The 72,089-nt window shown below is 44.0% G+C and overlaps 3 protein-coding genes, 2 long non-coding RNA genes and 1 pseudogene across 8 annotated transcripts; all 6 read right to left on the bottom strand.

Moving 5' to 3' along the window:
- Positions 1-16,803: 16,803 nt before the first annotated feature.
- On the bottom strand, positions 16,804-17,353 carry LOC124701590. Its single transcript, XR_007002121.1, has 2 exons — positions 17,239-17,353; positions 16,804-16,940 (listed from the first exon to the last, which is right to left on the bottom strand). It is a non-coding gene; the product is annotated as an uncharacterized LOC124701590 (long non-coding RNA).
- Positions 17,354-18,116: 763 nt separating this feature from the next.
- On the bottom strand, positions 18,117-19,372 carry LOC124701589. Of its 4 annotated transcripts, none has more exons than XR_007002118.1 (3): positions 19,256-19,372; positions 18,965-19,028; positions 18,117-18,862 (listed from the first exon to the last, which is right to left on the bottom strand). It is a non-coding gene; the product is annotated as an uncharacterized LOC124701589 (long non-coding RNA). The 4 variants fall into 4 exon arrangements; XR_007002119.1 differs by having other exon boundaries at positions 19,168-19,360; XR_007002120.1 differs by having other exon boundaries at positions 18,117-19,028.
- An 11,346-nt stretch (positions 19,373-30,718) lies between these two features.
- Positions 30,719-32,784, bottom strand: LOC124694815 (annotated as a pseudogene).
- On the bottom strand, positions 32,575-48,216 carry LOC124701588 (tau-cadinol synthase-like). The gene is made up of 7 exons (XM_047233679.1): positions 48,059-48,216; positions 45,629-45,887; positions 44,951-45,323; positions 34,108-34,326; positions 33,872-34,007; positions 33,165-33,410; positions 32,575-33,078 (listed from the first exon to the last, which is right to left on the bottom strand). The coding sequence occupies exons 1-7, from the start codon at positions 48,164-48,166 to the stop codon at positions 32,788-32,790; spliced, it is 1,632 nt and encodes a 543-aa protein (XP_047089635.1). The 5' UTR covers positions 48,167-48,216; the 3' UTR covers positions 32,575-32,787.
- Positions 48,217-60,058: 11,842 nt separating this feature from the next.
- LOC124694814 lies at positions 60,059-60,691 on the bottom strand. Its single transcript, XM_047227755.1, has one exon. It carries the CDS (start codon positions 60,689-60,691, stop codon positions 60,059-60,061), a length of 633 nt encoding a protein of 210 aa, XP_047083711.1.
- A 262-nt stretch (positions 60,692-60,953) lies between these two features.
- Positions 60,954-64,716, bottom strand: LOC124701587 (E3 ubiquitin-protein ligase SPL2-like). The gene is made up of 7 exons (XM_047233678.1): positions 64,393-64,716; positions 63,001-63,102; positions 62,750-62,917; positions 62,535-62,656; positions 62,267-62,386; positions 61,744-62,045; positions 60,954-61,335 (listed from the first exon to the last, which is right to left on the bottom strand). The coding sequence occupies exons 1-6, from the start codon at positions 64,714-64,716 to the stop codon at positions 61,745-61,747; spliced, it is 1,137 nt and encodes a 378-aa protein (XP_047089634.1). The 3' UTR covers positions 60,954-61,335; position 61,744.
- Positions 64,717-72,089: the final 7,373 nt, after the last annotated feature.

The following is a 72,089-nucleotide window of genomic DNA, read 5'->3' as shown; positions in this document are numbered from 1 at the left end:
CATCAAACACACAAAACATATTGTGAGAGATGTTCTTTCAGTAAGTGAAGCCAAGTAGGATGCACAACAATTGATATTTGTGCCATCACACCAGGTTCATTCACCCCAACCCAGAGTGTAGTGATCGACCGAACATTCTAATCATCGGCAAGTACAAATAAAATTAAAGACCAAATCATTTATAAAGAGAACCATGTACAACATATACACACATATAGCAACCGGTGAAGTTATGCACATAGATGAACCATGTACAACATATACACATATATAGTAACCAGTGAAGTTATGTACAACATATACACATATATAGCAACCAGTGAAGTTATAGCAACCAAATCATTTATAAGCACATAGATGAAGACAAGAAAAGTGCTTATGCATATTTGAAGTCTGTGAAAATATTTTCAAGACAATATGTGTTTGTCCCTATTGCTTGTTGGTAGGTTAATCTTATTTATACCTTAGGCATGAACTTCTTTAGTTGCCAAAGAGAGACAAAATTAACTTCTACAGGGGACACTGGAGCCTCCTGACCACAAAGAGATAAAATTCATGTCAAGCTACAACCATAGACTTTAAAGCTGCATTTTTCTGTTCCATTTAGCATCAGTATTTTTAAGAACATGAATAATATATATAAAGCCTTTTCCATGGTACTTTCTAATTCAAAACAGCAATAGACAAGAACAATGGAGGATATGCAGTCCAATCTATCATTTATAATAACACAACAAATATAGAAGTGTGATTTTATTTGGATCAGATAGTTTGTTGTCTGTATGAGATCTTAAGTGAAAATTGTTGCCAATTTCTTAAAAAATCACCACCCATAGTTTGCTAGTGTATATGGATCGGATATGATTTTTGTATATGCATAATCTTCTTCTATGCATAATGACAGTTGAATATTCACTTGATTTTGATGAGTCAAAAGAACAAACAACAAACTAGCTGATGCATATCCAAGGTATTTGCAGTGTTCTTGTTATAAGTTTATGAAATATGTTTTATTGTCCACACAATTTTGTGCTTGTGATAACCACATATCCAAAAATAAAGTAAAGTAGCAGAAGATTTCAGCTTTTTGTTTTTGTTTTTAATTTTATAGCTGAGTATAGATGGAAAGGAGGCGCTACCAGACCAAGCTATATCTGATGCTATTTATTTTATGCACATGCTTCTTCAGGTAAGTGACTAATTATTTGTGATATTTTATAATCTTGACAAAGCTTCACATTTTATGAACCATGAATCACGTAGGTACAAAATGAAATTATGTGAATGACATTGTTAACTTGGTATCCATACTAAGTGTACTATCAACCTTTAATTCTTTGTTGATTTTACTAATTTGATCGAATATTTTATTATCTTTTTAATTTGTTTGGCATGCTACTAGTGTATATTAAATTTTGGAGACAATTGTTGACCACTTGTCATCCATCCAAGAACCAAGTTTTTAGCCCATGTGTCATGATAGACACAAATGACACACAAAAATAGCAAGTGTCATGTGATTCTATCATCTGATCATTACATTTGAGCAAGTGGTCATTTGGTGTTTCATCTGGAGCACTAACAACTACACCTTCTATCCCATTTTTTCTTCAAGCTCGAGGCCACCTGCAAGCAAGTATACCTGCAAAGGATCCATTCTACCTATCAAATGCTATGATCACCTACGGTAGGGGTATGTTCTTTCATTTCAAGTGTTTGTTTTCCAGGTCATTTCAAGGAGGGGAGAGGAGTTGTGCATGCTCATCGAGGGCAGGGGTCGAGGAAGAACCAGAGGACGACGGCAGGGGTCGAGGAAGAAGCAGGGTCTCCATGTGCAGGGACGCGCGGCTCCTCTTCCTCCTCGATGCGGCGGCTCCTCCTCCTCCTCGATGCGGTGGCTCCACCTCCATGCCGAAGCAGGTTCTGCTGCTGGTGGCAGGGATGCGTGGAGCGTGGAGGCATGCGGCCGTCGCGGAGGAAGGCGGCGGCAGCACGCTCCTTTGACGTCGCGGAGGAAGAAGGCGGCGGCGGGGATTTGTCGTGGGGGAGGGAGGTGTACGGGGAATCATATAAGGGGTTTTATTTCTGTGGCGCACCAGGCACGATGCGCCACAAAATGTCTTATTTTTTTGGCGCACTGGTCCTGGTGCGCCACAGAAATAGCGAAATCAATTATTGGGGCTGGCAGGGTGTGAGCCCCACCGAATTTCTGTGGCGCATGAGCTTGCGGTGCGCCACAAAAATAAGCTATTTTTGTAGCGCACCTAGTCTGGTGTGCCACATAAATTGTTTCTATGCATGAGTAGCTGGTGCGCCACAGAAATAGAATACTATCTATAAGGCTTTTCGTACTAGTGAACGGGAAGAGCTAGTTAGACATCGATGAGAGAACCAACTCATGGCTGAATAGTTAGGAAAGTAGTGGCATCCTAAAATTTTCATTCAGCTAGAGGAGATGTTCCATCAATAGTGAGATGTTTATAGTGACTTCGTGAATCTCAATATCCGCCAAATCAGTTCCTTGAACCACGTCCCTCTAACATGCTCATTGTACTATGTCTTGCAAAAAAAACTTAGACATCAATAGCGGATATAACAAAATTTCTTTAATAAAATGTAAAATAAAGGATATCACCCCTAATGACATACTGAATTGGCATTGGTGCCATGGCACCCCCTACAAGAAAACATAATTTTTTATCTATTAATACCATGTGCAAAAGTGCAAATTGATAAGTATATGTGGTTAAAACTCCAAACTAGCCAAGCACCCCCATCTATTACTAGTCCAACAAAACCAAGGGCATGTTTGGTTCCCAGCCACACTTTGCCCAACCTAACTTTGACAAGTGTGGCAACTACAAAAGTGTCGCTAGGATTTTGGAAGCCACAAAGTGTGGCAAAATTTGGTAAAAATACACTCTATGACAAGTGGGCCATATATATAGTAATGTGTGGCCACTCCAAAGTGGGGGAATAACAAAACACATGCTAGATTGCCATACTTTGGCTTGACAAAATGTGACTGGAACCAAATAGGCTCCAAGAGAGATTCTTTAAACTTGGTGCCCGAGTTTCAAATTTTGGATACAAACGTGTGAATTGGTTAATAGTCTGCAACAACAAACAACAACATCAACCACCGTCGTTGGCAGAACTTGTTGTGCAAAAAGGGTCCCCAAATATGCTATATTTTGGGGGCAAACAACGTGTGAGAAAGCCGGCAATGAAGATGCCTTCTTGGAGGCGTTGTACATGTCATGTGTCCCGAAACATCGATCGCTTCTCTGTTTCAACAAAGTATCTTCTTTGTGTCGAGCATGGCGGGAAGAGAAGAGTATCACCACCATCATCGCGAATAGTTACCATAATAGGCCTATTAAGGCCCCAGGTAGAAAATCTGATGGGATTCGTAGCATAGAAAACAAAAAATTTCCTACCGCAAGAACGAAACACAAGCCAAGATCTAATCTAGAAGACGGTAGCAACGAGGGGACCACGAGACTAACGCTTGAAGATTTCCAAAGCCTACGAGATTATATCTCGTTGCTGCAGAAGATGATCACTTGCCTCTTTCAAAAGCGCGTAGAAGATCTTGACGGTGCCACAAACGGGCAGCACCTCCGTACTCAGTTACACGTACGGTGTTGATGAAGACGACGTCCTCCTCCCCGTTCCAGCGGGCAGCGGAAGTAGTAGATCCTCCTCGGAATCCCGGCAGCACGACGGCGTGGTGGCGGTGGTGGTGGAGAACTCCGGCAGGGCTTCGCCTATGCGCTGCGGGAGTTGTATGTGGAGGAGGGGAGGCTAGGGTTTGGGGAGAGGGGGCTATGGGCGCCGGCCTCAAGGGGGCAGGGGTGGTGCGGCCAACTCATGGCTTGGTGTGTCCGGACCCTCCCCTATTCTCCTCATTATATAGGTGGAAACCCCATGAGTTGTAGTCCAAGTCTTCGAATAAGACCCCAACAACAAAACTTGTCATAGGTGGGAAACCTACTCAAGGGGGAAGTCCTACTCAAGGTGGGACTCCCACCTTTCCTTGAGGGGGGGTGGCCGGCCACCTTTAGGTGGAGTCCACCTGGGGCTCCTCCCCTTAGGGTTGGCCGGCCATGCTAGTGGAGTCCCTCCAGGACTCCGCCTTCCATAGTGATTTCTTCCGGACTTTTCTTGAACCTTCTAGAACCTTCCATAAATGCACCGGATCATTTTCAAACTTGTAAAATGACTTCCTATATATGAATCTTATTCTCCGGACCATTCCGGAACTCCTCGTGATATCCTGGATCCTATCCGAGACTCCGAACAAAACTTCGAACTCCATTCCATATTCCATATCTACTTAAACGACATCAAACCTTAAGTGTGTCACCCTACGGTTCACGAACTATACAGACATGGTTGAGACTTATCTCCGACCAATAACCAATAGCGGGATCTGGAGATCCATAATGGCTCCCACATATTCAACGATGACTTAGTGATCGATTGAACCATTTACATACGATACCGATTCCCTTTGTCACACAATATTTTACTTGTCCGAGGTTTGATCATCGGTATATCTATACCTCGTTCAACCACGTCTCCAACAAGTACTCTTTACTCGTACCGTGGTATGTGGTCTCTTATGAACCATTCATATGCTTGCAAGCTAATTTTAGACGACATTCCACCGAGAGGGCCCAGAGTATATCTATCCGTCATCGGAATGGACAAATCCCACTGTTGATCCATATGCCTCAACTCATACTTTCCGGATACCTAATCCCACCTTTATAACCACCCATTTACACAGTGGTGTTTGATGTAATGAAAGTACCCTTCCGGCATAAGTGATTTACATGATCTCATGGTCGAAAGCACTAGGTAACTATGTATCGAAAGCTTATATCAAATGAACTTAATGACGTGATCTTATGGTACGCTTAATTTGGTACTCATCTGCCTTCATTTGTAGAATCCGTCACAATATTTAGAACTCATCTAAGTCTAGCATATATTTCATCTAGCTCATTGTGCTATCTTTTAATCAACACTTGTCCTAATTGAGATTTGAAATTCATTTTTATATGTGACCAAACTAATATCGGTGCAACACCTTACAGTGATTTGTTTGTCATTACCCCATATAAAATATATATATATATATATCCTTGGTTCTTCTAAAGTACTCAAGGATATTCTTACTGTTGTCCAATAATCATCACATGAATCATTCTGGTATATGCTCCTAACTTTTTAGAGCACAGGACATATGATTGTGTACATTTTATTCGTGATCTAAAATCACTCATGTGACTTTACTCATTGAGTGTCAAATATACTCAAGTCTTGTTAAACCTTCACATGACAAGAACATTTTCTTAATATTTCTATATTGAACTACTTCAATATCCATTCTATGTACTTTGACTTAAACTTATTATGTGTTTCAATCTATCTTCATAGATCTTGACACTAAATATGTTTCAGTCCATATCCTTTCATTGAAGTTAATTCTCAATGAAACCTTTTTAATCAAGTATATAATCACATCATTTATAACTAACTATATGTCATCTACATAAAGTATTATAAATATGTCTCAGCGCTCCCACTTAATTTCTTGCAAATGCAAGCATCTTCATCGTTTCTGATGAAATCAAAAACTCTTTGACTATTTCATCTGGTGAAGATTCCAACTCCGCGATACTCACTTCATCCAATTGAAGTTCGTATACCTATCTAGTATTCCACGGACTAGCAAAACTCTTGGTTGTATATTGTATACACCTTTAATACACACTTCTGTTAAGTAATGTATTTTGCTATCTTACTAGCATATCTCATAAAAGAAATATCTAGTGATTACTAGAATAATCCACATAGACTATAAGCATCACTACGGAAGATCTAATCTTATCGTAGTCAACTTTTTGAATTTTGTCGTAAACAACTTTTCGACAAGTAGAGCTTCTTCAAGGATATTCCATCCAAGTCCATCAATTTTATAGATCCATTTAATTTCAAAAATTATTCATCTATCTTGGATTTCATGGCGTATAGCCATTTTAACGGAGTCAGGTCCCATCATAACTTCTTTGTTTGTAGTTGGTTTATCATTGTTCAAAAAACAATCCTTTGTCCACAAATTATTTATTTGATCACAAAGTAAACCATACCTACAAGGTTCAATAGGTACTTTGATCTCCGGCCATGACTATAACATTTTGTAGACATGGGAGCCATGATCGTCGTGGCCGCTTCCGGAACCAATTCCGATGCTGCGCTACTCTGATTATTATGCTCAGGTTCATAAACCTTATCAAATTCTATTGTCCTCCCACTCAAATACTTCGCTAGAAACAATTTCTTGGACATAAATAAGAAACATCGACAAACACTTTTGTCTTTGTATCCATAGTGGAAAGAATTACCAATCAATACTTTGGGATAACCAACAAAGACATTCATCCGATTTTGGTTGTAAACTCTTAGACCAAAATTTAAAGAAAGGACTATTAGGGTTTATACCCATGCCATAACTCGTATGGTGTCATTTCAACGGATCATGATGATGCTCTATTCAGTGTAAAAGCGGTAGTCACTAAAGCATAATCCACCAAAATATAATGGCATCAATATTTTATCTCATCATTGATCCAACAAGGTTTGGATACATCTCTCGGATACTCCATCATTACTATGATACTCCAAGAAACGTGAGTTGCAGAACAATTTCATAACTCTCTTAGATGTTCGCTAAAAACTCGTAATTCAATATTTCCACCATGATCCAATCATAGATATTTGACTTTTCTATTACGATGATTTCCACTTCATGCTGAATTTTATTTGAATCCATTCAAATATTTCAAACTTCTTCCTTATCGAATATATCCACATTTATATATTCAATTCATTGTTGGAAGTTTTCATGAAGTAGAAGAATCTCCCGCACACAACTATGCCCAGTGAACCACATACATCATCATGTATGTTTCCACTAAGTTAGTTGCCCGTTCAACTCTTGGCCTATGAACGGTATTTTAGTCATTCTCTTTTAGAAAAGATTTGCAAGCGCCAAACGATTCAAAAATCAAATGACTCCAAAAATCCATTTGCATGGAGTTCCTTCATGTGTTCCTCTCTAACATGACCTAAATGGCGGTTCCACAAATAAGTGGAATTCAAATCATTTGCATTATGGCATTTTAGCGTCAGTGTTATGTATGTGTGTTTTCACCATTAAGATTTATAATAACTTATCCATCGTACATGGAGTAATGTCATAACTTGAACAAATCATTGTTTTCATTTGACCAGAGCAAAATAACAATTATTAAGTTCTTTATTATAAATTCTAAGGGCTAGGTAGAATGCCAACGACAAACATAATAGCACCTTATTATGTTCCAGACGTGCATTATTACCATATTCCTTATCAGTCACTTAGGCCATCGTATCCTTGTATTGTGTTGTATTGTATGACATCTCATACCAACCAATCTGGTACAAATACCCAAGAATTTTATTATGTGACCAAACTAGGAATACATTCATAACATGTATATCATTTATATACACCCGAGCTAGACTTTCTAGTCTTTTTCTTTCTTTCTGCCAAAATATCTTTTGTAGTTTCTCTTTTAGCTTTCCTCATTCTCAGAAAACACTTCACCTTCAATAACTTCTAGGTTTGTTGGTCAAATACCAATAACCTTGAGGTTCTTACTTTGAAGTTGATCATCATATGACAAGTGTTTCAGATTTCACTATTAGTAACTTTGTAATATGATGAACAATTTCACTCATAATTTTATCCATCATATCATGACGACTTTCCGAGACCATGTCTGTACATGCTAGGCTCGTAAAGTTTAACCTCTGTATTCGCATGTGCAAATCTGGCTTGCACCCATTGTATGCACACGTAGAATCTATAACACCCGATCGTGATGCTTCGAAACGACGAATCTTAGCAACGGTGCATACTAAGGACGATCACTTCATGGATATGCGAATATCGTTAGTGCCCCAATAGTTGGAGGATTGGGACGCCTTGCGTCTTCAACCTTCGTACATTCCCATAAAACTTATGAGTTTATGTAGTCTCACCAAATTATATTCTATCACCTTGCAATAAGGTCTTAGATATCACATATATCTCATACCTTTCTTATTTCTGAAAACAAAATTTCCAGCTCCTTACTTTTCAACCAGATTTGAACTTCAAGTTTCACGGAGACAAGATGACTTTAGGTACTAATTGAAACCATAGCTCTTTGAATCAACAATGTGAGGTTTACTAAAAGTTTGCAATAGGACTTAATCATTTCTTGATTCTTTAACAATACGGTACCAATCCGTAAAGTTTCTTGTCAGACTTAACAGTATTTCTATCTCAATTACAAGACTAGCGCATGGTAGAAAACGGATGCCAATACTACAAAATTAATTCAAAATACTACTTAGACTATGTTCATGATAATTAGTTCATATTTTAATCTAATTACTAATGAACTCCCACTTAATACAACATCCCTCATAGTTGTTAAGTGGTACACGATCCAAATCCACTACACCAAACCGATCATCACGTGAGATGATGTAGCTTCAATTAATGGTGAACATCAACATGTTTATCATATCATCCATATGACTCGTGTTCAACCTTTCGGTTTCCGTTGTCCCGAGGCCATGTCTGTACATGCTAGGCTCGTTAAGCAAACCCAAGTATTCCGCGTGTGCAAACATGGATTACACCCGTTGTATGTGAACGTAGAGTCTATCACATCCGATCATCACGAGATGCTTCGAAACGACGAACTGTAGCAATGGTGCATACGAGGGGAGAACACTTTATTATCTTGATATTAATGTGAGGGATCATCTTATAATGCTACCGTCACGATCTAAGCAAAATAAGATGCTTAAAGGATTAACATCACATGCAATTCATATGTGATATGATATGGCCCTTTAGTCTTTGCGCCTTTGATCTTCATCTCCAAAGCACGGACATGATCTCCATCATCAACGTGCATGATCTCCATCATCGTCGGCGTAGCGTCAAGGTCCATGGCGCCATCTTCATGGTTGTTCACCGTGTGTAGCAACTATTACAACTACTTTGAAACAATACTACAACATGAAATATAAAGACAACCATAAGGCTCCTGCTGGTTGCCACAATACAATAATGATCATCTCATACATATTCATCATCTCATCATGGCCATATCACATCACCAAACCCTGCAAAAACAAGTTAGACGCCTCTAATTGATTTGCATATTTTACGTGGTTTAGGGTTTTCGAGTAAGATCCAATCTACCTACGAACATGAACCACAACTGTGATACTAGTGTTGTCAATAGAAAGAGTAAATTAAATCTTCACTATGGTGGGAGAGACAGACACCCGCAAAGCCACTTATGCAATACAAGTTGCATGTCGAGCGTGGAGCAAATCTCATGAACGCGGTCATGTAAAGTTAGCCCGGGCCGCTTCATCCCACCATGCCGCAAGATGCAAAGTACACGAACTAAAGACAAAAAAGCATCAACGCCCACAAAACAATTGTGTTCTACTCATGCAACCAATCTATGCATAGACACGGCTCTGATACCACTGATGGGATTCGTAGCATAGAAAACCAAAAATTTCCTACCGCAAGAACGAAACACAAGCCAAGATCTAATCTAGAAGACAGTAGCAACGAGGGGACCACGAGACTAACCCTTGAATATTTCCAAAGCCTACGAGATTAGATCTCGTTGTTGCAGAAGATGATCACTTGCCGCTTTCAAAAGCGCGTAGAAGATCTTGACGGTGCCACAAACGGGCAGCACCTCCGTACTCGGTCACACGTACGGTGTTGATGAAGACGACATCCTCCTCCCCGTTCCAGCGGGCAGCGGAAGTAGTAGATCCTCCTCGGAATCCCGGCAGCACGACGGCGTGGTGGCGGTGGTGGTGGAGAACTCTGGCAGGGCTTCGCCTCTGCGTTGCGGGAGTTGTATGTGGAGGAGGGGAGGCTAGGGTTTGGGGAGAGGGGGCTATGGGCGCCGGCCTCAAGGGGGCAGGGGTGGTGCGGCCAACTCATGGCTTGGTGTGTCCGGCCCCTCCCCTATGCTCCTCATTATATAGGTGGAAGCCCCCAAGAGTTGTAGTCCAAGTCTTCGAATAAGACCCCAACAACAAAACTTGCCATAGGTGGGAAACCTACTCAAGGGGGAAGTCCTACTCAAGGTGGTACTCCCACCTTTCCTTGAGGGGGGGTGGCCGACCACCTTTAGGTGGAGTCCACCTGGGACTCCTCCCCTTAGGGTTGGCCGGGCATGCTAGTGTAGTCCCTCCGGGACTCCGCCTTCCATAGTGATTTCTTCCGGACTTTTCTAGAACCTTCCATAAATGCATCGGATCATTTTCAAACTTGTAAAATGACTTCCTATATATGAATCTTATTCTCCGGACCATTCCGGAACTCCTCGCACTACTAGAAAACAGCTTATCAGTGGCGCACCACTTTTAGCTATCAGTGGCGCACTAGTGGTGCGCCACTGATATCACGCCACTGCTAACTGTTAGTAGTGGCGCACCACTAGTGCGCCATTAGTATGGCACATAGCAGTGGCGCACCGCGTAATGCGCCATAAGTAGCATCAGCGTGCGCCACAAGCACAATCCAGGGGTGCGCCACTAAATCCTACAATGTGCGCCATAGATACCAGGTCAGGGTGCGCCAGTAGAATCATGCACGGTGCGCCACTACTAGTATGAGAAAAAAAACAAAAAAAGAGAACAGTAGCTCATACGTAGCTCGCTGCTCGACATCGTCTTGTATTCTACCGTGGGAAGAAAACAAAATACTCAACATTTATTATACAGAACAAAACACAACCGGTCTGTAACTTTGCAATTAAAACCTAAAAGAAGAACAAAAAAAAGCAATCAGGTCCCTGCTGTACAGGGACGGAGCAATCCCTGCTGTACAGGGACGGAGCACCCCGGATTCTAGCACATCCATGTCGCCGGCGGAAGGAGGCGTCGTCGGCCGTCGGTGGAGCCAGAGCACGCGCATGTCGCCGACGGAGGGAGGCGTGGACGGCCGCCGGTGGAGCTGGAGCACGCGCATGTCGTCGGCGGAGGGAGGCGTGGACGGCCGCCGGTGGAGCCGGAGCACGCGCATGTCGCCGGCGGAGCAAGGGCGCGATGGCGCAGAGGTTCGCGACGGTGCTCACCTCGCTCTCCATCGACCTCCCTGTCGTGGACGAGGACGACGCCGTCTCCTACTGCGAAGGTCGGCGGATCAATCTCCTCCGTGCACACCTGCCACGGGATCCAGGACCAGCAGAAGGCCGCCGCCTGGAGGACCAAGCCGACCGCCGCCGCGTGCGCACCTGCACGGGATCCAAAACCAGCAGAAGACGAGGAGGCCGGCGTGGTGAAGAGCAAGCGCCCAAGCGCCCGCGCCGTCTTCCGTCTACACGTCTACGCCCACGCACGCCCAGGGCGGCATCGGGGACCCGCGGGCAGGGTGAGGTCGAGGCGGGCGGCGGACGGGTAGCCTGCGAGCGCGGAGGAGGTCCGCGCGGTAGGGGCGGAGCACGAGGTGGTGGCGCGACTTGGCGTCGCGGCGGCGGCGGTGGCGCGACCGCGACCATGCTCTCTGTGGCCATGGCAGGGGTGAGACGCGGCGGCGCTTGGAGAGGGTTGGAGAGAGGGCGCTTGGAGAGAGAAAGTAGATCGAGGGTTGGAGAGGGGGCGTCGGTTCTGAGTTTCTGACTTCGATCTGAGTGGGTGAGGGCGTGGGTGGGTGCGTGGCAGCGTGGGTGGGTGCGTGGGTGCGTGGCAGCGTGGGTGGGTGCGTGCGCGTGTGGTGGTGGGGGCGCACAGTGGCGCACCATGCGCAGATGCGCCATGGGGTGTGTGATTTTGGCCAGCACAGTGGCGCACCACATATAGGTGCGCCATTGCTATGTAACGTAGCAATGGCGCACGTATATGTGGTGCGCCACTGTTAACCTGAGATCCATCAGTAGTCCAGCTCAAGAATTAGTAGTGGCCTATCTCTGTACTAGTGCGCCATTGCTAATAAGTTACTAGTGGAGCACCACTTTTTGGTGCGCCACTGCTATATAGCAGTGGAGCACCAGTAAAGTGGTGCGCCACTGATACCATTCTTACGGCTAGGCCTTTTCCTAGTAGTGTCGTGATGTCCTGGATCCTATCCGAGACTCCGAACAAAACTTCGAACTCCATTCCATATTCCATATCTATTTAAACGACATCAAATCTTAAGTGTGTCACACTACGGTTCGCGAACTATGCAGACATGGTTGAGACTTCTCTCCGACCAATAACCAATAGCGGGATCTGGAGATCCATAATGGCTCCCACATATTCAACGATGACTTAGTGATCGATTGAACCATTTACATACAATACCGATTCCCTTTGTCACGCGATATTTTACTTGTCCGAGGTTTGATCATCGGTATCTCTATACCTCGTTCAAACTCGTCTCCAACAAGTACTCGAACCATTCATATGCTTGCAAGCTAATTTTAGACGATATTCCACCGAGAGGGCCCAGAGTATATCTATCCGTCATCGGAATGGACAAATCCCACTGTTGATCCATATGCCTCAACTCATACTTTCCGGATACCTAATCCCACCTTTATAACCACCCACTTACGTAGTGGCGTTTGATGTAATCAAAGTACCCTTCCGGCATAAGTGATTTATGTGATCTCATGGTCGAAAGGACTAGGTAACTATGTATCGAAAGCTTATAGCAAATGAACTTAATGACGTGATCTTATGCTACCCTTAATTGGGTGTGTGTCCATTATATCATTCACTCAATGACATAACCTTGTTATTAATAACATCCAATGTTCATGATCACGAAACCATGATCATCTATTAATCAACAAGCTAGTTATACAAAAGGCTTACTAGGGACTCCTTGTTGTTTACATAACACACATGTATCAATGTTTTGGTTAATACAATTTTAGCATGGTATGCAAACATTATCATAAATACAAAGATATATTATAATAACCATTTTATTATTGCCTCTTGGGCATATCTCCAACAAAATCACCTCCCGGCCGTGACCCTAGTATCCTGTCGCTGTTTAGGGCAACCCAATAAACGGCATGCCACTCCCACGTCGGCCTTAACCTTATGGCTCAGCGTGGGAGTTTGGGACAATACCAAGCAATGACACCATGTAGGATATTGACAGGTGGGCCAAGCCTGTCTTAGGCACAAATGGCAGTCAAGTGGTCAACTTTACTTCATGTGAACATATTTCTTCAATTTCCAGGCAATCATTGCCATTTCCCCCACACGACGATGGTGTGTTTCCCTACGTCGGCTACCGTCCCCCACATACCCATCCCGGCCATTATATATGCCCCTCATGGCTCATTGTGTCACGCCACACTGTTGCCTCTCCCTCCACACCGACCACATCAATACCACCCGAAGTTCATGGCAAACAAGGATTGATAAGGTAGCGGTGGTTGGTTCAATCGGAGCCCCACCATGTTCGCGGAGCACAATCTCCTCGTTCCACCGCCTACGTGGCTCCCGTCCAGCGATAACATCGTTGTGTGCAGCCTAGAAGTGTTGACTATTATGAAAGTTGCATGATTGGAGGCACCAATCCACCAGCAACCTCTCTAAGGTAGAGAGGGTGGCTGACCCCTCCTTCTTCGTAGATAATGACCTACGCATGAACGACGCTAACCTAGAAGCATGGGGCGCATGTCGTGACTACGTCGATCCCTATCCGCCTGACCGACACAACTGCAACGAGCGGAAGGCATGGTGGAGGGTCGGCACAATCAAAGATGTCCTCACGAGAACGCGATTTTTCTATCAGCGTCCTAACTTATCGGTCACACTCGTGATTCGCACGTCATGAAAATGTGCATTATTTTATAGGCGCGTGAAAATTTTATCTCTACAATCTAAAACTTAAAAATACGTATTTGCACGTAGAGAACGGATGGAGCTATGGGTGCATAAAATTTAAAACTTAAATATGAGTATGTGAGTCATGTAAACAAGACAAAAAAAATAGGTAGACTATGTGACTAAGTTACAAAAAATGGTGCATAAGGGATTGCACCCATTACGAATCTTATATATATACTAGTACAAATGCCCGTGCGTTGCCACGGGACGCAGATTTCATTTCTAAATACACATATATAAGGGATACATATTTCCTTACAGAATACACATTCCTTCTAGTACTATATGTTGTGGCACAAACTCCAAATGATCCTCCAAAATAATCTTGAATCCCATAGGCTTTCACTCTTGCTGCATCAAATCAAGCATCAATAACCGACATTGAATCAATATGAGGCAGTATTCATACTGGGAGAGCCATACATCTTCTAATAGGTAATCAATTCAAGCAACCATGATTTCGTCTTGCTCTTTCTCAACGGTACGTAATAATAGCCCACTTCTATGCATAGGCACAATGTGGACAAAAATTAAAAGAGAAAAAGGAAACGAAAGAAATGCACATATCTCCTTCCTCACTCGCTCCCCTCACTCACATCACTCCCATGCTCCTCAACTCCACCATTCCGCGGTCCCCTTCACTCTCCCATAGTCCATTCATGCATCTATCTGTTCCCATCATCAATCGTCATCTCCTGCCGCCTCGAACCGACAGCTCCGACGAGCAGCGCTAGCGTGAATCCATCCTCCACAAGCATTTCTCCTGGGACGCTGAGGCCCAGGCGTGCGCTGCCTCAAGAACTCCCTCCCCTCTCACGTCCGCTACCACCGACAAGCCAGTACCCTCCCCCCGGGGCTGACGACACCGATCCCGACAGTGCCAACGTCGCTATGGCCACAGGAAAGCTCCATGGTCTCGACCAGCGCTACTGGTTTTCCTGGTCGCATCCTCCGACAACCCACGGCCGATGACAACCACCTGCGGCCGGAATCCCTGCTCCACAACCTCCTCTCCAGCCCGGTTCAACATCTCCAGAGAAGGTAAATCCTCCTTTTTTTCTCTGTTTTTTTTTTGCTGTCAGAAGGATGGACAGGATGCACGTTTGTGCTGACAAGAGGATAAATAGAGTTTGCTTGTATGCAATTTGAAGCTTTGGATGCTTGTATGAGACTGATGTAACTACCTCCACATGGAATCTAGATCAGGTGATTATTGGAAACAGTCAATCACCACATGGAATACTTAATTTGTGTAGTTGCAGTACTGAACTAAAACATGTCGCTCATTTTGAAAGAGACCACAACATGCCCTGGTCTATTGAGCAGTTATTTAGAAGGAACATCAAGACCAAACTTTCTCAGAACGTTGCCAATGGAATTCATGACAAAAAGGAAGAGAACTATGTGCAATCCTTTAGGATTCTTGCAAGCGAACAGTCCCACAGAAGTTTGGAGATTATCATGTCATATTACCGTATGCAAACTTTATCAGTTGTCCAGAATTTTGTATGCTTTGTCCAAATAACTGGGAGATATTTTACACCTCAACTGGTAGGAAGTTAGATGTATTCTGATTTTTCCTTGAAGATGAACTTGAACTAACTGCTACCTTCACCATGTAGTTTTATGCGCATGCGAGGATTCAGCATATAAAAGGCAAAAGTGATTTTCCTGAATATGCTGAAATGTCGTCAAGATTGTGCTGTTGTGGCCATTGTGAAGGTATGACATGGCTATTGTCTGTAAATAATTGATGTGGATAAATATATCCAAAGTGTTTCAGTATGTTCTCATACCCTTCCATTTCTAGCTGTAAAATAGGATTGTGGTGTCACACTATAATGTTGTCTGCTTACAAGGGTCTTGATGATCTATCCACTTCTATCAAATCTTAAGGATATATGGCCAGTTGGAGGAAATAATAATATGGCTACAAAGGTCTATTCTTTAAGGTGATGAATTCTTGCTGCAAAATAGGACCTATAATGGTGTCTGCTTACAAGGGTCTTGATGATCTCCTATCCACTTCTATCAAATCTTAAGGGTATATGGTCAGTTGGAGGAAATATAAATATGGCTTCAAAGGTTTGTTTTTTCAGGTGATGAACTATAATCCTATATCATTTATTACTTGGAATTCTAAATCATTGGTAAACAATCCATAATTTATTTGTGGAGAATCCTTTGTTATTTGCAGTCATGTTCATGTTTAGGATCGGCTATCTGACCCACTTTCTCAAGGGTAATCTGTTATTTACTTCCTACACTGTAATTTGATGCAAAATAACTTCATTGCATATACGAATATCAGTGCGTAATAACTCCATTTCATATCTAATATGATACCTAGGATTAAGCATATAAAATGGACACAATGAAGTAGAATTCATAAATAAGCATCTTTTCCGATTTTAAAGTATTACCGAGGTCGCAAGTAACATAGGATACTGGAAAATTTATGATCCAGTCTCAACTAACATCTGCGAGGCTTCATGCTGCCCCTTTGACAACTTCTTCAAAAGAAGCTCAGCTTGCTGATTGTAGAACTCATAATCCTTCTGATCCCACCCGTTAGCCAGCCCTTCTACCAGTGGAAGGACATCAGTGACGCACGCTATCATTGTAAGCTTCACCATTTTGCGAAGAACGCCAGAAACTACTAAAGACTATATACTTGATAGTCAATAGATACACATGCATGTTAAACAGGGAATAAGTGCTTCAGAAGTAGTCTAGCTTCAGCTTATTGTTTGATGCATTAAGCACAACATATATATAAAATTCTAGTTAATTAAAAAAATATTACTAAAAAAGGCTCGTAAATTGATGCTAACTAAGGAATGAGGTAGCCCATTGAATTGGAAGAAATAGTAAGTTTGTAACTGAAGGGCAGAAGCTAAATAACAATTCCTTTCTGCCTGCTACTCATCCACATGATTAACCTCCACGGGCTCATCATCCTATGTCCACGGGACCAAGAACTTATTACATGTAAATGGATATGGTCAATCACAATTGACACGGCAGGAAGGAACCAAAATCAGTTTCAACTTTCAACAATAAGTTCCTTAGTCTATAAATCTATCTAACTACTGTAGAAACAAGACTACAAATCAAGTTCTGATAGTTTAGTACACGCTAAATTCATCAAAACAATGTGGGCGGTGGGGATAGAAAAATTCTAACAAACTGAACTTCCTTAGAACACATGCAAGCATTTAACTTTTAACACACCAATACATGACCAACTCCACTGACCTGTTCAACATGTCTAGGAAGGGAAGATCGTAAATTAAGAATGACGAGCTCCAAAAAATCTGAGGTCCATTAAGTGAATATCCAGCGAAAGATTATGTGTCACTCCATTCAGAATATTGATACAGTATCACTGCCCTGTAATAGTATATAGATAACAATATTACTTATGAAGCCAAGAACATGAAAACATATGAGTCCATTTTGAAAACTGGAGTTGCAAATAGGGAAATATGGCACATCTACGCTTACACTATTTACACGAGACACCAAGGTCGTGATATAAAATATAAAAATTTGTGTTAGTTGGTGGTAAAGTATTTGAATTACCTTAATGAAGTAGCACGTATCATCAGGTTGTCATCAGATAGAACACATGCAAAGGATCAAACAAGAAAGTTGAAGCTTTACAATACCTGCTTGCTCATCCTTGCTGTCGAGTTGAGGACAGCATCTGCGCTGCCACAGGTCTTCGAGTCTTTTTTCTACACTGACATGAAAAACTATCCATTTGCACTGTTGATGCTTATGGGATGGTATTTGCAAAGATTTTCTTACAACTGCAAAGTTAAGTAGTACATGGAACTCCAGAATTTATGCATCATATATATAGCTCGTATACCAGGTCTAATAAAGGAGATCTGAGTTCTATGTTAACTAAATGTTCACATACATACCGGCCAAACATTTCCGGCTTATGTTCCTAAAGCATGGATATAATCTCTACCACATTGACACTGCTACCACACAACAAATATTTTTCCAGAAATATAAATAAATGAAAGGGCATAATTGTGCCCATTGGAAGGGAAAAACCACCAGGTGATCTTCAATAATCAGGTAAAAAAGGTAGACCAGCTTAATGGTGCCATTTGTTTTACCTTTTAAGTTAAATTACTACTTGGTAGATCTAGTTCTTGCACGGCATCAGGTTATAAAGACAAGAGTAGGGAGAAGCTTTCACTGAACTCTAAAGACAAACCAGTGCAGTAAGTGAGCTACCTACAAATTTATGCAACACAAGTATTAGCACGATATTCTTTACATACAGATTATCTTAAACTGACTGTCATGTTAATTTTTTCAATACTGCAGTAAGGAGAAGCTTGGTTCCAGTTTGGTTTAGTCAAACTTCACTGAACTATATGACCGAAGAACAATTTATTTTGTAGAAATAACATGTTTCAGTTGAAGGACTTCAAAGAGAAATAAGATCCATGCATTATGGAATCTCAAACTCCATATAGTCTCAAAATCAGTGACTTGCTGATATCTTCACACACACCAATCTACATGTTAGATTTAAAACATGGTGAATTTCTGACTTGATATACATTACAAATGTGCAGATAACATTGTCCAAACTCCAAAGTCAAGAAAACAAAAGGTTAAATTTTATCTTGAAGGGTTGTAAAATAAGATGATACAAGTGTCAAAAGATATTCAGTTAAAGTTTCACCATAGTAAAAACCTTGTGTGTCTAGTTAGGAAATATCCAATTTAATTTGCATCATATGAAAATATTGAGTGGTTGCAGTTGCACTTATCCTTTCCAGAGTGAAATCTGTTATCTTAGCAACGAGAAAAGCCAAATAATCATCAAATTTATATTTCCTGATGCAAGGATCTGTGAAGAAAGACCAAAATCAGTTCACGGTGAGTAAAGCTAACGAATGGAATGTCGGCACTTCCAAAATACCTTGAGGTAAAGAAATGTGTAAATGTGTACCTCCTTAGCGAAGAAAGGTAAGCTTCCTTTTGCATATCCTAAACTCATTTTTCTAGTACCTAACCTGAAACATATCGACCGAAGTAAATCAGTGGAAGTACCTATCAATTATCTTAGTAAAACAGGATTGTAAATTCAAGGCGGAGGTAAAACAGGATTGCTCATATGAATCTGAATTTATGGATCCGCAGTTAGATAACAACCTGTTCCGTTGCAGTATCAAGTGTGGATGGTTTCCTAACGCGAGAAAGAGAAAGACGAGTAGGAAATGAGGGAGGGGCTTGTACTGACATGAAGGAAGTGGAGGTGGCCCTCGAGATCCTCGAGCGCAGCGCGGATGGCGTGCAGGCCCCGCACATCTACCATCGCCGACGCCGCCGTAAGGTCGGGGCAACCTCCGGGCCGCCGCCCCTTGATGACCACGTGCCCATTGGGAGTGCGGCAGCCGCAGCCCGGATGGCCGGCACGGGTGGAGAGGGAGAGGATGGCGTGGCTGAGCTTGTCATGAAGGTCCCAGATGCGCTCATGTAGTGCCTCTGCCTCCGCTCCCGTCGCCGCAGACTCCCATCTCATCCAGTAGTAGCCGAGGCGAGCGAGGAGGTCCTGAAAAGTTGAATCAGTTGCCGCAGAACCCCTATAGAGGAGGGGTGTGTAGGCGCAGGCGGCGGCGGCGGCATGGGCGATGTCCACGAGCGCGCCGCGCACGGACAAATCTTGGACGCAGACGCGGCGAGGATGCATGGTATGAGGGTGGCTACGACGGCGCGATGGTGTGATGCGGCGGCGACCGCGGGGAGGCGGCGTACACGGCCAGGATGCTCGGTAAGAGGGTACGGCCAATGGGGGCGGCGGCGGAACCCTATCGGCTCACAGCCTTACGCTTGCTCCGATCGTGAGAAAGAGGAAATCACGGAATGAAGAAAAGAAAGAAAATAATTGTTTCCCTGGCCCACCTGTCGGCACCAACCTTCAAGGACGACGAAATCAGGTGTCGTAGTGGTGTACTGGGCAGAATAGGGAACATGTTCCTCCTTTTTAAGTAGTGTAGATAGATAGATATATTATATTTACTAATTTGAGACTCCCTATTAAGCTCCACGTTAATTCTAGAGAAAAGATAATTCTTGCTATTAGATCTGATTACCTACCAATATATGACCATCGGATAAAGCAGGCCGGGAGCTACTCTTTTTTTTTTTTTTTGAGAAACACAGTACAAACGCAGGCGCTCACATACACGCGCATACACTCACCCCTATGAACGCACACACGCACACCCTACCCCTATGAGCACCTCCGCAAGACTGAGCCGGCAGATTGGATCTTGAAATTGACGAAGTCACCACAGGCACCTCGCTGTCGACGGGAACCATAAGCAGGCCCGTAGCGCCTCAAACCTCCGGAACGAGCAAGCGCACGACTCATGTCCCTTCACGGAACAAGTCTCTCGCCGCCGCCTCCACTTCCATCATCATCATCCTCGATGGGTAGTCAATCTCCCTTCACGGAACAAATCCCTCGATTGTCCTCAACTCACATCCAATCCTCCTCCACTTTCCCATGAATCCCGTGTCCTGAACATCAACCTCTATCTTTTTCGCCATGTACCGTCTGCATGTGTTGCCGGTCGGCCGGCGCTGCCATCATCTCTGAAAGTAGATTCGTAAAAACCACGTTGTTCTATATGCACTTACGAGCAGCAATTAGCATGAGTTCATGAGAGAAGAACAAGTTCATTCGGGCATCCGGGCTTGGATGGCTGATCAGGCATCAAAGAGGCAAGGCTATTGCAGGGATTGATAGCACCAAGGTGTCTATGGACAAGGCTGACAGAGCATGCATTTTTTAAACCTGTTAGTATCTCATGCTGCTGCCGTTGTGGCCAAGAATTTCTGATCAAGATGCACCTCCAGCATCTGTTTGAGGTCCGGTTCCTTGATACTTCAAGGGGACGCAGCCGTGATTTTTGCAGGAGTGCTGGACTAACCTACTTCGAGCTTGATCAAACTTTCAGAGTTTTTGCAGATCAGGCCTTTGACGAGTTGACCTTTTGCCATATATAATGTCGTTATATGGCTTCTAATGCTTGGACCTACATAGCCTAACTGATGATTTACCAAGAACTATAGTCATTCATTCATTGGTTCCGATCTACTACTAGGCCTACTTTAATTTGTACAATCCATTTTACCTGAAGTGGGTTATTCATGCAGACATAAGGGTCGCTGACAGATGATTGATGAGCAGAGGTGAAAACAACGGTATGACTGCATCAAAATTGATAGGTATAATTTCAGGTATTGCATTATTATTCTGCAGTGTACTGTTCTTTCTAATGAATTATATGCCAGAAATTTTATGTTCACCAGGATTATGTCGTCCCATTCTTCAGGGTGTACAGCGGTTCTAACTGCATTTCTGTGCCAATGCACCAGAAATTAAGCCTCCCTAAATTATGTCCACATATGACAAATTTTGCAGTTCTTCCTCTCCATGATAATTAACAAAAATAATAAAACCTTCCTGAGATGTTTATTAAAGGTTTGGTATACCTGAGATTTCCGATGTCATATCTAAGTGGGAATAGGGGGAAAAGTCCTATATATCAATGGATCAGATCAAATATCGATTTGTTGTGTTTCATGGATTATGAAATTCCAAGTTCATTCACCTAAAAATAAAATTGTGGAATCCAGTCTTCTAGAGTTCACTATATCTTAGAAGCTTCCTTGTTGAATTTACTTTTATAGTACTAATGAAGGAATAATGATAGATGTTCCGGGGCTGCAAATGTATGGAAGCATTGCATTTAACAAATTATCTATGCTGAGCACAATAAAATATTTTATACTTTGTAGAAACAAAAAAAGTGTTATAATGAAGCTGTAGTTTGCTTCTTCTTTTTGACAATGAGAGGTTATTGGGTTTAACTGGAAATCCAAAGTTTTTCTAAAGAAGATATTTGCCATATCTGAGATATACTATCATCTGTCAAAAGAGAGGAAATTGCCTATAGGTTAAATCCTCAGATTCAGTGTTGATTTCAGTCGTGTTGAGATTATTAACTTTATTGATGCTTTGTTGGTCGGGCCAAGTTATTCTACATCTTCCATGTAGTATAAACATACGGATGCATAAGTAGCTAAGTTTGTTTTCGCAGGATAAGAAGGGTACATATGGAGGAGACTGAATTAGTTTACATTTTTCTGACGTACAACGAGCTGACAGAACATCAAGGTTACTTCCTTCAGCAATTTTAATACTGCAGTTCTATATTGCTCATATTGCTCAGCAGCCCGAATCGATTTATATTTCTCAGCATCTGTTACAATAACTAATTGGAGGAGTTAAAAGCTAATTTGTGGAATAGTACATGGGAGACGCCTATAACAAGGAAAATGGACCGGGCAGTCTTTGAGCAAAAAGAAAAATGTTCGGAGCTTGAAAGTTTAATACACAATCGTCTGATGCTTTTCTTGGTGGCATTTCATAGAGGTAAAACAGTCACTCCGCTAGGTATTCGTAGACTGAACAAAAATAGTGAATTCTGCTAATATAGAATACCAGAGCATGGGATACATCTATTCCTTTCCCAGTTCCCACACGTGCCTGAGTAGATGCATTTAGACATCCATGTAACGTTTGAGTATAGTATCAAGAACCTTTGCATAATTTAATTACTGATTTAAACTATATATATTGAAATTATAAATTGAAGTTTGATATTTCTGGATAACTTTTGTTCACCTTTTGCATGGTCATGAATACATGATATATGAAAAGAATTGAAATATCTGTAAAGGGACCGTTAACTAAAATTCCTACCTATGAGAATGGACATGTTGTAGTGTAAGATATTAGCCAAAGTACTGAGGATACATTCATAGTGAGATAAAATATTCCGCGTTGGATGCTTTCATCCATTTGTATATATTTTAAAAGGATTAGGCTTTAGAAGCTTCAACACATTTATATAATATATTTGTGTAGCTCTACTAACTTTCATTTATTTGCATGTATTATATTTAGATCGAAGAGCGAAGTGATACTGATGATATGATGTTGCAATTAAATGATTTTATCTTTATGGTTACTGCCAAACTAGAATGCATATATAACAGATAATAAGAAGATAATTCAGGTTTATGGTTCCTTGAGATAAGCAACGGATAGGTTTGCACTATTTGTAGCATTATTATAAAACCTTTCTAAGATATATTATATCTATTGTGTTATTGAGAAATACATTTTGTAATTGTTGACCGTGCGGTAGCACGGGCTGATGACTAGTTTTTTTAATATGGATGTTTGGGAAGTAGGTACGGGGCTAGAATCCTACATGTGGCGAAGGGGCGCCATGCAAAACCTTGACGCACACCTGGTGTCGTGCTCGTCATCCAGCTCCTCCTTGTCTCCAACTCTGCATACACCGCGGTTCCACCCCTCATCCCCAAGCTGGAGAGGCACTCGCCGCCATATGCTCGATGTGACGCTTCAACGTCATAGGCCACGGTGACCACCGACCCCCCCCCCCCTCATTCCTAGACGGAGAGGTGCTCGATCGCTACCATGCTCTATGTGGCGCGCATCGTCGTTCTACGCCATGGTGGACCCCCTCATCCCCAAGATGGGAAAGTGGTCGCCACTGTGGGACCGCCTATAATTCCGGCGTGTCAAGACATCACCACCGCGGAGCCAGCGCGTTTGCCGCCGCGCCGCGGGGTGTTCGTCAACACTCCGGAACATGCGTAGGTGGTCGTGTCACCCGACTACCGGGCATCGTCGAGGATGCGCGACCTGACGAACTGCCGCCGTTTGAGGACTTTGTTTTATTCATCTACTTTAGTATGTATCTAGTATATTTTTAGTATGTAGGTTCATCCAATTTAGTTTGTATCTAGTCCACTTTAAAAATATCTACAAAATCATATATTGATGAACAGAAGAAGGATGGACATTTGGGGTCGCCCAGGATCAGAGAGGCAGCTGTAGACTCCCGACTTGCCAGTGGTTGGGCCCTATCAGCAAGGAACCGCCTGGCACAAGATTACAAAAAGTCAAATCGCATTCCGCTCTTTCAGTGATAATAATTTGATTCGAGTTAAATCCATTTAAAATGAATGTCAGTATATGATGTGCCTATGCAACTAGCTTATTCCAATGTGGACAATTCGCTAACAGTTTCTGCTAGTTGAAGGAAACAAAATCAGATTAAAAAAATCGTATATTTACAGGCTCTCCATCCATCTACGTAAAGGCCAGTCAGGACAAAACTTGATTTTCTCAGGGTTCAATTCTTGACAGATTGAAAACGAGAAAAGACATAGGTACATATTTTTTCTAATTGTGTTATAATTCAAGTAAGATGACACAACTATAATCAGGAAAATAATGTGAGTTCATGACTATTGAGATATGTGCCGAATATGTGTACAAGTAGTACTACAGTGGGACTTGTAATTACTGTCCTATCAAACTGGATGTTTCTTCCCGGTGCTCAAGTGCAGAAGAAGCAGAAGCTACCGCTTGCTAGGAAGGCCTGAACCTCCTAGTTCAACTCCAGTGTACTTCCGCCGTCGTGGAATCGGACTGCCTGAGATTTGTACATGCGATGAACAACAAGGAGACTGACAGATCGGCGAGCTGGTTAATCTACTTGGAGGGCCAAGAACTTCCTGGACCAAAATATTAATGTGTCTAAAATGAGCCGGTTTTGTAATAGGGTGGCGCACGGTTTGGCGCAATTAGGCAAAAAAAAGGTGTCTCTGGTTTTCTTAGGGCATGTACAATGGGGACGCTAACACGAGGCGCTAGGGTATAATTCCCAGCCGTTATGGCTTGTTCCCGGCCGATCGCAGCAAAAAGGATTGCGTCGATGCAAAACATGTCGTCGGGCACTTCGATCTTTTTTTTTCCGCACAAGCCAAATTGGTTAGCGTCGGGCGCTATCGAGACGGAAAAAATATGCAGAAAAAAGAACTCAGCAGAAGCGTACGAGGGTAGGAAACTAGCAACATCCCATCCGTTATAAGCGCTTCTGCGTTGGGGAGATAGGCGCTTAACTTGGTTCCTAGCGTGCATCTAGCGGCCATAGTTAGCGTCAAGCATTCTAGAGCAGGCACTTCCATGATTTTTAAATTTCAGGATAATTATCTTTTCTGCTGCAAGCGTCTACCTAAGCGTCAAGCGTTGTACATGCCCTTAGAGGTTCCACTCCTGATGATGTTTTAGAATTGGTCGTAGAGGAGTGTAATTCTAGTGGAGTGTTGTCCTCTAGGGCGTAGGTCCTTCTGGCTGTGACATTGGAGCAGCAAGTTTCTGACACTCTTTTCCTTACTAGGGTACCTAAGGGGGCTGGAAGGTTTTTAATGAGGCGGCTTGCTTGCGTAATATATTATGGTTCATCTTCAAAAAAAACAATGGGACTTGTAATTACTTGGAAGGTTACGTGTTGGAGTCGGCCTAATATATAAAGGCACCAGGAGTAGCTAAAATAGACTAGACGCAAGTTGTAGGTTAGACACAAGATTTATTTGGGACAGTCCGGCGCCCGTGGCAGGGGCGCTGGACCGGCATTACGCTGTAGATCTGAGATGTGTTTGTACACCTCGATGGGCTTGTCGTCGACGGTACCATGATAGTACCAGGGGAGGAGCGCCTGTAAAGCATGCCCCGCAGATGTAGACGTTCGTTGAATTGTGTTAGCAAATTTTGTAGAAGTTAATCTTGTCGTTCGTTTAGGAAGGTTTAAACCGTATACGTACGGGTCACGTCGTGTTGGGTTCGGTTTGTGAGCCGTGTTGGGCGTGGAGTCTATCTGTAAAACGTCTATAAAAGTTAGAGAAGCAAGGAAGGAAAATAATAGATATGCACCAACGAAAATCGTTCTTCTCTTGTTCGATCTAGGGTTCTTGTATCTCGTTGTTTCTCGCTGTGTTTCAGGTCACGAGCTCGCAAGGATCTAGGGCAAAACCAACAAGTGGTATCGAGCCCTGGTTGAACTCGAGGCCTAGCCGGTCGAGAACACATGTCGGACGACGACAAGGCAAAGGCGGAGGCGGCGAAGAAGGCTGCGGTCGAATCGCAATCAAGCGGCAAGCCGCTTGCGATGATGCCAAGGACGAACGCCGTGCCGATCCAATACCCGATGCTGAACGACACAAACTATCCGGTTTGGGCCACCAAGATGAAGTTCATCCTTCGAAACCTCCGTGTCCGGAAGGCGATAGAAGGCGAGGAAGATGTCGACGAAGAAGTCGATGGGGGCGCTATGGCGGCCCTCTCGCGGTCCGTACCAGACTCGATGGTGATGACCCTCGCAGACTATGCGACGGCAAGGGAGGCTTGGGATGCAATCCGGGAGATGAGGATCGGCGAAGACAAAGTAAAGCGCGCCCGTGCACAAGTGCTAAAGCGGCAGCTTAACAAGTTGGAGATGTCAAAAGGAGAGACGATCGCCGAGTATTCAGTAAAGATCACGAACCTGGTTAGCGAGATCAAATCTCTCGACGGTAAAGTCACAGATACGGAGGTCGTTGAGAAACTGTTTGCATCAGTCACGGATAAGTTCACGGATATTATCGGGACTATTGAGCAGTTCACCGACATCACCAAGATGATGGTGCCTGAAGCGATCGGTAGATTGCGGACGCACGAGGAAAATCAGAAGGGGAAGAAAGAAGCAAAGGACAGCGGTGAAAAACTGCTTGTATACACATGCTGAGATGGAAGCTCGAGTAGCAAAAGAGAGGAAGAAATACCAAGCCTCGAGCAGTAAGAACAATGATGGTCGTGGTGGCGGAAAGGACCGTGGGCAAGCACGTCCGCGAAACCCTAGCCATGGCAAGGGTGACCGTTTTGTCGATGAACGCAGGCCCCCGATCATGATGTTTCGGAGGTGAAGTGCTTCAACCGCAATAAAAGGGGCACTTTGCAAAGGATCGCAAGGAACCGGATAGAAGGCTGAAGGCTAATCCGGCAAAGAGAGGCGAAGATCATGAGGAACACATGCTCGTTGGCGAAACCTGCGTTCGACATTAGATGATGCTTGTCCGAACCGTAGCGAGTATTCTTGCATGAGAGGAAGGTTTTCCCAAAGCTTAAAGGCAATCGGAACACGCGGTGGTACCTTGATACCGGAGCCGGTAACCACATGACGAGGCTGCGAAGAAAAATTCACCGAGCTTGACAGAGGTGTCACCGGGTTCGGTTAAGTTCGGAGATGGCTCCATAGTAGAAATATGCGGAAAAGGATCTATCCTGTTTGAGTGCCAAAACGGCGAGCATCGAATACTCACCGAGGTGTATTACATACCACGGTTGAAGAGTAATATAGTAAGTATTGGTCAGCTAGATGAATATGGCTGCAAAACTTTGGTCGTCGATGGTTATATGACTCTATGGGATAGGGCAAGGAAAGTGCTTGCAAAGGTTAAACGCTCTAGCAACCGGTTGTATATTCTGAATATAAATGAATCGAAACCGGAGTGTTGGGTAGCAAAATCAAGGGAAGATGCGTGGCTGTGGCATGCGAGGTACGGTCATGTGAACTTTCATGCCCTGAAGAAGCTAGCTGACAAAGAGATGGTACTAGGGATGCCACACATTGATCAGATAGAGCGTGTGTGTGATGGTTGCCTCGTAGGGAAACAACACAGGGCATCGTTCCCAGCTCTGTCGAGTTTCCGAGCTGCTACACCGTTGGAGCTACTGCATGGTGATCTTTGTGGTCCGATCACACCGGCCACAAATGCGGGGAAGAAGTACTTTCTCCCGATAGTGGACGATTTCTCACGGTACATGTGGATAGTCTTGATAAGAAGCAAAGATGAGGCTTTCGAGGCATTCCCGAAGGTAAAGGCAGCGACAGAGATGGAGCTCGAAGCCGCAAGTGCGCTCCTTACGCACCGACCGTGGAGGAGAATTCACATCAAGGGAGTTCAATGACTACTCGTGAAGAGAAGGGTATAAAGAGGTTCCTTATCGCTCCTTACTCACCTCGGCAGAACGGAGTAGTTGAGAGAAGAAATCAAGCCGTGGTGGCTATGGCTCGCAGTTGCTCAAGAGCAAGAATCCGCCAAACTCGTTTTGGGGAGAGGCGGTTACCACGGCGAGTATACCTGCTAAACAGGGCACCTACAAAGAGTGTGCCTGATAAGACTCCGTATGAAGCTATCTATGGGAGGAAGCCAAATGTGGCGCATATGAGGACGTTCGGTTGTATTGGACACGTCAAGAAGCCAACACCTCACCTAACCAAGCTTGAAGATCGCAGCACGAAGATGGTCTTTATCGGCTATGAGACTGTTGCTCACTCAAAGGCATATCGGATGTATGATCCGGTGACAAAGAAACTTCACATTTCTAGAGATGTGGTGTTCGAGGAAGAAAAAGCTTGGAGATGGGACAACGAACCGGACGGGGCTAATGCTAATAATGAGCCGTTTGTTGTTGAGTTTTCTACTCACCTTGATGCAGGAGTTGAGGTGGCTAAGGATGGTCCGCGCGATGATCCACAGGAGATAGAGAACTCGAGAGGATATTGGTGTGTTCGATACACCTGTCGATGATGGTCCGACCGAAGATGGTGATGGTTTTGCGGACCACTATCCCGAGCTTGAAGTTTGGAACCCTGAAGATCTCCCGGCAACGCCTGTGCAGGCTGCGCCGAACTCTCCAAGGACGCCGGCGGCTGCGTCGGTGGGTGCATCCTCGGAGAGTGAACCACTACGTCTACGCAATGTCTCCTCAATCTACAGGGATACGGTTCCTATAGATTTTGAGTATTCTGGGCTATGTCTTCTCGGAATAGAAGAACCAGGAAACTACAATGAAGCAAAGGATGTGCCAAGTTGGAGACGTGCTATGGAAGAAGAGTTGTCATCTATCAATGATAACAAGACGTGGACATTGACCACATTGCCTCGCTGGTCACAAAGCTATTGGTTTGAAGTGGGTTTTTAAACCGAAAAGGGATAGCAAAGGAGAAGTTGTCAAGCATAAGGCGCGTTTAGTGGCAAAAGGGTATGTGCAAAGGCAGGGCATAGACTTTGAAGAAGTGTTTGCACCTGTAGCTCGACCGGAAACGAGTGAGATTGCCGATAGCTATTGCAGCTCAAGAAGGATGGCAAGTGCATCACATGGATGTGAAATCAGCGTTTCTGAATGGTGATCTAGTTGAGGAGGTGTATGTGGCCCAAGCGCCTGGCTTTGAGAAGAAAGGAGAAGAGCACAAGGTGCTGAAATTGCACAAGGCGTTGTATGGACTCCGTCAAGCGCCTAGGGCATGGAATTCGAAACTCGGACAAATCACTAGTTGCTCTTGGTTTTGAAAAGTGTCCATTAGAGCATGCTTGTGTATAAGAGAAGCCGAAGAGGAGAAAGACTCTTGGTTGGAGTTTATGTTGATGATTTAATCATCACCGGAGGAAGTGCTAAAGAAATTGATGCTTTCAAAAATCAGATGAAGACGCTCGTTTAGCATGAGTGATCTTGGTTTGCTCAGCTACTATCTTGGTATTGAAGTGCATCAAAGCTCCGGTAAAATTTCCTTGAGTCAAGCGGCATATGCGAGCAAAGATCTTGGACAAGTGTGGGATGAAAGATTGTAACCCAACTTTGATTCCCATGGATCCACGAGCAAAGTTGAGCAAGGAGAGCTCGAATCCTCTCGTGGACAGCACTCAATACCGAAGCATAGTGGGAAGTCTACGCTACCCGATTCATACACGGCCGGATATAGCTCACTCTGTTGGCATTGTGAGTCGCTTCATGGAGAAACCGACTACCGAACATCTTGCGACCGTGAAGCAAGTGTTGCGGTATGTCAAGGGGACTTTGGATCATGGATGCGTGTATGAAAAAGGAGAAGAAGGGCTGAAGCTTCATGGTTATTCGGATAGTGATTTGGCAGGTGACATAGATGATCGGAAAAGTACATCCGGAATGGTATTCTACCTTGGCTGCAACCCGATCGGTTGGTGCTCTCGGAAGCGGAAAGTAGTGGCACTTTCCTCATGTGAAGCAGAATATATTTCTGCAAGCTCAGCAGCGTGCCGGGCTTTGTGGTTAGGAAGGCTATTGGCTGATCCGATGATGAAGAAGGAGGTGGAACCAGTGGTGCTCCGGATAGATAACCAATCAGCTATTGCACTTTGCAAGAATCCGGTATTTCATGAGCGAACGAAGCACATTGAAATTCGATATCATTTTATCCGAGACTCGTGTGGAAGTTGGAAGCATAGATGTGCAATATGTTTGCACAAACGAGCAACTTGCGGATATCTTGACAAAGGCGTTGAGTAGGCCGAAGTTTCAAGAAATGAGGTGCAAGGTTGGTGTTCAAGAAATAAAGGAAGACAAGAAGCGACAAGCTTAAGGAGGTGATTGTAGAAGTTAATCTTGTCGTTCGTTTAGGAAGGTTTAAACCGTATACGTACGGGTCACGTCGTGTTGGGTTCGGTTTGTGAGCCGTGTTGGGCGTGGAGTCTATCTGTAAAACGTCTATAAAAGTTAGAGAAGCAAGGAAGGAAAATAATAGATATGCACCAACGAAAATCGTTCTTCTCTTGTTCGATCTAGGGTTCTTGTATCTGTTGTTTCTCGCTGTGTTTCAGGTCACGAGCTCGCAAGGATCTAGGGCAAAACCAACAAATTTTGGTGTTGTTTGCTGTGATTTAATTGTCCTCGATAGATCAATTTGGTATCTCCGTCGTTAACAACGACTCAACCAGCCCTTCGGAAGAATAGAGTTATTCAATTACCCCAATAGTCATAAACCCTGAGCATGTGGTCGATATCTTGCCTACACACAGGTCACAGTTATTCATCCATGACTACCCGCCTTTTTGCGCAGTTGCAGTAGCAGACGAGATGACCACAGGGAACAAAAGCTTCCTTCCTTATTTTCCTTAAGCATATGGCACATAATTTCCCGTCTGCCATTTCACCCGGCTCGTCGTCACCACTGCCATTTTCAACAGCATCATCATCTTCATTGTCGCCCTGGTGAAACCTTTCTTGAGCTTTTCTAGCCTCCATGTGCCGTTCGACTCTCTCCTAGAACCTGCATCATTACAAACATCAAATATCCATAACAAACATGACTATAGTAAATTCCTGACGTGGAGTATCCAGATGCATTTATCTCATAACAATCAAGGACCAGTAAACCAAACCTTCAGCAATGGTGACAAATGTCACATCTGATGGCTCAAGAAAATATAATTTCACCCAATCGTTTAGTTCACCACTTTGTTCACTATGTTACAAAAGGTACCTGTAAATGGCAAGGTCTATTAAGCCAACTGACACAGTTCCAAGGGCAACAATAATCCAAGAAGAACGCTCTAGCACGTGATGACATCTCGACTTCCATCTCACCCTTGGTCAGATCAGACCTGAGTCAAGGTAAAGCGTTATAGAAATGTGGAACTGCAGTGAAAGATACCTTAACATGCATAACAAAATATGGATGCTCTCAAGTTCTGGTGATTGGCACAAGTAAGAAAGAATCTGAAAACATATATGGTTAAAAATATACTTACAAGAAAAATGGTAGCTCTGGGGATGAGGTGATCTCAACATCCTGATTACTTACTCCACATAATCCTATTGCTGTAAGCTCCTTCCCAGTAGAAGAATCTTTTCCTTGTCCAATAATGCAATCTACATAATGAAGAAGCAGATAGCTATAGAAAGAAATCATCAAGGTAGTATTGCCTAGAATATCTGTTTATGCGTACAAACACAGGAAATTACTGGATCGCCATTGCCAACAATAGTCCGAAATAGTGTGTAAGAACTTTGCTCGAATGGGATAAGTTTATGATAAACGGTTGTAAGAGGCAATACTTGCTGAAATATCCCATCTAACTTCACATGCACCATTCCCGGTGACTTCTCAGGATCCACAAGAACAAACGGAACCTTAGAAAAGGAAAAGTGTGGTCTGAGGTAAAAATGATTGTGAAAACAGCAAGTGCATCAACAATCAAGTGTAGATACCATACCCATCTAAATGATGTTATAATGTGCTCTTCCAACGATTTGAAGAAGAGAGCATGGAGATCAAAAGTTCGTCCAAAGATGCCTCTCCATTCGCCGAACAAACACTACATAAGTAAAATCGCATACAGATTAGACATATCTGCAAGGAGAGCATAATAGGTAAACAAGTGTGTGTTAGAACTTAGAAGAGCAATACAAAAGTATACTTAAAGTTTGGGCGTGCACAAGTGATACTTTCTTTCTTACTCATAGCAATGTACCATGATAAAGAAAAAAGGGGGTGTAATTAAAAAAATCACTCAAGATATATCTTGAAACCAGGAGGGTCCTAAAAGGGGCTAAAGGCATAAGCTATCAATACCAAAACGCTTGTGTGAATAACAACTAAAATGTATCCATTAGAAACTTTACATAATAGTCTAAGGCATTGGGATATTCTAGAATTTGCATCTAAATCAGCAACATGGGGAGTCGAAGCTTCATTCAGAAACAATGTTATTATACGAAGACCCAGAAGAAATTCATAACATAATTCTACTAGATGCCACTGCAAAAATACATTTTTCGATATGGGAGCAAAGCCCCGGCCTCTGCACATTGCATATAATAAAGTACAACTCCTTTTTGTTGCATTTCAGGTAATACTGACTAATACAAAGCCTTATTGATTCACTGTAATTGTTCACAAAAATAATAGTAAGGCAGTAAAGCCCAACTGTAGTAGATTACATGATACAACTTTCCTTAGAGTGAGGTCGCTGGCACTCCTGTCGATGAATGATACTGTCAACAAACATGTACCACATCGCCATTGTCTAGAGGGGAATAGGATTGACAAACAGACGCCTAATCGTGCCTTCAATGATGTTGCTGTATGTAAAAGCATCCTTGTGGTCATCGTACCAGAACATCATGCTGATTGTTATATTCGCAACTCGTTGTATCGCCGGAAGTATCTCAGGGCGCTCAAAGCGTGCTTCATTTGTGGTCTTCCATGCATCTTCCATCATAGAACCAATATTGGCAAAGGCGACATCACTTTCCACGCCATGTTCACTAATGTAACATTCCACTGAAGTGTGCACATCATATTTGTTCTTCCCTTGCTGTGAGCAACACATGGTTCATCATGGGTGTTATCGTGGTCAATGGATAGAAAATATCAGTGGTAATTTTCGAGATAAATTTTTACCTTAAATGCAGAAAGATCATTCATAAAACGTGTCACCACTGCACAAGCCCTGACAGCATCCGTGCAACCGAGTGCCCATTCAAGTGCCTCCTTTGTTGCAGTATCACCCATACCAACTAACAAGCAAACACATGCGCATGGTGCGGCGGAGCATATTGATACCTCAACGTGATCATTGAATTTGGGCTTGTGATTTTGATGAAACCATTCCGCTTCTTGCAGATGCTTACTTGAAAATATTTGAAACTACAAATGAAGAAAATCTATGAGTACTTCTAATAAAATATTTGGATAACGATATGGATGTAGGCACAAAGGCTGTGTATTTGACATATACATGATTATTTTAACCACTTCAATGTAAAATAATCAGATTACATACCCACTTGGTATGATATCTTAAGGAGCATTGCTATCAACAAAACTTTTATCTCATGTTGTTGTGTGATTCGTACAACTAACATGTTTGTGCATAGCATTGTTTTCGTGACAAGAGATATTCCAAACAGGTAAGTTTTCGAGTGGAGATACTTCTTGATACAGTTCCGTTACATAATATTTGAAGTCCTGAGTATAACTTGTGTTATGAGGAAAAAAAGGTAAAATTTTTGTGACAGATCATCATGGAAAGATATTGGAAAACTAAAGAAATAAAACATAGCACTAAGTCATATTCATCTTGGGGTTGTAAGATGAGAATGATGTACCGCTTTTATGCTATAAGGGACACGGTACTTCTCATTTGGTTTCAACTCGTCCTCAAACTCTTTGAATGTGCTTATCAACTTGAGGTAAAACTTCTGGAGGTACTCTGGAAGTAGAGAAACAGCACTCTCCTCCCACCTATATATAATTCAACCAGTTACACATTTGAGTGCAGTTATTTGAATGCATGTTTTATTCTAAAACTGAGAATACAATGAAACATGATGGGATCTCCAACCTTTGTATAGCTTCATCGAGTTGTTTACACTCCATCAAAGTAGCGTGTACATCAAAAGTGTCATCTGTCATGGCCATCATTGCAATTATCTTGGCAAAAATCATTCTTGCACGCGTATACTCTTGTTCGTAGTATGTCATGTATGACCATAAGTAGCACTCAACAATGCGGTCCCGTGAGTATGTTAGCCCCACTTCTCTAGAAATATCTTCCCACCATCTGAAATTGACTTTGTTGTTAATGTTCTATTAAAAAAATATAGCTTGTACTTCAAAAAAAAATATAGCTTGGTTCATTTACAAGAATACATATGCACTAAAAGATGTCTCAAAGTTGTTAGGCATAAATTTCAGCTCATGGGAGTAAACTTGCATTTTTCTAAACATTCTCAAACTGAACAACATGAGCTCCTTACATTTAAGAACACGGAAAATTTGCAGGCCTCAAACTCAATGTACTTTTCCAGAAAAATGCATGATTGTTCATTCAATATAAAAACACTCATACAACGTCTCACACATTAATTGAATCATAACAATCAACTACACCCTCCGTCCTGGTGTATTAGGCTCACTTCAAAAAATTGCATGTCCAAAACTCTCCTGGATTAAGCCTGGTTCCTAACATTTTATATTCAATAATCCTACACCTACGGACAAGTGCTTACGAAATAAACCTACGGATGGACGTGGCCTCTCATACAGTTGGTGATATCCGGTGTCTGTTCCTAAAAATGCTCACACTGATGGAATGATGGCTCACCACGTCGGTCCGTATGATTAATCCGTAGGAAAACTGCCCGTATGTGTAGCATGACTCATATTCAATAATCCTACACCTACGGACAAGTGCTTACGAAATAAACCTACGGATGGACGTGGCCTCTCATACAGATTGGTGATATCCGGTGTCCGTTCCTAAAAATGCTCACACCGATGGAATGATGGCTCACCACGTCGGTCCGTATGATTAATCCGTAGGAAAACTGCCCGTATGTGTAGCATGACTCATATTCAATAATCCTACACCTACGGACAAGTGCTTACGAAATAAACCTACGGATGGACGTGGCCTCTCATACAGCTTGGTGATATCCGGTGTCTGTTCCTAAAAATGCTCACACTGATGGAATGATGGCTCACCACGTCAGTCCGTATGATTAATCCGTAGGAAAACTGCCCGTATGTGTAGCATGACTCATATTCAATAATCCTACACCTACGGACAAGTGCTTACGAAATAAACCTACGGATGGACGTGGCCTCTCATACGCTTGGTGATATCCGGTGTCTGTTCCTAAAAATGCTCACACTGATGGAATGATGGCTCACCACGTCAGTCCGTATGATTAATCCGTAGGAAAACTGCCCGTATGTGTAGCATGACTCATATTCAATAATCCTACACCTACGGACAAGTGCTTACGAAATAAACCTACGGATGGACGTGGCCTCTCATACAGTTGGTGATATCCGGTGTCTGTTCCTAAAAATGCTCACACTGATGGAATGATGGCTCACCACGTCAGTCCGTATGATTAATCCGTAGGAAAACTGCCCGTATGTGTAGCATGACTCATATTCAATAATCCTACACCTACGGACAAGTGCTTACGAAATAAACCTACGGATGGACGTGGCCTCTCATACGAGCTTGGTGATATCCGGTGTCCGTTCCTAAAAATGCTCACACCGATGGAATGATGGCTCACCACGTCGGTCCGTATGATTAATCCGTAGGAAAACTGCCCGTATGTGTAGCATGACTCATATTCAATAATCCTACACCTACGGACAAGTGCTTACGAAATAAACCTACGGATGGACGTGGCCTCTCATACAGTTGGTGATATCCGGTGTCTGTTCCTAAAAATGCTCACACTGATGGAATGATGGCTCACCACGTCAGTCCGTATGATTAATCCGTAGGAAAACTGCCCGTATGTGTAGCATGACTCATATTCAATAATCCTACACCTACGGACAAGTGCTTACGAAATAAACCTACGGATGGACGTGGCCTCTCATACGAGTTGGTGATATCCGGTGTCCGTTCCTAAAAATGCTCACACCGATGGAATGATGGCTCACCACGTCGGTCCGTATGATTAATCCGTAGGAAAACTGCCCGTATGTGTAGCATGACTCATATTCAATAATCCTACACCTACGGACAAGTGCTTACGAAATAAACCTACGGATGGACGTGGCCTCTCATACAGCTTGGTGATATCCGGTGTCTCGTTCCTAAAAATGCTCACACCGATGGAATGATGGCTCACCACGTCGATCCGTATGATTAATCCGTAGGAAAACTGCCCGTATGTGTAGCATGACTCATATTCAATAATCCTACACCTACGGACAAGTGCTTACGAAATAAACCTACGGATGGACGTGGCCTCTCATACAGTTGGTGATATCCGGTGTATGTTCCTAAAAATGCTCACACTGATGGAATGGTGGCTCACCACGTCAGTCCGTATGATTAATCCGTAGGAAAACTGCCCGTATGTGTAGCATGACTCATATTCAATAATCCTACACCTACGGACAAGTGCTTACGAAATAAACCTACGGATGGACGTGGCCTCTCATACAGTTGGTGATATCCGGTGTCTGTTCCTAAAAATGCTCACACTGATGGAATGATGGCTCACCACGTCAGTCCGTATGATTAATCCGTAGGAAAACTGCCCGTATGTGTAGCATGACTCATATTCAATAATCCTACACCTACGGACAAGTGCTTACGAAATAAACCTACGGATGGACGTGGCCTCTCATACGATTGGTGATATCCGGTGTACTGTTCCTAAAAATGCTCACACCGATGGAATGATGGCTCACCACGTCGGTCCGTATGATTAATCCGTAGGAAAACTGCCCGTATGTGTAGCATGACTCATATTCAATAATCCTACACCTACGGACAAGTGCTTACGAAATAAACCTACGGATGGACGTGGCCTCTCATACGGTTGGTGATATCCGGTGTCCGTTCCTAAAAATGCTCACACCGATGGAATGATGGCTCACCACGTCAGTCCGTATGATTAATCCGTAGGAAAGCTGCCCGTATGTGTAGCATGACTCATATTCAATAATCCTACACCTACGGACAAGTGCTTACGAAATAAACCTACGGATGGACGTGGCCTCTCATACAGTTGGTGATATCCGGTGTCTGTTCCTAAAAATGCTCACACTGATGGAATGATGGCTCACCACGTCAGTCCGTATGATTAATCCGTAGGAAAACTGCCCGTATGTGTAGCATGACTCATATTCAATAATCCTACACCTACGGACAAGTGCTTACGAAATAAACCTACGGATGGACGTGGCCTCTCATACAGTTGGTGATATCCGGTGTCTGTTCCTAAAAATGCTCACACTGATGGAATGATGGCTCACCACGTCAGTCCGTATGATTAATCCGTAGGAAAACTGCCTGTATGTGTAGCATGACTCCCTACTCAGGTGTGGCCTTCCTTCACCCTAATTTCTCGCGCCGGTGAAAAAATGCTTGCATGCAGCCGTGTGAACAGTTTTGTATGCAAACAGAGTGGGCTCCTCCCTCGGTACTATCCCTATTTAGACTAGTCATAGTGGGAAGTAACATAGAGTAGTAACATGCACATGTTACTCTATGTTACTACCTTCATAGTGGTTAGTAACATCAAAGTAGTATCATATATGTCTTCATTAATTAGCTTATAGACTCATTGTATCTTGAGAAGTGTGATGTTACAGTAACTAGCTATGCTACTCCATCCTCCTCTCTCCTCATTAACTCACTGCCACATAAGCAAATTTGCTGAGTTGGACACTTAGTTACTAGTGAAGTTACTCCCACTATGAGTAGTCTTAGTCATTACAATAATGAACCTGAAGCTCATTTGAGGAAATACGGGGAGAGAAGTAGCTTTAACAGCCAATCCATGTCATCCTTGGTCGCAGAGATTTAATAGCTAATCCATGTGCTAATATTCCCTTCATTCCGGTGGGTGAGACATACGTGTATTTCTAGATTTTTAATTTGACCAACATAATACAAATAGTAGAACATAAAAATTATACCATTACAAAGTATAACATCTAAGCTTTCTAATCATATATGTTTTGTAATATATAACTTGTATTATGTTGGTCAAATTGACAACCTAGGATAGGCCTATCCCACCGGGATGGAGTGAGTATATACTTCCTCCAACCCGGTTAATAGATCCTGGGTGGTTCCTAGATTGTAAGTTTGACCATCATAATAAAAGGTATATGTTACAAAATACCATATGTTATAAGAAATTTTAGATGTTCTAATTTCTAATGATATAATTTTATGTTGTAGAGAGTGAATTCAGTACACACATGGGTAGCTGCGCATGCGTCCATTACCGTTTGATCTGCGCGGAGATTTGGACTAAATTGGCTTGTGCTTTGACCGTGTCCGACGCTGTCCACAGTAAGCCCAAGTAGCTAATGTTCTAATCCCCACTGACGCGCTTGAACGCTCAACAAACCTCCACTCAAGGTCGCGGACGCGCCGCTCATCGCGTCGCATAGGAGCTTGGGCTGGCGTCCAAATCGAGTCAACGGGGATCCGGGGCGGCCATGGCGATCCAAATCTTCTCTCCTCCCGGCCGGACTCGGGAGGGATTTCCGCCGTCGGCGCTAGATTTCTGGAGTGCGTCTGCGAAACACCTGCCCTTGAACATCGCGGCCGTCGCAAGATCACCGGAGCTCGTACGCCATGTCCTCCCCCTCGAGCTCCACCTCGCGCCGTCGGGTACCCCACCTCCACCAGGCGCCGCCGCAGCACCCTCCACCTCCATACCTCCCTCCTGCAGCGCCTTCTCCAAACCCCCTCCCATGTTGCCGATGCGGCCCACACGCCCGTGTCGGGGACGGCGATGGCCAACGGCGGGTTCGTCAGGGCGCCGCGGAGGCCACCAATCACTCCAAGCCGTCTGCCGTGTACAAGGCCAGGGAATCGATTGGTGGAGGACCATGGAGCCACAGACGAGGCGCGGCGGTGGACGGCGTCCGCGTCGGGATCTTGGGCGTCCGCCATTACCGCCTCTTGAGCTCCTGCAGCCTCGAGATTTTGGCCACAATAGCTGGAGCCCGTTGACTCGATTTGAGAGATGGATCTGGGGCGGCAGGGAAGATGGTGTTGGGGAGGAGGCGAGGTCGGGCTGCTTCCATGCGCGTGCGGGATGGGGTTGGGGATATCCGGTATAACCACTAATTAAGCTGACACAGTAATAGGCATTAAGCTGCTATAGTAATAGGCGGGATGGAGTAATAGGGTTTGACCAAATGGACAGGTGTCATACGAGGAAGGGGTGCGTAGCTATACCGGGTTTCATCCGTTATGTTGTATAATTTATGTTATGTTCATCAATTTGACGATCTAGGGATGCACGTAGGTCCTATAAACCGGAATGGAAGGAGCATCGTGCGAAGTAGGGCTCCCTTTTTAATGGAAAATATTGCGAAATGGCTAGTTGGGGATCAATTAAGAAGAACCATTGATTTTCCAAAAACATAATAATTTCTAGTTTCCTACAACCTCCATCCACAAATAAGTACTCCCCCGTTTTCTTTTATTCTACATTCTGCAATTTTAAGACCAATTAGTATGTTATTTAGTAGTACTGGTTTGATATGTGAACAACCAATTCAAGCTACATTATAGTTAATGACATGCAATAGGGAGAGGAAGACTTCTTCATCTTTTGTGTTGTTGTTGATTACAAAGCTAAAATGTAGACTAATTCAGAATAATTTTTAGGTCTAGAATGTAGACTATTTCAGAATGGAGGGAGGAGTATACTGCTAAGTCAATTATTTTAACTTTTGACCAAATTTATGGGAAATACTAACAACATTTATGACACCAATTTAGTATCAATAAGTTACTTTTATATGTAGTTTCATATTATACCAATTTGATGTCATATATGTTGCTTCATTTTTTTAGTAAAATTTGTCAAAGTTGTTTTTTTACTTACTCCCTCCGTCCCGGTTTACAGGGATTACGCGTATCCCAAGATCATCAATTTAACTAATATAACATAAGAATTATAATATAACAATTATACCATTAAAAAGTACATCATCTAAACTTTCTAGTGATATATGTTTTGTGGTATATATCTTGTGTTACGGTGGTTAAATTAGTGACCTAGAAATACGTGCATGAGCTGTAAACCAGGACGGAGGTTGTAGCTTAGCGTTCTAGCTTTTTAAAAAATTTCCAATTTACTTAGCGTTTGCACCTTGACTTCCCAATATGCCCCCACGCTGGTCCTGCCATGCATTAAAGCCAGTACACGAATCGCTCAGCTCCCTTCCTTGTTTCCTCCCACACATTCGTCTCCCCTTCCACACTTAATGATAGTTGGCATGCATGTAGTGTGAACATGATTTATGCATGGCCGCATGCATGAGCTGCTCCGTATTTCCTCTCTCTTAACTCACATAGCATGTGAAAAGGAACCGGTTTCTCTTCCTGTGTTGTGTATAAAAGGCACCAAGCTCTTCGGTGAGTATTCCCCATCTTCATATTCTCGGAGAGCATGGGTAGTCAGGCCGTGATCATCAAGGGTGAGGAGACCATGGAGGTGGAGGTTGCGCCTATGGAGAACAAGGTGGACGAGGCTCCCATGGAGAACAAGGTCGAGGAGGCTCCCATGGAGAACAAGGTCGAGGAGGCTTTCATGGAGAACAAGGTGGAAGATCTGGTGCTTAGTTCAACTTGTGAGGTATGCATATGCCCCTCGGTGTGCAATAGGTGTGGTGTCCGTGGTGACTCCGCAATTTTCCAATGCCTTGGATGCAAGCGGGCAGTTCCTCAAGACTTGCGTCGTTGCGAGTTGTGCGCGAACGTGATTGTTCCAATGAAATATTGGTGCAAAGATTGCTCCACTACCGTCGCAATGGGAAAAGATGGCTACTGTTTTATTTGCGGTCGTAACTCATCCGAAGTTGAAGAAGACGAAGATAATGAGGAGTTTGTTCTGGACACCATGGAGAACTAGTTCATCTATCTATCAATCTCTATAAAGTTTGAGCAAGTTTGTATGCAAGTTTCTATGTAAGTTTCTATGTATGCGAAATATTTAATGGAATCTCATGTGATTTTGGTCATGAAATCTGATGTGAGTAGTTCAAACAAGAGAGTATTCATGATTTGAAATTTAGATAAATATTGTTCAAAGTTTAAACACCGATTACAACAATTCCAGAACGAACTAAACATTAAGTAGAAAGTCTCTCGCCGCGTCCACAATCATCTTATCACACTGTAACCTAATCGGCAAGATCCCTAGTCTTTGCAACGCTAGCTTCCTCATGTGAGGCACCTTGTAGTGGTTGCTTCCTTTTAACCTCAAAATCTCCCGCATGCAACTTTGTAGAGTGAGGAAGATCCTGTTGGTTCTCTCTGTGGGGTATTGCTCATATGCCTGGAACACCTTAAGAACAATTTCATCAAGCGATCCAGGAAACAACTTGTGAAACAACGACTGTAATGCAGCAAAGAAACCCAAGTCTAGGATATTAAGATCAGGCGAGTTTGGAGGCTGACAAATCAAACGAATATCCCAACCATCTGCCTGGGCCGCGGCACAGAAAATAGGATCATCTACTGGAATGTGTGTTCTAGCATTATCTTGCTGTATGTAAATTGTCTGACCACGTTCTGACGCTGGCCATTTCTCTTTTATAGCAGGAAGAACCTTGTTCACTAACCAGTCTCTACTGACATCCCTAGTGACCGACGTGATCACCTTTGTCACCATTGTCCCCTTCAAACGGTTAGGACTATCCTTTTTAGCCGCCTCTTCAAACGTGAATGGCCATATGCCAATTTTACCGTCAAATGTCTCGGTACCATCAACGTCATACCGAGGCCTCGCCACAGCGGCGATGAACATTACCTTCTCTATGTAATTCTTGTTCTTGGTGACTCTTTCCGGTTCTTCCTCGTCAAGGGCTAGGTAGAAGTTCTGGCTCTTCCTAGTGCGAAAGAAAAACTTTTCATCGACATGTACAATGCGATACATCCCTGAGAAAGTTGGCTCGTCTGGTAAGCTCGTAGGATCAAAACTATCAAAGCACCATTGAACTCTGCGTATCTGATTCGCATCAGTAAGCGTAGACTTGATAGCATTAGTGTGCTTTCTCAGCTTGCCCTCCTTCAATCGTCTCCAAAGGGTAGTCCTCGACATGTTCAACCTACTGGCCACATCTCCGAGTGTAGTTCGGAACCTAGGCTCTATCTGTTTGAGTGATTCGGAGTCCAAATCTATCCTCTTACGCCCACAGTTTTTTGGCTTCCTGCTCAATATTCCCTCCACACCTCCCTTCTCCTTTGCATTCTTCCAAACATTTTGCACGGTCCTTAGGGGACATTTGGTTATCTCGGCTACTTCCTTGGTGACATTTTTACCAAGACGTCCATCAACAGACCTCTCCAACAGCATGCAATATATGGCAATCTTTTGTTCGTCTCTCCATTGTGTCCTCTTAATGGTTCGTCTATTGCCATTGCCACCACTTCCTCCTTCACCTCCCTCATTCTCCTCAACATTACCACCTGCATGCATACGAAGAATAGATGAGTTTGGTTGGTCATGCAGAAACAACGCCTGGTCATGCAGAAACAACTAACCATCACCATGTGCATGCTCGTCATCGATGTCATGGTCGCTGGAGATGTTCAAGTCCAACTCTCCACTGCCTCGTCCGGCAAGTCCAACATGCCCACGCCCGTGCCCAGCCCGGTTCGGTTCTCCGTTCGGCACCTCGCCGCTCACAGCATTCCACTTAGTAATCCACACGTGTGCACGGCCGCGTCCTGCGAGGCCCAGCCTCCCTCGTCCCCGACCTCGTCTCGCTCCTCCGTGGCCCCCGTCACCTTGCCAAGCTTCGCCTACGCCGGGAACACCATCACCAGTTCTTGCTCCTTGCCCTGCTACGCCTTCGCCGGGAACGCCATGGCCAGCTCCGCCTCGGCCGGCTGCACCTCGAAAGGAAAAACCAGCGCGGCGTCCCGTGAGTCCAAGGGTGCGCCCGTGCCCGCGGCCGCCGTCACCTCGCCCAGCTTCACCTCCGTCGGGAACGCCATCAGCAGATGGTCCAGCTGCTCGTCCTCGACCAGCTGCGCCTCGGCCGGCATGAAAGGCGCCGCGTCCCCTGAGTCCAAGCCCGCGTCCGACACCACTGCTCCCCACCGATGCGTCCGCATCCACATGGCCGGCGGCGTTGCTTGCCTCCTCATGGCCGGCGGCGTTGCCACTGGCCTGCTCGTTGCTTGCCTCTGAAATTACGAAGGTGCTTCAGCTTCAGTTCATTGATTCCAGGAACGAACACACAACTAAAACGTAAATCACGAGAGTATAACTTGAGCTTACCATCATCGTTCTCTTCAAAGACATAGACGTAGTTGAGTCCGAACACGTCACCGCTGAACTCTTCATCGATCTCGTCCCAATTGATCGGTTCATTCAGGTCGATCTGCTCATTGCTGTCCATGGCGTGCAATCACGAGAGGAGAGAGGAGAGATAGATGAAGGAATGACTCCATTGTTTCACCTACCGGGTGTTTTATAGTGGTGCTCTGAAACTGCGTTAAAAATTTGGACGACAAACTGCCGCTCACATTTCAGAATTTCACTGCGAAAAACTGGCGCTAATTTTCGTTTAGCGCTGAGTTTAGTGGTTTCAAAGGGACAGAAATGGCGCGCAGTAGAAGAAAAAGACTGAAAGCTGCGCGCGCTCACGAAGCTGAGAGAGGAGTGTGGCCATGCATGCATTCATTTGGATAGGAACCGAGGCGACGAGGACGTATCCATGCCTGGTGGGCTGTGCATGCATGTATTTATGGTAATCATGGAAGTGGGACTGTAGCTGAGGGCAAATTAGTCCATCAAAGTACTAAAATAGTTCTACCGTCGCTTGTCTTGGTATGTGTAATTTAGCTAGAACGCTAAGTAAAACGAAACGGAGGGAGTAGAAGAGCTATAAGTGCAGTTATTATTTTAGGATAGATGCAGTACTTTATTGGTTGACCTTAGATAGGCTAGGTATTTTGCACTCTCATGATCTGAAATGCTAAGGATATCCACACAGTCTTTGAGATGGTAATATGACCATCCATTTCTTTGCAAACATGTTGTATTACACATATAATTAAGCACTATATAATAGATTAAGGCTAAATTTTAGTATAATAAAAATTATATTTTTTGAAGGTAATAATTTATATAATACATGATCAAATACTAAATTTTGGCCAGTAAGCTTTCGATAAATGACATACTTTTCAAATCAGAGGTAGTATTTCTTATGGGTTTAATTCGTTAGATTTTCGTTTGGACAAATAAAACTGAAATTTAAAATATTTTAAATGATTCAATTGGAAATAAAATATTTTATTGATTCTTCTCAATGTATCTAGATGGTAAAATCACGAAATAGGCTACATGATTTGGTCATGGTTAGAGCCTTTTATCTTTGTTGGTCACTGTGGCTTAGTAATAGCGATGTTGTTTTCAATAAACGAATATTAACTTTACTAGCGTTTATATACAAACATGTGATCAATTCTTCAGCACCATGAGGACTGAAATATGATGATGGCAGCTGGAACGGGTTGTACTTATTTTTCAACATGGGTGGAGTCGTGGAGACCTAGTCTCGTATGTTTGTTTCTTAAACTTTCAGTGACACTAGGGAGTGTTTTCCTTCATTTTTATCACATCCGACACGATTTAGTATCCTAATATTTAGAAGTTCATATTTTGACACTATTTTATGCCAAAGATGTATGTTACCTGGAGAGATCCTTGAGCTCCTTTAAATGGAGGCTTTGCAACAGGTTAAAATCAAGTTTAGCTAATTCTAGAATAGATGGATCGTGCATCGGATCGTCTTTGTACTCTGGAATATAATGCAACACTTCTACTCTCTTCACTGTCCTTGGCAGTGGTAAGTGAAGAGCACGCTTGACTTGCTCAGCCAATGGGGAATCAAGGTCACTTTTCATAGACTCAAGATGTTTCCTTGTGAAAACGATACTTTCTTCAAGTTCTATCTCTCCATGAGTTAATAGATGTGCTGCATTGTATAAACTTAATAGTCCCCTGGGATCATTAGTTATGTCAACCTTGAACGCCCCATCTTCATTTTTAAACTTGTTGAATACATCTGCAAGATATACATGATACATCTGATGAGCAGTGAGCATATTATTAGCTAGTTTTTGGTAATTCTGGGATCATATTTGTTGTCTTTTAAGCGAGTAACACACTAGTATTCTAAGCAAAGTTGCTTTTATGTGTTATTTGTTTTAATGATCTTTCCTAATTAGTACTAGTAGGTGGAGGTGCATGATACCTAGCATCATATAAAAAAATTATGTCTAAGAGCAATCAATATGTAGGTAAAACTAGAAGCTTAATTGTAGATAATATCATATACACAATGTTAGAGCGTTTCTTCTTCGTACATACCTGGAGATACCCAGAATCCGTGTTGCCTCAGTAAGCGGAATCGAAGAGCAACATCATGAAGGCTAGAGCTATTGAATTCAGAAGAATGGGTGCTTCTTAATGTGGAGACAATTTGTTCATTGAAATGATGATCTATACTCAGATGTTGGAGAGTGTCCACAAGTTTCAGTTTCTCAACTATATTATTGCAAGCCTCAAGTACCCCAACCACTTTCTCCTTCAATTGATTAGACCTGTTTTCCATGCATTCCTCGGACATCTACTTGATCCATACCAAAAATACATATAAGTTAGGCAGAGTAAATTAAAATATTTTGTATGAACAAAGTTTATTTAGCTGCGTGATAGGTGGAGAAATTGCAGTGTTTGCTCACAGTATGTTTGTTGATTAAAGTTGCAGGTATCAATTGTTACTAATGTTGGTACAAATTGCTGAGCTATTTAGAGAACATGCAAATGTATCATGCTATGTTCAAACGTAAATAGGAAAGTTTCTTCTACTAGATTCCCAGTATAGGCATCATTAATTAGTATTCCTGATAAATATGTACTTTCTTTTCTAGTGTGTGCTTTGCAGACGTGCTTAAATTTCACCTTCGAAGTTACATATTAATGACTACGGCTCCCCTATATTATGTAATTTATAGATGATAGTTGCCGATTTGAAAAATAAATGAATAAATGGTTTGTTTGTTTGTCTCCTCACTAGAATTGTATTACAATTATTTACTTATTATGGATGTGGTTTTTTTATTATACAGCGCGGAATTTCTACCATGGGAAACACGTAAGCCGGTCTCCTCACTAGAATAGCCTGGGGAGCTCGGGAAGTAAGTCGGTTTCCGTTTTGTGGGCGGTGGTAGGGGGCCTCGAGGATGCGGGCGGTGGTCGAGGGAATAAGGGATGGAGGGCACGCAGGGGCGGATCTAGCATCCCTCCTGCCCGGGCAGTCGCCCAGGCTTGGCGGCGGCGCGCTCGCTTGCGTTTCTTACTTTCTATAGCAGTTTTGTTCGAAAAAAGGCATTTTTAGCATGTTTGCCCGGGCTTTGTAAATGTTCTGGGTCCGCCACTGAGGGCGCGGGCTAAAGGGGAGCCGCCCATGTGGACGCCGATGGAGGAGAACCACACCGGGAAAGGTGTGGAGCCGCACCTGCAGTGGGGAACCATGCCGGTGGAGGGAGGAAGATGGGCCTTTTTTGTGTCAGGCTGGTCTAGCAGTGCGGTGGGCAGATACTTTGACCGGGTCGCCGGGTCAGGTAGGTGGTTTCGTTTGTTGTTTCCGCGCAGCTCCTAATAAAGAAAAGCAACGCTGTCACCGTCCACTCTCCTCTGGAAGTTGATCAGTGGTGCAAAATGCTCTAAAGGCCAATCCAAATGCTGGGTTTGGGTGCATAGCTACCATGACTATTTTGATTTTATTATATAGATCACATAACAATGTTGATCGAAGCTTCGTATTAACAAATGTTGACCTTCTGGACCGACAACTATGCAAGGATTGGTGGATGAAGCTTGTATGACATACGAGTCATACTAGGCGCGCGGGGCATTGGCACTTTTGGCACTTTGATCTTCTGAAACATTGGAATGAGCATAATGTTGGGTTTTCCGTCACATATGGGCTGACCTACCGTCCCTGTTAACCGGCCTTTACCGGGCTTCTCAGTGCGGCTCGTGCGTCATATGATTGATCAAACATCGGAAGATATGCGGTTGTGCCCAGGCTGGCTCGTCAGTGGCACTTCATGGGCCTCCAATCCTCCAGGAAGGCAGGTAGTCCATCAGCAGCAATGCAGGCAAACCAGCAGCCGGTCGGTCGATCAATACCAGATCGATTCCCATTCTATGCAGAATCGGATAGGACATGTAGGCAGCATAGGTACTTTCCAGATAAAATTTACTTCAATTTTGACGCTAACAGCTCAATTTTAGTACGTATTGTATTTGGTGATATGTTTGTAAATAGTTGAACTGAGCTTGAAGCCTCTTTTGGGTCAATCGCCACAGGTTTGGTAGTGTCCATGCAGTTATGTTTAATTAAAGATGCTTATATTTATTGACATGTATCTTGAAAACAAAATAGCTGTGTTACCGGTTTGTCCGGGCTTCGAAAAATTCCTAGATCCGCCACTGTCGAGACACCACTCTTATCGGTTCTCTTACGGATTAAGAAAGAGGCACCGTTTCAAAGAAGGACGGGAGCGAACCGTTTGAGTCTTTTTATGCTGGGAGGTTGATCCTACTCTCTCCATTCCAATACTTAAGGCGTAAAAATGTGGGCACGACGATTGTGTTTCGGTGCAAGGGGAGGCAGTGGGAGGACCGACAAACATTGTATACCTACGTCTCACAATGCTTGGCTTTCCTTGGAAGTGAACGAGAAACATACTACCGCAGATTGAAATGTGATCAATCTTCTACCGAGCATACCTGTAATGTTTCTGGACTGTGGTGGATGAAGAAGTCACCCCATATCGTGGGATGAAACATAGGCGCCAGCGGCACATCCAGAGCGGTGAAAACCTGGGAGAACGCCATGACAACGTATATATGTACCGGTGATCAATTGTTTTGTATAGTAGTGTGTAGACTAGCGGCTCTGAAAGAACATGGAACGGCAGATGGTCTTATATAGCCGGTACGTGCGATTTTTTTTTAACAATTAAGCGGCATTTATTTAATGGTTGTTGGGCGTTGGCAAGCCAAGCAAAAAAAATATTGGCTGTTGGCTAGGATTGATTGTCACGCTTATCACGAGATAGCAACTGGCACCAAACACAATTAAGTCAACTGTAGTCAGATAAGGCACAATGAGTGTTTTTGGAGCGATATTATAGGTAATTTGCTTATGTGGTACTTATTTATTGATTAAAGATAGTGGTGTTATATCTTAGCTAAGACTAGCCACAATGAGAAAATCGTAGATAGTATCATACATTTTATGTATGTAAAAACCTGATGTGAAGTGTAATTAAAGAAAAGAGAGAGGGTAATAGTATCATAGGTAGATACTGTATCATAGCATGCAATACTAGATAATTTATTGTTAATTAGATCTTATACATAGATTTGCATTGAGATTCTACAAATCAATTAATATAAAAAGACTATGATACTACTACATGATACCATGCATTGTAGAGATAGTAACATATGATAATATCATACACGAGCAACAGAGGCGCCTCTTTTCCCCCCTCTGTCCCTCTCAGCTCGCTACAGTTCCAGAGCCCTTCCTCGTTCTCACCGGGCCGCTCCTTCTCCCTTTCCGCCGGGCTAGCCGGCCGGAGTTGGAGAGGAGATGGCACCGGAGTAGATAGGTGTTGTTTTAGGTCTTATATGGCGTATGGCGTTGATGACGGGAGGGAGGAGGCGGATCTCTGCGACGAGATCTGGCTCTGCATCGTCTTAATCCTCTGCTTCATGGTACTCCGGTGGTTGGAGTCGAAGGTGTGGCAGCGGAGTGAGGCAAAGAACTCCGTAAATAAGGTGGCTTCAAGTGGATTTGGTGGCCGACGAAGCAACATCAAGCTCCTTTCTCCTTGTTCGTCATGGTGACGAGTGTGGGGAGGCGATGCTGCTTACTGTCGGTGGCTGGCCGCTGCATCCACAACAGGGGAGTGTGAATGCTTCTCACCGGAGGATTACCACGGCGCCGCTGTCGCCGTATTCCATGGCCGAAGGGCGGCTCCTCCAACCTTGTGTGATGGTGGCGGATCTCGGCCGTCCTCGGGTCACTAACAACCTCCGGGCACTTTTGTCTGTTGCGGAGGCTCTTTAGTTTCGCTGGAGTTAGCTCCCACCTCCGCGCCCGACGGCGTGGAGGTTGACTCCGGCAAGGCTCTGCGTGGTGGAGAAGGACCTGGACCTGACCGCGTGTTCTATTTTCTTTCTGAGGTCCTCAGTGAAAATGTTAAGGGTCGGTCTGTATTTTTCGTTTTCTTTAGGACCCTTTCTACGAATTGTAACTCCACTGATGTTAATGAAATAAAGCTCTAGGTCCTTCGGGACCTCTCCTGATTAAAAAAAAATCATACACATGATAATTCTATATAATACTATGCATTGTAACTAGTTTAAGATACAACACTTGCGCGCAGTTATAAACAAAAGGCATTATTAGTCCAACTACATGCATGTATGAACTCAAAATTATTAAATTTAGATAACCACTAAGAAACATTGCATTTAGAGTACTTGTATCTTAAGAAAGGTTACAGCCTATTATGATAGACTCAACCCATTGTAAAAAGCCTAACAGATGGAGAAGTACGACCAAACACGTCTGAAGTGTCAATAAAGCTGCCGGTAAAGAACAATGTACCGTAAGACCTGAATATTCATATGACGTGGACGTATCTCTTCTCATTTTGCTGTCGGCGCTCTTTGATTTTGTTTTTTTTAGTATCCCAAATATTTTTATTCGTTACTACAAGTGGTTGTCATGGTTCGGATTAAACTGGTAAGGACATACACACTGGCTTCTTTGCTTATTTTTTAGCAAAAAAAAATCCATCAATCTATTATTACTCATTATTAGAAGTATAAAAAACTTAAAAAAATAAAATTATAAATAGATCATTGGACCACTTAGCGACGACTAAAAGCACTAGAATAAGCCGAAGGCGCACTACCGTTCTCGCCGCTCCCTCACTGAAGTTGAGCAAAACTTATCGTAGTACAGTTTGTTGTACTAGGCAGACTATCGTCATGCAACAACCATTCCCAAAGAAGAGAATTGTAGTTGAAAGAGTCTGACCTGCAACCACACCAAATGAAGATGAAAATCAATGAGATTCCAAAAGACTCCACACACCCTTCGCGGTGCTAGATGCACCATTGAAGAGGGAACAGGGCATGTAGCTCTTAGGATGTAACCACCGTCTCACCATTCAAATAAACGCATAAAAACATGCTAAAACAGAAACATGATCTCTCTCGCGAACAAGAGACCGAGATCCGTCACACCTCGAAAACTTGAGAGGCCATTCGAGACGGGCCAGACTTACAATGTCGCTAGCTGGGGAGACGTGAGACCCCAGCCGTCGTCTTGGGATCACCTAGTTTTCTTCTCTCGTACCCGTTCGGCTTCTTTCCTATTGTTTTGATAATATGAGCAAATTAGTGCCAATCTTATGTGTATCTGAGTATCTCCCTTTCCTTTATAAACAACGATTCAGCTTAACTAGCGTCATATAGAAGACAAAACTCAGACCTGAAGCATCTCCAAAATTAGTGCCATAGAGGACAAACTTCAGTCCAAAAGCATCTACAAACTAGTGCCATGAACTATTTCCGCCTAAGCGCAACTCCAATAGGCCCGCTATAATGCTCGGGCGCTAAAAAACCCGCCAATATACAACGCGTAGAGACAGAATCGGCCCTCCAACAGGCGGCTATCCGCGGCGGCGCAGCAAAAAATTTGGGGCGCGTGGCTTTTTGCACTATCCGGGGCGCCAAATGTGACGTGTCGGCTGCAGCGCGCGGCATCTCTGCGGACGCGCGCGAATACACAACGGCTGAAAATTCCCCCGCGCCCGCGCCCTCCATTTTCCCACCGCGCCGCCGCAGCACGATTCCGCCGCCGCCGGTCGATTCCGCCGCCGGCCCTGCTATAGCTCGCCGCCGCGCTGTAGACCCGCCTCGCTCGCGCCTCGTGCCGGCAGTTCCGGTCGCTCAGCCGCGTTGTACCGACCGGCCGCCGTCGCCACCGACAGGCACAAGGCCGGCGCTTCTCCCCGCCTCCCCGCGCCTTCTCCTCTCCATACCCCGCACCGTCGTCGCCATGTCGTCGTCCAGGGACGGAGCCAGGATCTTAGCTCAAGGGGGGCTGAGCTAGTGCTATGTTGTGCATAGGGGGGGCTAAGCTAGCAGAAACACCGTAGATAAGAAGTAATCAGGGCTAATTTTGTGAAGAAAACCAAGATCATAGGGGGGGCGTAGCCCCTGCTCGTCCCCCCCTGTCTCCGTCCCTGTCGTCGTCGTCAAGCCTACTGTCAACATGGGGCAGCCAAGATGCTCGCCGGTTTGCTCGCAAGGTATGCGCCTCCGCCGGCCGCCATCATTTTGTCGATTTTTTTTTGCTACTAGCTAGTTGTGGTGAAGTCATTTCATATGTATATTTGTAGAGTTCATCATACAATTCATCGAATGACGAGTACGACCAAGAGGACGAAGAGAACATATCCATACTATTACCATACCGCGTCGTCAACAAGCCAAAAATAGGTGGATCGGTGTTCGGTAGATAGAAGTTATGGAGAGAAAGGATTGAAGGGCATGAGAAGTTGATGCGGTCGTATTTCAATGAGAATCAGATATTTCTTGAAAGCTATTTCCGGCGGTGTTTTTGGATGAGCATCGACTTGTTCAAGCACATCGCAACGGAGATGACCAAGTATGATCGATCGATTCTTTGAGCAACGGAGAAATGCCACCGGAGAACTTAGTCATAGCACATATCAGAAGGTGACCGCTGCCTTGCGTATATTGGCATATGGTATACCGGCGGATCTAGTTGATGACCATTTGGCCATGGGAGAGAACACTTCTATTTTGTGTGTGAAGCGCTTTGTCGTGGAAATTGTGAATGTTTTCGGATCCACATACTTGAGAGCCCCCAATGCTCAAGACACGGCAAGACTTTTGGAGTTCAACGCCGACCGGGGATTTCCAGGTATGCTTGGCTCCATTGATTGTATGCATTGGAGTTGGAAAAATTGTCCAGCGGTATGGCATGGACAATTCAAAGGGTACAAGAAGGATGCCACTATAGTCCTTGAAGGGGTCGCCGATCATGAGACTTGGATATGGCATGCATTTTTTGGAATGCCCGGGTCTTGCAGTGACATCAATGTTCTTCAACGGTCACCACTAATCAGAAGACTTGCAATGCGGGAAGATCCATCGGTGGAGTTTGAAGCAAATGACCACAAGTACAACTATGGCTACTTCCTCGCCGACGGCATATATCCAAGGTGGCGAATATTTATGAAGCCGGTTATTCAACCACGAGGTAAGAAACAAACCCAATTTCACAATGCACAAGCAGCGGCTAAGAAAGATGTAGAGAGAGCATTTGGGATTTGCAAGCTAAATTTTCCATTGTGAGGGGGCGGCTAGATTTTGAGACCAAGAGTGCTTTTGGTATATCATGACCGCTTGTGTCATCATGTGTAACATGATTATAGACGGTCGTGGGAAAAATGTGGATCATACCAACTACGAGTTGATGGGGGTTCCCGTGCAAGTGAGGAGGTCGGCACATAGGATTGCCCCGTTCATTGCCTTGTATCATGCCATTCGCTCCAACGACACACATGATGAGCTCCAAAAAGATCTCATGGAAGAATGGTGGAATTGGTATTTGTTTGAAAACTATATGTTGTATTGTTTCAAAACTATGTTGTATTATTGTATGTTGATTCGTAACCTTATTGTATTTGTTGTGAACAATTTGATGTATTTGTTGTGAAAAATTTATTGTATTTGTATGATACATTTATTTGTGAATTTATGAAGCTTGTATGATCTTCTTTGATGCATAGTTGTGTGTGACTGTTGTTTCTGCCGCGTTGTGAGCTGTATAATAGAGCGTCCGACGGAGAAACGTCCGACGGAGAAACATTTTTAGCGCTCACGAGCATGCTCTAGTTTAGCGCCACCGGTGAAAGGAAATGGGATTAGGAGAGTATAATCTTCGTAAATTTACCTGCTGTCATCAGATCCAGCTTGCACGTGTTCGCGAAGAAAAAGAAAGAGACATACTATATGCGGCCCAGACGATTTAAAAACCCGTATAATTGAAAACGTTCTCGTGGCCTATGGAGAGACGCGTTAACTAAAAAGTGTCACCCTATATGTGAGAGTATGACATCCCATAGCTGTCACTGCATTAATCACGACAGCTCTCATGTAAGGGTCCACACATAACACACTCTGTTTTTGGTAAGTACAATATCATACTTTGACCGAGTACAAACTAGTCCTTCTAATGCTAGTTAGACATTGACCAGAAAACTAGCATGTAGTTGGATAGTTAGAAAAACAGTGGCATTCATATTCTTTCGGTCGGAGGTGATGTTTATCTGGATAGCCAGGTTAACCCAAGATCTGTCAAATCAGTTTCTTAAACCTAATTCTTCGGAAATGTTAATAGGGGTAGGATGTGTGTACGTTCATAGGAGTAAATGTATGTACGTATTTACGAGTGTCTAACATTTACACACTATGTCTCGCCAGAAAAGTTAGACATCGATGGTGACATCGATGGCGGATATAGCAACACAACTTTAGTTGAAGGGTAAAATAAAGGATATCACTCCCAAATGACATACTGAATTGGCAGTGGTGCCATGGCACCCCCTCCAAAAAACAAAAACAAAAATCTGTTAAATTCATAAGTATATGTGGTTAAAAAACCAAACTAGTCAAACACCCCCATCTATTACTTGTCCAACAAAACCAATAGATATTTTTAAACTTGGTGCCCCAGTTTCAAATTTTGAATAAGCAAGTATGAATTGGTTAATGGTCTGCAACAACAAACAACATCAACCATCGTTGTTGGCAGAACCTGGGGGTGCGAAAAGGGTCCCCAAAAACAACATCTTTTAGGGCAAATAACGTGTGAGGGTAAGCTGACAATGACGATCCCTTCTTGGAGGCATTGTACATGTCATGTCTCCCAAAACATAGATGGCTTCTCTATTTTAACAAGGTCTCTTCTTTATGTTAATCATGGTGAGGAAGACAAGAGTATCGCCACCATCATCACCAATAGCTATCCTAATAGACCTATTAAGGCGCTGGCCAGAAAATCGCCTCCCAGCTGCGACCCTAGTAGCCTGCCGTTGTTTGGCGCAACCCAATAAACGGTCTGACACTCCCATGCCTGCCTGAACCTTACGTGCCGGTGTGGGAGTGTAGGACATTCCGGGCAATGACACCATGTAGGATATTGATAGGTGGGCCAAGCCTGTCTTAAGCAGAAATGGTAGTAAGGTGGTCAGCTTTATTTAATGTGAACATGTATCTTAGATTTTTTCCAAGGCAGGCATTGCCATTTCCCCGACACGGCGGTGGTGTGTCTCCCCACGCCGGCTACCGCCCCCACTTACCCATCCCTGACCGTTATATAAGCCCCTCATGGCTCACTAAGTCACCCCACAACGTTACCTCTCCCTCCACATCGACCACATCAATACCACCCAAAGTTCATGGCAGACAAGTGTTAGGCTGGTAGCGGCGGCGAGTTCAAGCAGCCCCACCGTGCAAGGGGTGTTTGTGGAACACAATCTCCTCGTGTCGCCGGCTACATGCCTCCCATTCGATTGTAACATCACCGTGTGCGGGCTAGCAGTGTTGGCTGTTCCAAAAGGTGCACGATTGGAGGCAACGATCTACCAGCACCCTCTCTAAGGTAGAGAGGGCAGCTGACCATCCTTCTCCGTAGATAATGACCTACACATGGCCAACGCTAACCTAGGAGCGTGTGGGCGTGTGGCGGATGCCGTTACTACGTTGATCCCTATCCGCCCGGCCAGCACAACTTCAAGTGGAGGGCATGGTGGAGGGCCGGCACACTCGAAGATGTCCTCACGGCAACGCGATTTTTTAGCAGCGTCCTGACTTATCAGTCACAGATGGACCGCCTCGCTTCGTGATTCGCACTGCAGGAAAATGTGCACTATTTTACGGGCGCATGAATTTTTTTATCTCTACAATTAGTGGCGGAGCCACGTTGAGAGCTGTGTGGTCAATTGACCACACAGCTTTTTGCCATGTTCTTTGTATTTTGGTATTAATCTTGTAAAAAATATTTAAAATAAATAAAAATTATATGTATTTGACATCACAGATTTGAAATGACAACACTGACTTTAAGTTCTGGCTCCGCCACTGTCTACAATCCTACAATTTACAGAAAACATATTTACACGTAGACAGTGGATGGAGCTATGGGTGTATAGAATTTAAAACTTAAATATTAGTATGTGTGTCTTCTCCACTACTATTAAAAGCCACAGAGCCGGAGATCCAGACAATCATGTCCGTTAAAAGAGCCCATCCAACGCTCCACGGAGGTCCAATGTTGAGGGCACTAAACGTGTTTAGCGTTCAATGTTAAGCCACCACAAGCCGTTGTTGTGCACGTCCCACGATTCGACCCCATCTTCTTCCAAGCCCCGCCCACTCTCCTGCACCGCCACCTCCAATCCACTCTCTCTCTTGCCGGAAAGCTGGCGCCGATGTTGTGCGCGGCCACGACTGGTTCCGCTTCGAGTCGATCCCGGAAGGCTTGGACGAGGGCCCGCCACGGCGCGCAGGACTACGGGCGAGGTATGCCCGTCTCTACGAGCACGAGCTGCGTGGTGCCGACGCGGGAAGCTTCGCGGCGCCGGGATCGCGAGTCGCCGGCCCATCGCGTGAGCCTGCACGCGAGGCCGCTGCCCTGCATGTTGCCGACCCGTGCGTGAGCCTGCACGCCAGGCCGCTGCCCTGCACATGCCGTCCTCCACTCCTCCATGCAAGCCTGCCTGCCATGTAGCGCCGGCCTCCAGTGAAAAATACGCCTCCGAAGACAAGGGATTCTTCTCCGCAGTCAGATACTTGCATCCTCATCTGAAAATCCAGGGAATCTCTTTCCAGTTCTTGTTCGAGTTCCTTGTTGCACATCTGCTGACCGCGTTCTAGCTTTGTGTGTTGATTTGCTTTGTCTGACATTAAAAACCAGACCAATTCTCTGTTGGCACGACTAGGACTAACAAATGCATACTAAATTAACGGGGAAACTTCTGTTGTTTCTACGGTCGACAATTAGAAAATGGACCAATCCTCTCTTCGTACTGTTCGTTGTAGCTTATCAGCCTATGTACCCGCAATTTTTTTTTTTTGTAGCCTATGTATTTGCACTGGCAAGCTTCAAATCTTGTTGCTGATTTTTTTTTTTTTACAAAATGTTGTTTTTCACAAAGCTGTAAATGAGAGTCTTAAATTTCCATTTTACTGGAGAGAGGATAAGTTTTCTATACGTACATAGTGAACTTAATACTACTCTTTTTTTTGAAAGGACAATACTACTTCTTTTTGTGCTTTCTATTTATAATAATGATTTTTCCTTCTAAATTAGGGGATTCATTTGGGACCGACCACTATACGACTGTGAACTGCAACTCTTTGCAAGTGTTGAAATATGCCCAACCTGTGAGAAATAAGCTTGACATGACATTCAATCCACCTTACCAAGTTAGGTTCTGATGTCCCCTTTCTTAAATATAGAATTATGGTTCCTTTCAGAAATCTATAAAGTTAGCACCCTTGATTTTGTTGATCTTCTATTTTGAATATTGATTTTGTTGATATCACTTGGAACAAAGAGGCAGCATAACAGCAACTAAACAAATTAACAAGGAGGACTATTATGACGTCGTTCATTCCTAGCTATTTTGAAATAGCAGTTCACACAACTAGTTTAACCCTAGCTAATAACGAATGGTAGTTGGCTTGTGCTTCCATAGACCCCTAAAACTGAAATGTTTTCGTGAGTGAAATACAAGGATGGTTGAGATTAAACGATACATGTTCGGGGTTAGGGGTAGGATGGCTGAGATGAAACTATACCATGATATCACTTCGGGGATTTACACTGTTGTGAATTTTGGGGGTCTACATGGTAGTTTAGCACACAAGTAGTCGACTTATACACAAACATGACACGAGTAGTTGATAACACAACATTGCATGGAAATGCTTCTTATTATTATTCAGATCCTGGAGTTGCCTCTGTCAGTCCACATAGCGTCCGCCCACAATCATGTCTCTTGTTCTTCTAGGTGGCGTTATCGTTGGCAGCAACACCATGGCCAACATCAATGTCATCAGGCATGACTTCATGCTCCTCCGGGAAGAATGAATCAAGACACCATCCTAAGATCCAGTTATGCAGAATGCAACATGCAAGAACTAGCTTAACCTAGGTGGAGAAGGTGTGAAAAGGCTTCTGATCAAGGATCTTAAATCTGTTCTTCAGAAATGTGAATGCTCTCTCGACGGTAGCTCTGAGACTAGAGTGTCTAAGATTGAAGAGTTTCTTTGTATTACTGGGGTAGAACCTCGTGGAGAACTTATTGAAGTGGTACCTTGTGGGCCCGAAGGATAAGAAAAAGTCAGGGCGATAAGCATAGCCAGTATCAGCTAGGTAGAACTTACCCTCATTGACTTTCAGGCCGTCGACTCTCTCCAAGCTATCAGTTAGAATCGTAGCATAATGGGATGATCCTTCCCACCCAGCAAGCACACATATGTAAAATTCATATCGAAGTCAACAACGTCAAGCATATACCTGGCTTCTGGTCACTTTTGTTGTTACATGAGTGTCATCAATGGCCCCAGCATAATCCTGACATGTACATGAACAAATGGTTAGGCGTCTATGTTGCATAAATGTATAAAGCACATGGTTCACCTTGAAATATGATGTACAAATATGTAAAACAGTTCTAGAAAGTGTTGCTCACCTTGAAATATGAAAACCAGCGGTGACTTTCAGCGATGATCATGTTGAGAGTGCTGGAAGATGCAGGCTTGGTCATCTCTCCTCTCTGTTCTCCAATAGCATAGAGGACTTCCTTGAGGTACCTAGAAACTTTCTCACTCGATCTCCTCCATGTGCTATGGATGACTCGGAATCTTTGGTTGTGCCTAACAACATGAAGGAACATAGCCAATTTCTCTTCAATACATGTGTGGATGCTATCTTTGAGCCACTGCCTAGACCTCAATTTGTTCATGAGTTGGTTAAAAGTAGTTTTTTCATCCTGAGCATGTTCACAACTTAGACATCGCCATTGTTGTAGATGTAGTTTAAATTGTTCATCCTCTCTATGTCGCGGGCAAACATTGGTGCATATGTGCAGAGTCTAGTGTGTCGACGAATGAATCTCGCATGCATAAACAAGACCCATGCCTCTGAATCACAACTATGAAGCACCCGTTTGAACAAACATCTTGTGCAGGTCGTCCTAAGTATTTCGATGTGGCATAATCATGAGCTAAATTGGCATGAATCTAAGCTAAAGTAGCAGTTTGGGCAGGAGTGGGTTGCTCAAGCTTATAGTCTTCTTTGAAGGCGCCCTCATTCTGCCAGAGCCGGAGACGAAGGGGATCAGAGGTTGATGGAGGCCGGGACAGGTCGCCGCTCCAGGAGATCGGGTACTCTCACACCAGCGGGACAGCGTGATGGAGAGGTTGGCGGAGACGGTCTCGGGGATCTCCGCAGTCGACCGTACCACCGCAGATTTAGATCGCCGCCGCGGTCGACTTCTTATCTAAGGGGATTTCGTTTTTGCTAGATGATGACCGACTATGGAGGACGGTGAGGTTACTTTGCGCGTCTAAACGTGGAGCATGTTTGCAGGTTCCGTCTTTTCCACAGTGTCCCCCATCCCCCAAAATGTTCGTCCGATTTGTGCTCGCCAGCTGTCTTGTCCCCCAAAAAGGCTGAATTTAGTGTTCCTCGCGGGTTAACTTTTAGGCCACTTTAAACATCGTGCGATGTAGTTTTTCTATGCGAGTTTGCCAATCAATCATCGGATTTTCGGCCAAGTAGAAGCGAGAAACGTCCTTGCGAGTTACGGGGCTAGAGTTGCATTTTCCGTCCTCGCATCCTACATTGTGGCGAGGGGGCACCAAGCAAAACCCCGCAACGCGCGCACTGGTGTTGGGCTCGTCATCCAGCTACTCCTTGTTTCCACACGGCGATTGCACCCCTCGTCCCCGAGCTAGAGAGGCAGTCGCTGCCATATGCTCGATGTGACGCGCTTCGTCGTCCTAGCCACGGTGACCCGCCAACCCCCTCATCCCCTATATGGAGAGGTGCTCGCCGCCACGCACGATGTGGTGCGCATCGTGGTTCTAGGCCATGGCGGACCCCCTCGTCCCCAAGATAGGGACGTGCTCCCCACCGCGGGACCGCCTCTCATTCCGGCGCGTCAAGGCATCAACCCCATGGAGCCAGCGTGTTCGCCGCCGCGCTGCGGGGTGCTCATCAGCACTCTGGATCATGGGCAGGTGGTCGTGTCACCCAACTACCGGGTATCGGCGACGACGCGCGTGACCGTGACGAACCGCAGGAGTGCTCACAACTCGAATCGCAAGCAATAGTGCTGCCGGCCAACGACGAATGTGCGCCGGAATGGTCGGCTGCAAGAGGAACACCACGGCGCCATGGCTGCAGCTTGTCTCCTTTAGTGCTGACGAGGAGTCGAGTTTTCGCAGATCAATGAAGCATATCCATGTTAGTAAGCCACTCTGGCAATCATACATGTCTTCGTAATATGTTGTGAGCTTGAAAACAGAAGAACGCTAGTAAACAGTAAAACACGCAGGTGATTATCACCATTCCGTTACATAGTGAATTTCCGTCTTCTTTCAGCAGTCCTCGGTTTTTCCCCAGCGCACCACCTTCTTGCCGCCGGCGTTCGTCGTCTCCTTCCCGTCCACCGCCGTCGCGCCGGCATCTGCCTGCACAGGCGCCGTCAGCTTCCTGGCCGCGGCCGCCTTCTCCACCTCGGCCGCCTCGTGCTCCATTGCCCACCGCCGGCCCACGGCGCAGGCCACCGCCAGCGCCACGGCCTGCACCAGGAACATGCCCAGCAGCAGCGCCTCCTCGAGGAGCACCAGCACGAACTGCTCCCTCCGGTCCCTCGCCGACCGGAGGAGCGCGATGCTGCGGTCGAGGCATCGGAACAGGGCGTACGAGGCGAGCGCTTGGCCGCAGAGCGCGGTGACCGCCAGAGCCGCGTGCGCCGGCAGGCAGCAGCAGAGGTGGCGGCGGGCGAGCAGCACGTAGAGAGACGCGAGCGCGGAGAGCAGCGTGGTGGCGTGCACGGAGACGAGCGCCCAGCCCAAGGGCGTGGGGCGAGGCCGGAGAAGGAGCACCGGGCCGAGCGCGGCGGCAGCGAGGGCGAGGAGGGCGATGTTGAGGAGGAAGATGAGAAAGTTGGGGAAGGAGCAGCAGGGGCTCCTCGGGCTTGCGCTGCAGTTGCCGGCGTCGGACGCCATTTTGGGATGGGCTTCGAGCTGCCTCGTGGTGTACTGCTATTGCTGTTCTGTTCCTAGCGCGAGGTGTCGATGGTTCGTGCTATCGGTGGAGAGTTTTGAACGCCGGGCTGGAGAGATAGCCGTTGAGCTGAGCAAGCGAAGTAGCAACGGCAGCGGAGCGGGAGCCTATGCTACTGTTGCGCTATAGCTCATACTTTGGTTCTTCTCAGGCCACGCCCTGTCAGCTCAAACTAGAGCACGCGAACCTGACAAAGCTCCAGACTAATACACAACCATGACAACGCATGGCAATTTTTTGCATCCATAAGGAACACTTATATTGCTGCGTACAGACTACAGAGTGGTAAAGAAAAACTACTTGCTGAGAGGAGCAGCACACCATGGAAGGACATCCATTTAACACCACCCAAAAAAACAAGGTAATTCTGGGCCATGCATCTATGCAGAATTCTAGCGAGTTTGTCAAGACAAGTCAGTTTCTGAGGGTTAGCACATTCATATATTCACAAAACCTTTTAGGCTAGTAACCTAGACTACCAAAGTGCTTGCATCAAAAGAAGGATGGACATTTGGGGTCGCGCAGGATCAGAGAGGCAGCTGTAGACTCGCGACTTGCCAGTGGTTGGGCCCTATCAGCAAGGAACCTGCCACAAGATTTAAAAAAAAGTCAAATCTCATTCCGCTCTTTCTGTGATAATAATTTGATTCCAGTTAAATACATTTAAAATGAATGGCAGTATATGATGTGCCTATGCAACTAGCTTATTCCAATGTGGACAATTCACTAACAGTTTCTGCTAGTTGAAGGAAACAAAATCAGATCCAAAGAACCGTATATTTACAGGCTCTCCATCCATCTAGGTAAAGGCCAGCCAGGACAAAACTTGGTTCTCAGAGTTCAATTCTTTACAGATTGAAAACGACAAAAGACATAGGCACAGGTTTTTTTTAATTGTGTTATAATTCAAATAAGATGACACGACTATAATCAGGAAAATAATGTGAGTTCATGACTCAACCAGCCCCCCAGAAGAATAGAGCTGTTCAATTACCTCAAGAGTCATAAACTCTGAGCATGTGGTCGATATCTTGCCTACACACAGGGCACAGTTGTTCATCCATGAGTACAACCCTTTTTGCGCAGTTGGAGCAGCAGACGAGATGACCACAGGGAACAAAGACTGCCTTCCTTCTTTTCCTTAAGCATATGACACATAATTGCCCGTCTCCCATTTCAGCAGGCTCGTCGTCATCACTGCCATTTTCTACAGCATCATCATCTTCATTGTCGCCCTGGTGAAACCTTTCTTGAGCTTCTCTAGCCTCCCTGTGCCGTTTGACTCTCTCCCAGAACCTGCATCATTACAAACATCAAAATATCCATAACAGACAAAGACTACAGTACATCTAACAGGCTGACGTGAACTATCTAGATGCATTTATCTCATAACAATCAAGGACCAGTAAACCAAACCTTCAGCAATGGTGACAAATGTCACATTTGATTGTTCAAGAAAAGAAAATTTCACCCAATCATTTAGTGCACCACTTTGTTCACTAAGTTACAAAAGGTACCTGTAAATGGCATGGCCTAGTAAGCCAACTGACACAGTTCCAAGGGCAACAGTAATCCAGAAGAACGCTCTAGCACGTGAAGACATCTCAGCTTCCATCTCACCCTTGGTCAGATCAGACCTGAGTCAAGGTAAAGTGTTATAGAAATGTGGAACTGCAGTGAAATAATACCTTAACATGCATAATAAAATATGGATGCTCTCAAATTCTGGTGATTGGCACAAGTAAGAAAGAATCTGAAAACATATATGGTTAAAAATATACTTACAAGAAAAATGGTAGCTCTGGGCATGAGGTGATCTCAACACCCCGATTATTTACTCGACATAATCCTATTGCTGTAAGCTCCTTCCCTATAGGAAGAATCTTTTCCTCGTCCAATAACGCAATCTACATAATGAAGAAGCAAATAGCTGTAGAAAGAACTCCTCAAGGTAGTATTGCCTAGAATATCTGATTATTCGTACAAACACAAGAAATTACCGGATAGCCATTGCCAACAATAGTCTGAAATAGGGTGTAAGAATTTTGCTCGACTGGGACAAGTTTATGATACACGGTTGTAAGAGGTAATGCTTGCTGAACTGTCCCATCTAACTTCACATGCACCATTCCCAGTGGCTTCTCAGGATCCACAAGAACAAACGGAACCTTGAAAAAGGAAAAGTGTGGTTTGAGGTAAAAGTGATTGTGAAAACAGCAAGTGTATCAATAATCAAGTGTAGATAGCATACCCATCTAAATGATGTTATAATTTGCTCTTTCAACGATTTAAAGAAGAGAGCATGGAGATCAAAAGTCCATCCAAAGATGCCTCTCCATTCGCCGAACAAGCACTACATAAGTAAAATCACATACAAGTTAGACATTTCTGCAAGGAGAGCATAATAGGTAAACAAGTGTGTGTTAGAACTTAGAAGAGCAATCCATAACTATACGTAAAGTTTGGGGTGCGCAAGTGATACTTTCCATCTTACTCATAGCAATGTACCATGATAAAGAAAAAAGGTGGTGAAATTAAAAAAAAATCACTCCAGCTATATCTTGAAACCAGGAGGGTCCTAAAGGGGCTAAAGACATAAACTATCAATACCAAAATGCTTGTGTGAATAACAACTAAAATGTATCCATTAGAAACTTTATACAATAGTCTAAGGCATTGGGATATTCTACAATTTGCATCTAAATCAGCAACAGGGGGAGTCAAAGCTTCATTCAGAGACAAAGCTCAAAATTTTACCAATTTCACAGCCCAGGATTCTCATTTGTCACAACTGACATGCTGTTGCATTTTCCAAAGTTCATTTCAGACTCCAGAAGAATTTCCTACAATTCTATGACTACAAAATCATAATGTACTCTAGTACTTGCTACCATCAAAACTCCAAATTGGATGCATCACACAACAGTACATGCCACGCTTCCTGAGCTTTTATAAGGAAGCTGTAATGAGGGCCTAAAAACCTCACGAAAGCAGAACAAAGTTACAGAATTTGGTTTTGAGCTTGAAGGCTTCTTACTACTGCTGGCTGCTGCGCTAATTAGATAGAGGTACAAAGTTAATCATTTAACTCTCAATGCAAAAGAAGTTGAAACTATTGAACACGTGCTAAGAATCAACATTGAAAGCGTTCAGAACACAATTCAGACCTCGGACATTTGGACACGAGGATAAGTTGGCTGGAAACCCTAAATATAAAATCTACTTTTCCATACTGTCCCCTTGAGAAAGAAACCACAGGAGTTGATACAATGTTCCTTGCTACTAGTCAAAACTAGTACAAGGAAAAGTATCCATAACGAATCTGATAGTTGCAAGTAGAGAAATTTTGCAAGATTTCAAGAACAGCTTTATTCCTCTATCAAAAATTAGCATGGCATCGCCTGAAAATAGAGACAAGTTTCACATAGGCCCCAATGCCCAAACCTGCGTATATCTTGCGCTTAATTGGAACCTTGAAACATCCGCGTCTCATCTCACCGCCACAAGAACCGTAATTGGGCACCCAATTCTCGAGGGTTTATATAAGATTAACAGCAAATTCGTTACCCAAGCACCCCCATATGTGCTGCCCGTATAGCGCTAGGTCTTGGGGAGGGATACAAGAGGGGAATCTGGAACTGACCGTCTGGGTGTGCCTGGTGACGACGCAGTGCTCGCGTGAGCCCGGGGGGATGAGGAAGGTGCCCCCGGGCGGGGAGCGGACGAGGCCGCGGACGACGGCGAGGCGCGACTCGCCCTCGCCGAGCCCCGAGAGGAGGGAGTAGCGGATGTCCGGGATCGCCACCGCCGGCGCCTCGGCGATGCGCCGGAGCGCCCCGGAGGCGGCGAGGTACTTGGCGAGGGAGGCGACGGCGAGCGCCGCCGTGCCGAGGCCGAGCACCGCCCCGTCCAGCGCGGCGGCGACGCGCGCGAGCGCCTCGATCGTCTCCCGGTCCCGCGCCGACATGGCTGCGCTTCGCCGGCGGCGATGGGCTTGGTGGTCTACGCGTGCGGCGAGGGTTGGGGTTCCGACTGGACCGGACCGGAGATTATCTATGCGTGGATTGCGGGCGGGCGTGGAGCCTATCCGACCGACCGGTGAAAACATAATAAACCAAAGTAGGACTACAAAAAGTTCAAAAACCCTTCGAGTCGAGACCAAATCGAAACCAGTTCGAATACGATTGCCTAGTCAGTTGTCACATTCCTTATCATATTTATGTGAACTTGTGAAGGAGGAAGTTCTTCGTTGGAATTTTTCATTCGTAACATGTATACATGTATTTGAGACTTGAAGCATGGGAAACATGATGACTGAATGTACGGAGTATAAGAGATCCAAGACCACTTGAATCCAAACTGGATGTATGTGATTGATATTTTTTCTTCATATAAATCTAGAAAATTGGAGTTGCTTTTACTTTTCGTAAACTGATCCGGCTCTTCTAGGACCGGGCTAGGTAGCATCCGGTGCTGGTTTGTTTGACCTGACATCCGGATGTTGTTTTGTTTGATCTGGCATCTGAGTACTAATTGGTCTGTCCCAGCACTCGATCCGGAAAATGTACGTATCAGGGACAAATTAGCAAACGATACATGGCTTACCAAATTCAGCGCCCCAACATATAACCACCACGTCACCCCCTCTCTCTCTCTCTCCTAGCTACTTGTGCAAGACGAACTACTCCAGCTCGTCATCCTCCTCCAGATCTCCATGGATCTTCATGGAGCCCCTCCAGCAGTAAACTGAGATGTCATAGATGCATGCAACATGATTACAGACCCAGATCAACATATATAGATATATTGGGTCCATTAGCCCAACTTAATGGATATTGATGAAACAAAAAAAGCATAATGGCTACAGGACTCTTCAGTCCTCGCCATGCCAACAAAAAGACTGTCTCTTATGGTGGAACCAACACCTTCTTTTAGGTATTTTGTGCCAAAAAAACATGTTAGACAATAGTGTCAACTATGGACCGGTAGCACCTAGGAATGATGCTAGACGCCATCATAGGGTTTACAAAGTAGCTAACTACAACGGCAAAATATGCACGTAGGAGCGCTTGGCATTCTCTTTAGTCATGTGTTCTATAATAGTCTCAAATCTTGTCTGCTAGGAAATCAACTTTCTCATTAAAAACCATTAATGAGGAACGGAAGGCATTTCTCGTTTAACCAAAAAATAAATTGCATGTTATGGAAATACACTTAGTTAGATGTTGGAACAACTTAAGTATACTGACAGAAGTAACTTAATTAAAACATTATGATAAAAAAGAAAACTTAACTAAATGACAGCGCGTCATAACAACGAAACTATGGAACCTAGACAACTTATATTTAGCAAAGTAACATTTATGAACAACTCCCAAAACTCAACTGAAGTGTTGCAGCGAACTTAGTTTGGTGATCTGAGCAGCTAAATCATTTGGATAATTGTCTACACAGAAATGTAAAAATGCCTAGCACCGAATGATATGCGTCGTGAATCAGAAAGAATAATCATGGTCCATGGATATACAAAAAAAATAACTTAATAAATGAATAGTAAAACTTAATAGATTGTGATAAACAACTTGTTTGCATAAGATTTAGCAGATTCCAGGAAGAACAACCTAATAACTGCTTGTCCGGTAAACTTATCCCAAGCATGGTCATCTGCAGTAAAAGAAAGGAATTACAGGACATTGATTCGAAGAACAAGGTGAAAACCCTTACATCAACAAGGAATTGTAGGTGATACAACTTACGGAAAACAAGAACGGGTCAACTTTGCAGGTACCTATGCATGTAACTAGTAACAAGACAACCTGCATCATCTTAGTTGGACTTTGCAGGCCAAATTGCGAACTGATTATGCACTTAACATAAACATCCAAAAACTAACCTAGGTTGTATTCAATCATGATGCACATTTCACATAAACAAAGCAACAAATCTTGAAACAACATAGATGCATGGTAGACCAAAAAAAAGCATAATTAGTTGCTTACATACTTAGGTCATACCCATGTCCTTATCAAGAAGAAAACATTGGACATGAAAAACACCTCAGTACCTTAGTTGTATGTAGATAACAAAACATGATACGACCTAGGTTATGTATAAATCCCAAGAGCATTGTCATCGAAGTAAAAAAACAGCCCCACCTAGATAAGTTAGTTTTATGAAGCTAGTTTGCAAGCTATTGTGGTTTACACACCGACTTAGTAAAACCTGGTTAACCAACTAAGTAAAACCTGGTTAACCAACTTTGCGGAACAAAAAAGCTGGGACTGCGTAATGTTGAAGTAAGTAGCAAGAAAAAACATTTAATTACTTTGACTCCAACTTCAGTATGAAGACAAATCCAACTTACTTAACCTAGCTATTGTGGTTTAGACACTAACTTAGTAAAACATGGTTAACCAAAAAGCTGGTACTGCTTAATGTTGTTGTAATTGTTGGAGATATGCCCAAGAGGCAATAATAAAATGGTTATTAAAATATCTTTGAGTTTATGATAATGTTTACATACCATGCTATAATTGTATTAACCGAAACATTGATACATGTGTGTTATGTGAACAACAAGGAGTCCCTAGTAAGCCTCTTGTATAACTAGCTTGTTGATTAATAGATGATCATCGTTTCATGATCATGAACATTGGATGTTATTAATAACAAGGTTATGTCATTATGTGAATGATATAATGGACACACCCAATTGAGCGTAGCATAAGATAACGTCATTAAGTTATTTGCTATAAGCTTTCGATACATAGTTACCTAGTCCTTATGACCATGAGATCATGTAAATCATTTATACCGGAAAGGTACTTTGATTACATCAAACGCCACCTGCGTAAATGGGTGGTTATAAAGGTGGGATTAAGTATCCGGAAAGTATGAGTTGAGGCATATGGATCAACAAGTGGGATTTGTCCATCCCGATGACGGATAGATATACTCTGGGCCCTCTCGGTGGAATGTCGTCTAATAGCTTGCAAGCATATGAATGATTCATAAGAGACCACATACCACGGTACGAGTAAAGAGTACTTGTCATGAGATGAGGTTGAACGAGGTATAGAGATACCGATGATCAAACCTCGGACAAGTAAAAAATATCGTGTGACAAAGGGAATTGGTATCGTATGTGTATGGTACATTCGATCACTAAAGTCATCGTTGAATATGTGGGAGCCATTATGGATCTCCAGACCCCGCTATTGGTTATTGGTCGGAGAGAAGTCTCAACCATGTCTACATAGTTTGCGAACCGTAGGGTGACACACTTAAGGTTTGATGTCATTTAAGTAGATATGGAATATGGAATGGAGTTCGAAGTTTTGTTCGGAGTCTCGGATGGGATCCAGGACATCACGAGGAGGTCCGGAATAGTCCGGAGAATAAGATTCATATATAGGAAGTCATATTCCAAGTTTGGAAATGATCCGGTGCATTTATGGCAGGTTCTAGAAGGTTCTAGAAAAGTCTGGAATGTTGTGGAAGGTTCCGGAAGTGTCCGGGACGACCCGGGCTGTCTAAGGAAGTCCGTAGGGTTCCATAATAGGTGTATCCATGTTTTCCTTAAGGGTTAAGAAGTTTCCCCTAAAGCAGATTCAGATTTGGCAAAAGAGTCCTAGTTCTGGTAGGTTTCGGATGACAGAAACCTACCGGAACTCTCCCAAACTTTGGGGGCAGGTTTTGGACGACCCAAGGACCTTCTACACCTATAAAAGGAGGGCAAGGGGAGCCCCAAGAGGTGCACAAGTCGCAGCCCTTGCCCCTCTCCCCAAACCCTAGCCGCCCCTTCCTCCTCCTCCCTCTTGCAGGGCTACGGCGAAGCCCTGCCGGAGATCTCCACCACCACCGCCACCACGCCGTCGTGCTAGCGGGATTCCGAGGAGGATCTACTACATCCGCTGCCCGCTGGAACGGGGAGAAGGACGTCGTCATCAACACCGAACGTGTGACCGAGTACGGAGGTGCTGCCCGTTCGTGGCGCCGTGATCAAGATCTTCTACGCGCTTTTGCAAGCGGCAAGTGAACGTCTACCGCTGCAACAAGAGCCTCATATTGTAGGCTTTGGAATCTCTTCAAGGGTGAGACTCGATAATCCCCTCGTTGCTACCGTCTTCTAGATTGCATCTTGGCTTGGATTGCGTGTTCGCGGTAGGAAAATTTTTGTTTTCTATGCAACGAATCCATACAGTGGTATCAGAGCCGTGTCTATGCATAGATGGTTGCACGAGTAGAACACAATGGTTTTGTGGGCGTTGATGCTCTTGTTGTCTTTAGTTTGAGTACTTTGCATATTTGTGGCATAGTGGGATGAAGCGGCCCGGACTAACTTTACATGACCGCGTTCATGAGACTTGTTACTCGTTCGACATGCAACTTGTATTGCATAAGAGGCTTTGCGGGTGTCTCGTCTCTCCTACTATAGTGAAGATTCAATTTACTCTTCTATTGACAACATTAGTATCACCGTTGTGGTTCATGTTCGTAGGTAGATTAGATCTCTCTCGAAAACCCTAAACCACGTAAAATATGCAAACCAAATTAGAGACGTCTAACTTGTTTTTGCGGGGTTTGGTGATGTAATATGGCCATAATGTGATGATGAATATGTATGAGATGATCATTATTGTATTGTGGCAACCGGCAGGAGCCTTATGGTTGTCTTTAAATTTCATGTTGAGTAGTATTTCAAAGTAGTTGTAATAGTTGCTACATGAGGTGAACAACCATGAAGACGGCGCCATCGACCTTGACGCTACGCCGATGATGATGGAGATCATATCCGTGCTTTGGAGATGAAGATCAAAGGCGCAAAGACAAAAGGGCCATATCATATCACATATGAACTGCATGTGATGTTAATCCTTTATGCATCTTATTTTGCTTAGAACGCGACGGTAGCATTATAAGATGATCCCTCACATTAATATCAAGATAATAAAGTGTTCTCCCCTTGTATGCACCGTTGTACGGTTCGTCGTTTCGAAGCATCTCGTGATGATCGGATGTGATAGACTCAACGTTCACATACAACGGGTGTAAGCAATGTTGCACACGCGGAATACTTGGGTTTGCTTGACGAGCCTAGCATGTACAGACATGGCCTCGGGACAACGGAAATCGAAAGGTTGAACACGAGTCATATGGATGATATGATCAACATGTTGATGTTCACCATTGAAGCTACATCATCTCACGTGATGATCGGTTTTGGTGTAGTGGATTTGGATCGTGTACCACTTAACAACTATGAGGGATGTTGTATTAAGTGGGAGTTCATTAGTAATTAGATTAAAACATGAACTAATTATCATAAACATAGTCTGAGTAGTATTTTGAATTAATTTTGTAGTATTGGCATCTGTTTTTCTACCATGCGCTAGTCTTGTTATTGAGATAGAAATGCTGTTAAAATCTGACAAGAAACTTTACGGACTGGTATCGTATTGTTAAAGAATCAAGAAATGATTAAGTCCTATTGCAAACTTTTAGTAAACCTCACATTGTTGATTCAAAGAGCTATGGTTTCAATTAGTACCTAAAGTTATCTTGTCTCCGTGAAACTTGAAGTTCAAATCTGTTTGAAAAGTAAGGAGCTGAAAATTTAGTTTTCAGAAATAACCAAGGTATGAGATATATGTGATATCTAAGACCTTATTGCAAGATGATAGAATAGAATTTGGTGAGACTACATAAACTCATAAGTTTTATGGGAATGTACGAAGGTTGAAGACGCAAGGCGTCCCAATCCTCCAACTATTGGGGCACTAACAATATTCGCATATCCATGAAGTTATCATCCTTAGTATGCACCGTTGCTAAGACTCGTCGTTTCGAAGCATCACGTGATGATCGGGTGTTATAGATTCTACGTGTGCATACAACGGGTGCAAGCCAGATTTGCACATGCGAATACTAAGGTTAAACTTTATGAGCCTAGCATGTACAGACATGGTCTCAGAAAGTCATCATGATACAATGGATAAAATTATGAGTGAAATTGTTCATCATGTTACAAAGTTACTAATAGTGAAATCCGGAACACTTGTCATATGATGATCAACTTCAAAGTAAGAACCTCAAGGTTATTGGTATTTGACCAACAAACCTAGAAGTTATTGATGTTGAAGTGTTTTTCTGAATAATGAGGAAAGCTAAAAGAGAAACTACAAAAGATTATTGGCAAAAAGAAAGAAAAGACTAGAAAGTCTAGCTCAGGTGTATATAAATGATATACATGTTATGGTTGTATTCCTAGTTAGGTCACACAATGAAATTCTTGGGTATTAGTACCATATTGGTTGGTATGAAATGTCATACAAAACAACACAATACAAGAATACAATGTCCTAAGTGACTGACAAGGAATATGATAGGAATGCACGTCTGAAACAAAATAAAGTGTTATTATGTTCGTCGTTGGCATTCTATCTAACCCTTAGAATTTATAATAAAGAACTTAATAATTGTTATTTGGGATTTCTATTTTCGTGCCCTCGGGTCCTTAGTTGTACTCAGTTTTCCCCAGCTCCTTAGTTTTTCCTCAGTTTTCCCCAACTTCTTGTCTATAACCCGCAGAAAGAGCTCGGACGGAAGGAATCCCGTTTAGTTGACGTTGGTTGGTGCCGGCAAGTGGGGCCGCTGTTGGTGCCCCGCGATGGACACGTCTCCACTTATCCAGATCATCGTGGGACCCACAACTTGTCCACGTGAGAGCGCCGGACCCACAGCTTACCCAGGTGACCGTTGCAAAATGGGAGCCCGACCTAGCCCCGCGCCCATGCCCGTGCCATTGCTTCCCCTTTCTTTCTCCGCGCCCCATTGTTCTTCTTCTCCGCCAGCCGGCAGCCCTTCTCCGGCACGCGGGTGATGTCTAGTTTCTCTTCGACCTCCCGTTCTTCATGGCCGCAGTATGGACCCGTGCCTTTGACAAGATGCCCGACCGCCCACGCCGAGAGCCTCGAGCGGTCGATCTGTAAGACGGACGAGAACGGCAACCGTGGACGTGAGTTCGTTGCATGCGAGAGCTTGCCATATAGAGAGGGGGATAAGGTTAGATCTCGATCCAATTTCTCTGTTTTCTCTCGATTTTCTTGTTATTCCCTCGAATTTGGGATTTAGGGTTCACGTTGTTGTTTTCAGATCTTGAAGAAATGCGGGCATTTCGAGTGGATCGATGTGTACGTTCGGAGGCTTCGGTTGCGAGGAATCAATTGGCGCTAATGGGGGCGCAATTTGGGAGGGGGGGACTTGCTGTAGAGAATGCGGCGGAGAGAGGAGCCGTTCCGATTAGGGACCTTCCGATTATGCCTAATGCTCCCAATGCGG

Source organism: Lolium rigidum, chromosome 3 (genome assembly GCF_022539505.1).
Source record: "Lolium rigidum isolate FL_2022 chromosome 3, APGP_CSIRO_Lrig_0.1, whole genome shotgun sequence".
NCBI classification, from domain to species: domain Eukaryota; kingdom Viridiplantae; phylum Streptophyta; class Magnoliopsida; order Poales; family Poaceae; genus Lolium; species Lolium rigidum.
The sequence above is the reverse complement of the archived record's forward strand: the minus strand, read 5'-3'. Positions and strand labels throughout refer to the sequence as shown.

Coding starts and splice junctions, on each gene's coding strand:
- LOC124701588 (XM_047233679.1), bottom strand. CDS start 48,166: ATGGCGTTCTCCCAGGTTTTCACCGCTCTGGATGTGCCGCTGGCGCCT. Junction 34,327..44,950: donor GAGCTCAAGGATCTCTCCAG/GTAACATACATC, acceptor AGTCAATTTCAG/ATGGTGGGAAGATATTTCTA. Junction 33,079..33,164: donor ATGATCTTTCTGCATTTAAG/GTAAAAATTTAT, acceptor TGTTGCTCACAG/CAAGGGAAGAACAAATATGA.
- LOC124694814 (XM_047227755.1), bottom strand. CDS start 60,691: ATGGCGTCCGACGCCGGCAACTGCAGCGCAAGCCCGAGGAGCCCCTGC.
- LOC124701587 (XM_047233678.1), bottom strand. CDS start 64,716: ATGTCGGCGCGGGACCGGGAGACGATCGAGGCGCTCGCGCGCGTCGCC. Junction 63,103..64,392: donor TCACCAGGCACACCCAGACG/GTCAGTTCCAGA, acceptor TTACTTATGTAG/TGCTTGTTCGGCGAATGGAG. Junction 62,387..62,534: donor CCAGAGCTACCATTTTTCTT/GTAAGTATATTT, acceptor ACCTTGACTCAG/GTCTGATCTGACCAAGGGTG.